The 72,089-nt window shown below is 37.5% G+C and overlaps 2 protein-coding genes across 3 annotated transcripts; one reads left to right on the forward strand and one right to left on the reverse strand.

Moving 5' to 3' along the window:
• The first annotated feature begins 29,497 nt into the window (after positions 1–29,497).
• On the forward strand, positions 29,498–32,577 carry LOC144998307 (WRKY transcription factor 72A-like). 2 transcript variants are annotated; one of them, XM_078958106.1, is made up of 4 exons: positions 29,498–29,636; positions 30,589–31,137; positions 31,235–31,348; positions 31,451–32,577. In XM_078958106.1, the coding sequence occupies exons 1-4, from the start codon at positions 29,547–29,549 to the stop codon at positions 32,351–32,353; spliced, it is 1,656 nt and encodes a 551-aa protein (XP_078814232.1). In that variant the 5' UTR covers positions 29,498–29,546; the 3' UTR covers positions 32,354–32,577. The 2 variants fall into 2 exon arrangements, with proteins under 2 accessions (XP_078814232.1, XP_078814233.1); XM_078958107.1 differs by having other exon boundaries at positions 29,498–29,621.
• Positions 32,578–50,007: 17,430 nt separating this feature from the next.
• Positions 50,008–52,379, reverse strand: LOC144998805 (uncharacterized). The gene is made up of 6 exons (XM_078958537.1): positions 52,199–52,379; positions 51,994–52,105; positions 51,038–51,377; positions 50,563–50,950; positions 50,415–50,473; positions 50,008–50,308 (listed from the first exon to the last, which is right to left on the reverse strand). Exons 1-6 carry the CDS (start codon positions 52,233–52,235, stop codon positions 50,270–50,272), a joined length of 975 nt encoding a protein of 324 aa, XP_078814663.1. The 5' UTR covers positions 52,236–52,379; the 3' UTR covers positions 50,008–50,269.
• Between the last annotated feature and the right edge of the window lie 19,710 nt (positions 52,380–72,089).

Genomic DNA, 72,089 nt, shown 5'->3' on the forward strand with positions numbered 1-72,089 from the left:
CAGATAGGGTCCGAGCTGACCTGGGAGCCGGAGTCAGAATTGCGGGAGCAGCATCCGGAGTTTTTTGCGGCATGAGACTTCGAGGGCGAAGTCTGGTTCTAGCGGGGGAGAATTGTAACATCCCGAAATTTAGGTGTGTCTCTTGAACCCTTCTTCTTTTCCAAGCTGTCAAGTTAAATCCTTAAAAGAAATATTAAGGCAAATGAGTACATTGGGCGTACTGAAGAGTACGATGCGCGTACTCATGCGCTTAAGTTGGACGCAGACTCGCCTAGGTACGTTAGGCGTACCTAGGGTTACGTTGGGTGCAGCGGGCCCAAATGCAAACCCTAAGTTGTGGTTTATACACTATAAAAGGAATGTTAAGGCCTTATCCTCAGCCACAATTTCATAGAGTGAAACGCTTATAGAGAGCTACCCTTCATTCCTAGCTTGTGTGTGTGTTCTAAGCTTCAAGGTCCTATTTTAAGGTGGTGAAAGAGAAGAGGAGGCCATTTTAGGAGCTAGAAGTTGGTGGATAAGAGTAGATCCGAGTTCTTCAGAGGTTGGAGCTTCTTTCTGAGGTAAAAAGCTCAAAGCTTTCCTTGTTTTTTGTGATTTGTGCTTCTTGGACATTTTTTAGGGTTTTTGGTCCCAAGGTGGAGACCTTACGAGCAAGTGGTCTCCATTGGCCTAGATCTACCATATTTTAGGGTAATATGAGTTGTATGTTCATAAAAATCCAATCTTGGACATGAATATTGAGCCATGCATGAGATCTAGACTTTATAAGGAAGAAGGAAAGGTATTAGAGTGATTAGGGGCCTTTACAACCATGAAAAGGCTTAAAGGTCTCGACTTTATGGATTAAGTGGTCTTAGAGAAGTCAGATCTGGAGTTTGAGTTTGTGTCTTAACCGTTTAAGACCAAAATCCAAGAAAGGCTAAAATTGAGACTTATGTTGGGCGTAACTCTCAGAGCGCGCAACGTAAGGGGTTAAGACCCCGATTATGGATCGACGGCATACACCCCGCGTATAGAGATGGTACGCGCCGTGTACTGCCCCCTGTTGACTTTCGTTGACCTTTAGGGTTTTGGTCAACATTTGGAATTTTGGGTCAGGGAGGGGTAAAATGGTCTTTTACTCTTCTGTGGGATTGTAGGAAGGGATTTAATCTAGCCTTTGAGAGCCATTATTTAATTGAGGATATTGTTCATTTGATTAGGCAGGAGCTAGATTAGTATATTCGTGTGCGAGATTATCCGAGTTATCCGATGTGAGTCTTTTCACTATATTGTACCTGGAAGGGTACCTATGTGTGACCAGAAGGTCTTATATGCTATAAGATGTATGTGCTATATTTTGTTATGTGATATGTATGTGTTATGTATCTTATGTATAATATAGACCGGAATGACGAGATGACATGGACCGGAAGGTCGACACGGGTAGGAACGGAAGGTCTACCGGGACTCGGTACGAAATTCCCCTAAGACACTTGGACCGGAAGGTCCCACAAGGTTATGGCCTGAAAAGGCGTATGTGCTGTATGTGGTATTTTGGGGAACTCATTAAGCATTTATGCTTACCATGTTATGCGTTATGTGTTTCAGGTTCTAGCGAGGATTGTGGGAAGGTGCCGGCGTGATCTATACACACTTATGGAGTTCATGTTTTGGGATTTTGGGATTTATATTTTAATGATAACATTGGATACATTATGTTTTGATATTATCTTGTGAATGAACGTATGTTTTAAACAATGAAAAGTTGTTTTGAAAATTCACGTCGTTATAGAAAGAGTCCTTGGATCCGATACTCATTCAGTGTCAACAACCATTTGTAGGTACAAAGCTACTACCTTGACCACTTGATTGTTAGATCTCTCTATTAGAGAGTTTATGGCCATTTTAGCATTTCCCTTCGGTCCTTATTGGCTTCGAGCTTATCCTGAAGCTAAGAATTCAGATCCAGACATTATTAGGCCCTCTAAGCCTAAAGATTCGAACTTTATTTAGTTTTGGCCAACCACTATGCCTAAAACCCTTGTGGAGCTTGTTTTTGGGCATATTTAGCCCTAAATGTCATGCATGGACGTAAAGCTTGCAACTTTACACAATACTTCAGCCTTAGAAGGCTAGATCTAGAGTTTGGGACCTTAGTCTTTCTTAAAACCATCAGAATAAGAGAATAGCTTAAGGGAACTCGACGAGTTGATAAGAAAACTCAACGAGTTGGTTAGGGTTTTCCCCATCATTCTGGACAATGTGAAAACTCGATGAGTTGATTTGGATTTTCCTAAGTTTTCTGAGAATAGAAGAAACTCGACGAGTCGCATGGATGCACTCGGCGAATTAGGTCAACATCGACTGTTGACTTAAGCGTTGACTTAAGTTGACTTTTAGGGTTTGGTCAAGATATGGACTTTGGAGACCATGGAAGGGTGACATAATCTTTCACCCTTTCTGAGCGTTAGTAAAGGGGTTAACTTAACATCTTGGAATTGTTGTTATAAATTGTTATTTAGAGATGATTATGATATCTAGGCGGAGTCTAGAAGATCGTTGAGTACAAGACCTACTTGCTTACTTATGAGGTGAGTCTTCTCACTATACTTACATGATTGGTAATACTGTGTGACCGGATGGTGTTATCTGAGTTATTAACAGGAGGGTCTCATCTGAGTTATTGACTGGAGGGTCTTATGTGCTTATATTTATTTATGTGATATTATACATTTTGTCTTTGTGATTTATTTTGTATATTTTTTTGTGCTTTATTGAGTTACGACCGGAGGGTCTAAACCGAGTTATGAGACCGGAGGGTCTTCACTGATATACTGGACTAGAGTGTCCAACCTGAGTTGTGAGACCGGAGGGTCTTCACTGAGACACCTGACCAGAGGTTCCCTATCGAGTATAGCCATGAGAGACTAATTATTTATGTATGGTATTTTGGGGAACTCACTAAGCTTCGTGTTGTCAGTGTTGTCTGAAATGCATTTTAGGTACCTCTCAGGACCACGGGAAGGCATCGACATGATTGTACACAACAGCTAGAGATTGTGTTTTGAGGATTTGGGGATACTGACAAACATTTTATTGTCTTGTGTTTTGAACAATTATAAACTTGGGTTTTAAGAACCGTGAAACTGTGTTTTGTGTGGTTTTAAAAATGAAAATTTTATTTGAGAATTTTAGAGTGTTACATTAGTCGTAGATTGGTTTTAAGAACCGGTAATTGTAGAAACCATAAAAATCAAGCGAATTTAAAGCTTTTTCAAACATCCAAAACCCATTAGTTATTACAAAATGTTTTCAAAATAGTTTAATATCAAAGTATCCCGGAAAGCATAAGTCCAAAACACAAGGATGTGTAAGATCACGCCTTCGCCTTGTCAAGACATCTGAAGCACCTGAAACAATAAACTGAAATCGTAAGCACAAAGCTTAATGAGTACCTCCAAAATACTCATACACACAAAAATACACATATAATCACAAACACCATAGTATGGGTCCAATCAACCATCGGGTTGGAATACCATAGGCCCAATCAACCTCCGGGTCCACTCATCCATCTGGATGGAATACCTTAGGTTGGAATGCTCAATCAACCTACGGGTCCAGCCATCGTAGGAATGGAATAGCCTCTGGCCACAACCGTCAAGTTGGAATGCCCACATACCACGAGTCCAATAATCCTTGGTATTGAATACCCACAGTCCACAACCATCGGGTTGCAATGCCCAGGTCTATTGGCTTTCACACAAAGCAAATAAACCTCAACCACCAATCAAACATGTGCACATATAACAAATAATCACATAACAATCTATAGACTGATAAACTGATCTAACGGATGATAGCAGCATAATAACATCCTATCTACCAAGATACAGATCTAACAGATCATCATAGTGTATACCATCCTATCCACCAAGATACTGATCTAACAGGTCATACTAGCATAACATATCAGGATAACAATCCAAAGGGTTGGCCTTAGTGCCTTCGACCCTCGAGTATAGTGAAGAAAACTCACCTCACACTGTTGAAGTCCCGCGAATAAAACTCCAGCTGCTGGTTGATAGATTCTCGAGCTGTCAAAATCAAACAACACCCATTTAATAAGTGGGTTCCAAGCCCAAGGTCCAACTCACACTCCAAAGGCCCAATAGTCAACAAATGGACCAAATCCCAACTTATGATCTAATTTTCCAAATTAGGCCTAAACCACTTCATGGTTTTCCCCTAAGGCCCAACCATTTAGTCCAATCCAAACATTGGGCATTCAAATGGCCCAATATCACATAATCATCAAGGCCCATATTATGGCCCATCTATGGCCTAATTTTCCAACGTGGTCCAGCCCCTCATATTGGCCTTACCTTAATGCCCATCTAATTATTCTAGTCCATATGATTGTTCTTGAATGGCTCATTATTGGCCAATCACCAAAGCCCAATAAAAAGGCCCAACTTAAGGCCCAAGTGAAATTAGGGTTTCCACATGAAATGACGATTAGGGTTAAGTGTTCCTACTTAATCCATTAAGTCCAATACTGCCTTATGTTAACTTGAAAATGATTATTAGTTAATATTTTAAGTTTATTAAATTATTCCAGTGCGGGTCCCGATCAATCCCTAAAATTAGGGTTTCATGACATTAGGGTTTCCAAACCCTAATTAGAGTTTTCAATCCAATACTAGCCCATTAGTCACATGTTCGGGCTTTTAGCTCAATTAGGACTTCATTGGGACCATTAGGGTTTCATTACGCCCACTAGGGTTTCATTAGGCTCATTCTGTCCGAGCATCCCAAACGAGTCAAAATGCAAACGAGGCACAACGCCACCCAACACTACGGCTGGTGGTGGCAGGGGGCAGCAGCCACCACCTCACGGTGGTAGTGATAAGTTTTCTATTATTATTTTCGCCAATTACAATACAATTTATAACAATATACAAATAAAACACATTAGTACAATAACACACACTCACTCACACAGCCACCCTATGGTGGGAGGCGGTGGTTGGAGGTGGTAGCCACCACCTCACAGTGGTGGTGGTGGATTCTCTGCGAATTCCTGTTACACAACACACACACACACACAAACACACACTTAACGCAATCCAACAACCTTACTCCCACACACCTAAGTACATAGCAAAACCACATACACAACCACCTTCCACGGTGGCTACTGGTAACAGAAGGAATGACAACAACCACCATTGTCGACCACCATAGTGGTTCTTCGTGACTCCCTTGCGATATAAAACTAACATGCAACCATATTACAACCACGAACGCTGCCACCCTCTTGATGAAATAGTCCAACAATGGCAGCAACTGCCGCAGTACAACTGTCGATAGCAACACAATGACATCAGCTACGGATGGTGACAGAAAGAAGGAGAAAAAGAAGACACGGAGGAGGGAAAAACGCAATAGCAGTAACGGTACCAGCCTTCGCGCCTGTCGTCAGAGTCGCGAGGAGTCGCCGGTGGTTAACTTGGGACCCCAACAATGATGGTGGCGGACTGAAGAAGACACGAAGAAGGTGGCGGCTTCCACCATAAATAGAATCAGCGACTCCCCGAGGTGAGTTCCTTCCAATATCCCATTGCCATGACATCCAAAGGTGGCTTTCGTCTTCAACGAGTTGGCATAGTGGTGGCTCGGTGGTCAGAAACATGAGAGGAATGGAGTGGTGGTGTGGCACCGAAATAAGGAAGTGAATGTGGCGGCTGGAAGAAAAGATTAGGGTTAGGATTACGTGGGGTGTCCATCTGACAGCTATGGGGGCATCGGATCTTAAATCCCATCTCCATGCAAACTTATAATGAAAATGGCAGAATTGGTCCCTTCGATTCCCAATCTCGTCAAACAAAGTCCAATATTTACCATTTATACCATGCCTTCTGAATTTCCTTTCATATCAAGTATGAAATTTACCTAACAGCCCTCCATTTTAAAAATCCTTTCATGATAACTCCAAATGATACCAAACAACCCCTCGAAGCGTCAATTCTTGTCTTTTAGTTTCCCGAAATCAACACCCCGCTAATTATTATTTGATTTTGGCTATAATAACAAAAAATAATAATAATAAATGCTTCTCGGGGATCCGGGTTTATTATTTAATTATTCTATTTTAAACGGGATGTTACAACTCTCCCAACTTAAATTTGATTTCATCCTCGAAATCGTTCCTCATCATTCCTTACATGCCAAACAACTTGAACTTCATTGCCACAATCCCGAGCATTACCCCAGCCTTCCTAAGGCAATCAAAAATAACCCTAACAGGGTTTTAAAACCCAAAATGGATGAATTCCCCACATTATGATCAAATTGCTCAATCTGAAATCTGAAGTCTCGAGATGGTCTGGTCCCTAACAAACCGCCTACACTCATTGTCGAATTCATTGCACTTATCTCCTGACTGGCTACTCAACTTCTGATAACCTAAGATTCCTACAAGAAGACAGAGTCTCGGACCAAATTTCCCTACAATATACTTATACTTCACAGAAAACTCATCCGGAATACCGGATTCCTGTCCCTTTGCAGAACCAATGAGCAATCTTATAGTCGCTCCGCAGGACCTTCGAAAGAAACTTCGACTAGCAGTAGATGCCTAAGCTATATCATCACTCATGGCTACTTCAATCCTCTGTTCATCCGATCATAACAACCTGACAACCTGTCGCCATCACATCAAATACTAAAAGTGAACGCTACCAGAACAATTGTAGTCTTACATCACGACTGGTCTCCAACGACCTACCGTTTTCCTTATTCCAATCATGTTATGGTCTACCCATAATCTTGCGAACTGGTCCACCCTGACCTAATCTTCTGAAAGAGTCCGTGAATGCTACGCTTACCCCCACAATCTTACAACTACACCCTGATACCTTACCCTCAATCTATCAATCCAAAAACCCTCAGAGTCGAGCACACACACTCGACCGGACTTCCAAACTGATCTCAATTCTTGACTTGAATCCCAGCCTGATTTCCCCAAGTTCTACTATCAAGCACTGAGAAGACATGATTCACATGCTGGGGAGTTTTACTGAACTCCCAACTCACACAACACTCAAACCAAACAGCCACTTGGGTTATCTTCCATCCTAAAAACGATGTAAAACTTATCCTAGTTTCAAAACCGATCTTGATTCTGCATTCTGGGACGATTCTCCTGCACTTAGATTCAACTAAGTCTTCATAATATATGAAAATTTGAGAATTCCCAATCCTTCTCACTTTCCAACGATTGATCTGATGACAACTAGACCTTTCCAACTAGTACTCCTTTACTAGCCAACCCAAAATGATTACACGCTTCTAATAACTAGATGAATACTTCCTGAATCCCAGGGAAACCAACAGTCCCTAATCTCGAATGTTCCCACACCCAAATCTTGAAGACCAAAGATATATGCTCCAACTAATATCTCAAAAATGAGCTACTTCCCTTGGCGCTTTCCTCCGCCAATCAATAATGGTTACTGAAACTACTGAATCCTGACAATGCTGAATAACCATCCTATGGGACCCTGTCCGTAGACCTCCCACATAATACCCCTCTTCCCAAGGTGCTCTATACAAATCTTCTGCTCTTGGGACCAAGAAATCATATCATTCAGGGTCTCACACCCTGACTCACTCACCAGCTCAGTCGTCCACAGTTGGAGTGTAGTAGCTAAAGCAACCTCTGCCTTATATTGGGCTACAAACTACTCCCAAGACATAGCCTCTAATCCTAATAGTGCAATAGATCGCACAAGTAATCCTTATCGCCTGATACAAAAAACCCAAGGCAAACTGGACCTCACAAAATACTTATGCCACATCAACCCACCCCGCGCTCACCAACCCTGAAATACTATCGCCAATTTTTGCGACCAACTGACCCCGAGCTGGAATATAACCCGATCCTAGGGTCACAGGCATTCTCACTCTTCGAATTCGAAAGACTGAAATGGTACCCCCTTGCCATAGAATGACATTTTAATCTATCAATCAACCATTCCACTTCCAACTGCAAAACTCAAGATAATTATAATCATTACCTCCTTCCAAATTCCTCGCGACTCGCATCCCAGCCTCAAGCAAAACCCTTAAAGCCTCTAAACCGAAAACTCCTATGCCAGCCTCTCCCGCTCAACTTCTGGAAAGTAACGAGTACAGAACATCTGCCTAATCCCAAGTAACTGTAGCCCTCTACTCAACAGAATATGTACCAATAACAAGTCCCAGTACGGGAAAGCTCAACTAGCTCTTTCCCCTGTCGTCATTACAGTTGTTGTAGTTGTTGCAGCAGTCGTCTCAGCTAGGGCTTCATAGTGCTCATCGAAATACTCAACCTTGACGGTCTTAATAGACCCAAACATCTCAAGCAACTGTCCCCATAAAATCTCGATCACCTCCTCCCGGATGATCTCACTGACACGATCCTCTAACAATACTAGCCTATCCTGTCTGCCAGCTCCTAATCTTGATCCGAATCCGATCTCAAACATCTCATAACCACCATTCTGATAATACACCAGAGAGATCTCGGATAATCTATATAATAACATGGAACCAACTCCCAACTGAACCCTAGGGGTTATGACTTCCTTGCTATGTATATGGGTCTTGTGCTTTCAGTAGTACGGGCCCATACTACCTTCCACACCCTAAAGACAAACATATGCATGGTGATCGCTCAATCCTCAGTCCTAGAGGATAGCTAACTATCTCATGACTGGTCTACTGACCTCGCACAAATCAACCATGCATTAAACTTTCACCAACCCTGCAGCACTAGTGTATGCTAGTCATACATAACGTTGGACCCTATAGACTTTCGAATACTTGATCCTACAGTAAGCCCTTCATCAAACAAGAACATGAAATAAGGCCAAACCAAACATTCTCAGGCTATAAGATCTTAATTATGTACGGTCGTGACGTATACACTAAGCAACTACCGTAATGATAACCCTAGGCTATCAGGAATCATACAATCAAGCAATTCTATCATGCAATTCCTGAAGTTCCCTAGCCTAGTACTAACATATTGTTCTAACCTATCACATTATCAAATAACTAAATGGTATTTTGGGGTCTACTTGTTGGCTCCAGCTGATCGTACACTTGCATCCTCCTTTATTATTTTGAAAACCATTTGAAAATCTATTCCTTGATTTGAGGCTGGATTCACAACGTTCCTCCAGTTCACTCAAACCAAGGCTCTGATACCAACTTGTAACACCCATAAAAATCAAGCCAATTCAAAACTTTTTCAAACATCCAAAAGCCATTAGTTATTACAAAATGTTTTAAAAATAGTTTAATATCAGAGTATCCCATAAACCATAAGTCCAAAACACGAGTATGTGTATGGTCACGTCTTCGCCTTACCAAGACATCTCAAGCACCTAAAATAATAAACTGAAACCGTAAGCTCAAAGCTTAGTGAGTTCCCCCAAAAGACTAATACACACAACAATACACATATAATCACAAACAATATACTATGGGTCCAATCAACCATGGGGTTGGAATTACCCAGTCCCAATAAACCTCCGGGTCCAATCATCCATCCGGATGGAATACCTCAGGTTGGAATGCCAATATATATATATATATATATATATATATATATATATATAATGGGTCCAATCATCCTCAGGATGGAATACCCTTGGCCCACAACCATCAAGTTGCAATCCCTAGGTCTATTGGCTTTTGCAGAAAGCAGATAAGCCTCAACCACTTATCAAACATGTGCACATATAACAAATAATCACATAACAGTCTATACACAGATAAAGCAATCTAACGGATGATAGCAGCATAATAACATCCTATTTACCAGGATACTAATCTAACATATCATAATATCGTATACCATCCTATCTACCATGATACCGATCTAACAGATCATACTAGCATAACGTATCAAGATAACAACCCAAAGGGCCGGCCGTGGTGCCTTCGAGTATAGTAAAGAAAACTCACCTCAAACTGCTGAAGTCCCGCGAATAAAACTCCAGTTGCTGGTTGACAGATTCCCGAACTTTGAACATCAAAGAACACCCAATTAATAAGTGGGTTCCAAGCCCAAGGTCCAAATCACACACCAAAGGCCCAATAGTCAACAATTAGACCAAATCCCAACTTATAGCCCAATTTTCCGAATTGGGCCCAAACCTATTTATGGTCTTCCCCAAAGGCCCAACCATTTAGTCCAATCCAAACATTTGACATTCAAATGGCCCAATATCACATAATCATCAAGGCCTAAACTATGGCCTTATTTTGCAAATTGGGCCCAACCCCTCATATGGGCTATACCTTAAAGCCCATCTAATTATTCTAATCCATACGATTGTTCTTGAATGGACCATTACTATCCCAATAACCAAAGCCCAATAGAAAGGCCCATCTTAAGGCCGAAGTGAAATTAGGGTTTCTACATGAAATGACGATTAGGGTTAAGTGTTCCTACTTAACCCATTAAGGACTTAATCCATTAAGTGAAATATTTCCTTAGGTTAACTTGCAAATGATTATTAGTTAATATTTTAAGTTTATTAAATAATTCTAGTGTGCGTCCCGATCAATCCCCAAAATTAGGGTTTCATGACATTAGGGTTTTGCAAACCCTAATTAGGGTTTTCAACCTAATACTAGCCCATTAGTCACATATTTGGGCTTTTAGGTCAATTAGGGCTTCACTGAGCCCATTTGGGTTTCATTGAGCCGACTAGGGTTTCATTAGGCCTATTCTATCCAAGCATCCCAAACGAGTCAAAACGCAAACGAGGCACATTGTCACCCAACACGGCGGTTGGTGGTGGTGATAGTTTTCTATTATTATTCTGGTCGATTACAATACAATTTACAACAATATACAAATAACACACACACGTAAAATAACACACGATTACTCATACAGCCATCCTGTGGCAGCAGGCGGTGGTCGTAGGTGGCAGCCACCACCTCACGGTGGTGGTGGTGGCCTTTCCGTGAATTCCAATTATACAACACACATACACACACGCGTAACACAATAAAGCAACAATACCCACAATCCTAAGTGCATAGCAAAAACACACACACAACCACCTTCCACAGTGGTTGGTGGCGATGGAAGGAATAACAACTAGCGGCGGCCAGTCGGAAACGTAAAGTTATCAGCGGCAACCACCATGGCCGACCGCCATGGTGATTCTTTATGGCTCCCTTTCAACATAAAACACATACGAAATCACATTATAATCATGAACGCTGCCACCCTCTTGACGGAATTGTCGAGCAACGACAACAATAGCGGTGGTACGACAGGCGACAGCGGCACGACGACATCAACTACGGATGGTGACAGAAAGAAGGAGAAGAAGAAGACACTGAGGAGGGGAAAACGCAATAGCAGTAGCGGTACCCGCCTTTAGGCCCGTCGTCGGAGTCACTAGGAGTTGTCGGTGGTTAGTTTGGGACCTCAACAATGGTGGGGGTAGATAGAAGAAGACGCGAAGACGGTGGCGGCTTCCATCGGAATAGCATCAACGACTCCCCAAGGTGTGTTCCTTTTGATCTCCCGTTTCCATGACGTCCAAAGGTGGATTTCGTCTTCAACGAGTTGGCACAATGGTGGCTCGGTGGTCAGAAACACGAGAGGAACAAAGTAATGGTGCGACGCTAGAATGAGGAAGTGAAGGTGGCGGCTGGGTGGAAAGATTAGGGTTAGGGTTACATGGGGTGTCCATCCAATGGGTATGGGGGCATCGAGTCTTAAATCCCGTCTCCATCCAAACTTATAAAGAAAATGACAGAACTAGTCCCTCCCATTCCTAATCTCTTCAAACAAAGTCCAATATTTACCATTTATACCCTGCCTTTTGAATTTCCTTTCTAATCAAGGTCAAAATTTACCTAACATCCCTTTGTTTTCAAAATCCTTTCATGATAATTCCAAATGCTACCAAACACCCCCCCCCCCCACCCCAGACTACTAAAAACCTTTACAAAATAAGTCCTAAAATTACACTTTAACCCCCGAAGGTTCAATTCTTGTCATTTGGCTTCCCAAAACCCACACACCGCTAATTATTATTTGATTTTGGCTATAATAACATAAAATAATAATAAAAAATTTACTTCTCGGGGCTCTGGCTTTATTAGTTAATTATTCTATTTTAAATGGGATATTACAACAATGGTCTTAATAAAACTTTATTTTATACTTAAGACTTGGAGTTTTGGATGAGTATAAAATCACTATTTTAAATCCTCTTTTAACAATCAAAAAACTTATGACTTCATGAATTTATAGAATAAACTCTTTTTTTATAAACTGAATTTTATGCATCTTATAATAAAAGTCATATTTTGATAAACCAAAACTTGGGTGATGATACTTATGTTTTAAATCTCATTTAGCATGCATAAAAGATAAGATCAACATGTTGTGTTATGTTTAAAACACCAATATCATATATTAATTTTCGACATAAAACCTAATCACTAATTTTATTATTTGCCGTTATAATACTATAAACCGATTTTAGTCTTTTTAATAAAAACTACTTATCTCCCTGTACTAATAAAATAGTAGTTCTTTTTTCATGTGTCACCATATTAGACCTCTCAATTAATGTGATACCACTTGTCAACCTATTTGTTCTCCATTTTAAATTTATTAGACCTCCTAATTAATGTGATGCTATTAATCAATCTATTTATTTCCATTTTAAATTTTAAATTTTATATCATTGTTTTCAATAATTCACAAATAAGAAATATCTAATATACATTAAAAACTAGTTTTATATATTTATTTCAATCTACGATTATAATTTTACATAACTAATAAAAATATCTCTTAATTAATAATTTTTTTAAAATAAATGATTAATAATTTATTTAAAATAATTGATTAATAATTTTTAGTTTTTACTATACATATTTAATTAATTTTATAACTATGGTTTCCATGGGTTATAAACTAATTTATTATAAATAAATGAAGTTTATATAAAGTTTAAGCATCTTTTAAACCATTTCAATTATTTTAAAGTTTGGTATTTATCATTTTTACAATAAAACTATTTTCAACAAAAAATTAAGTTTTAACCATTAAACCGGTAATCGTAACTGGTAAAACGTTTTATAAATATTCATTTATAAACATCTTATGTTATATTTTAAATATGTTTTACTCAAACTTCAGGTGGTATTATCTTATGAAAAAATATTATTTGACATGTAAAAACCATATTTATAATTATACATAAAACATAACATATATTTAACATTAAATAAACATCAAAAGCATGCATTATAATATGTATAAACATATCCATATCTAATAATAATTTTTGTAAGCTATCACAAGAATTATTAAGTCTTTCCTGTATGACTTAAAGGACACTTCAAAAGATGTTCAAACTCCCACTTGATAAGTCAACTCTTTCTTGCAAAATGACTTCAAATCTTCATGTTGTGAAAGTTGCAACACTTAAACCATTAAAACTATAATTAAGCCCAAAATCAAACATTGAAGCTTGTGGTTGGGATAATGTTCTTAAATGATTAAGTCATCTTTAAGGAGGTCATTTCTTTATCTTGTTACATTTAAAAACACATACAATTAGTCTAATGAATTTATTACAACAAACCAACAAATAACAAAAATACTTATTTATCTATTACATCTTATGAACAAATAAATATCAACCAAACACAACACAAATATCCAAATGGCTTTTTTATACACAACAAAATATCAAATATTATAACAAACAACTCTTTGTTTTTTCTAATGCAACTCTTATATAACCAAAATGCATGAAAAATAGGTATATATAATGTCACACCCCCAAACCAGACGGCGGAAACGTCCGATGGCTCTTGTGACTTAAATTGAATACCATTACAATGAATATACATGAATCATAACATAATACATCACCATGCATTGAAATATTACAACTGATATTGTTTACATTACGTACATTGTTTTAGACATTACAATTTCATAACATAACTGTCTGACGGATAACCTAAGCAAAACACCATGACATTACTTGTTACTTATCCTTCGGCTTACCTGTTACCAGAGAATACAAGTTATTTTGAAAAACGTCAACATATGAAATGTTGTTGAGTTCATAAGTAATGTTATGGTGAAATGATTTGGTGTAGTTCGTAAACCCAGAAAATCCGATATTTTCTGAAAAGAGTATTTGTTTATAAAAAGTGTGAAGATCCGTAAATATGCTTGGTGACTTTCAAAACATGTATAATTGTTGAACTTTGTATTCATCACATAAGTGAAAATGTTGAGCTTCCAAGGAAAAACCCGATGTTTTCCCAATACGTAAAATACATGACTTGTTTATTGTTATACCGATACGTCGAATGTTTTTGATTACCCGGGTGGTGTTGGATTAATTAGGGTTTGTGACTTGTTATAATCACGCATTTAGAAAATGACTAGTTTATAACAACAATTTACGAACGATCCTTAAAGGCGTCGTCCGTTACTACTCACTTAATCCACCCACCCTGATTACTATTGTTTATCGTCCTGAATCTGTTTATTTTGATTTCTCATGAGCCCAACAACCGAGGAGAAAGGAGGGTACGAAGCCCCCTTTATTTCCATGAGTTATTCAAGGCTATCGGGAATGCGAAAGACACTTGGACCAACTCGCATTTGACTTGTCGACCTTACTAGCAGTACTAATGGGCCACTAGGGCCCAATAGCACATTAGAGCTATTGAAAGTCCTTTTACATGGAATTGGGTCATAGGAGGTCTAATAACATGTAAGCGTATTCCGTTCGGGCCTAAAGATCATGTTATTGGGCTAGCAAGGCCCAATAAGCATAATTTGAAACTTCCAAGCCGAAAGTTTGTAAGTTGACTCATCATAATTATCGCGTGTTTATTGAAATGCTTTGGTTTCATGATTTTGTTTTGTTATTGATTCGAGACCGAATCAATTCGTTTTGTAATGATATTTGTTGTTGAGAATGTATTTATCTTTACGTTTCGTCGGTAGTCGTGGATCTTGTATTTTGTATTTATGACTTAATTTTTTTGAAAATGGAGTTTGATCCTTTTCAATACCCTCCTTTTATAAAAATAACACTATTGGTCCTTTTATATAAAAGAGTTTCATTTTTAGTCCTTAAAATACTTTTCTTGATACTTTTGTATAATTTATTTGATGAAAATATGATTTTTAACCCACAGTTTACTTAGTTGACAGTTTCAGCCCCTCTAGAATAGTGATTCTCGGTTAAGGACTCATTTTTCACAACTTTTACAGTTTTAGCCCAAAATCTAAAAAGTTTGCATTTTTGGTCCTTTTTGATAATGAAAAGCATTTTTGACCCTTATAAACATTTTTTATGCTAAATACCCCCTGTTTTACAGAAAGTTACGTTTCCAGCCGCTCAACTTGTAAAATTTCGCATTTAGAGGCTTATTGGGCCGAGAAGCCCATAGTTAGCCCATTAGGTTAAAAATTTACATTTTAAGTCCTTAGAAATTTCTAAAAATCAGAAAAAAAAATTATGAAAACTGTTTTGGCCCCTTTTAACCTTTAAGAAACCGTGACTTGTTGATTTTTACCCCAAGTTTGTATTTTTGACAATTTAAGCCCAAAGATGGGTTTTATGTTCAAGTGTGTTCATCCAAACCTTATAAACTAATTTTCTTGACTTGATTAGTGTACAATAGCTTAAGTTATTTTTATTTCCTTTCTCATGTCTTAGATCTCGGTTTTTACACATTTTTGATAACATATTCATCACAAAACACATGATATCATACACATACATGCATCAAATCACACATAGCATACATTTACACATAGATCTACACATTTTATTGTATTCTCCCCCATAAAAGTCATAAAAACCAAAAAGAAAGGGGTATGAAACTCACCTTTGCTTGTTGTTTTCAATTTGAAGAAGAAAAGAGAAGAGTTTGTTGTTATTTTCGGTCCTAGCAACCTTTCTTGGAAAATCTCGAACTTAAAGAGCTTCTAAGGTGCAAGATCACAAGATTGAATGGATTTAGAAGAGATTTTTAATGAAATGAAGTGAGTTAGATCATAGATTTAACATCAACTTACCTTGAATGATGATTTACTTGATGAAAATCCTTAGACTTCAAGCCAAATTTTCGAGATTTTGGATGAAGGAGAGTGGATGATTCTTGAGTGGTTTAGAGGGAATTTTGTTGTGAGTGTGTGTGTGTGTTTCTCTTGCTCTCGGCTGAAGAAAAGAGAGGGAGAGGAAGAGAGGGGATTGATGAGATGTTTACTTGGGTGTATGGGATTTGCATGGAGAACCATTAAACAAAAATGAGGTGGCAATGAAAAAAAGTCAACTCTTCTTCCTTGGTTGGGCTTGGGCCGAGAATGGAGAGGGAAAAGAGAATTTTTGGGCATTAAATGCTTAAGCCCAATTTCATGGTTATTTTGAGTATTTTTAGTCCAAATAAATATAAATGTGATTTTTATGACCTATTAGGGCTAAATTAGGTTACTTATGGCCCAATAAGGTCCATTTAAATATTTTGTTTCATTCTAGGCCCAATATGGTCCAAAATATTGAAATAAATGATAGTGAGTCCAATTAGAGCCCATTCAAGAGTTCTAAGTCCAAGATAGTCCAATTGGAAGCTTATTGGTCCATTGGGCCCAATAAGGAAATCCTAGTCCAAAGTGGATTTAAACAAGGATTTCTAGGGTTTCTAATTATTTGTTGACTATTTGTAGTGCTTGTATGAAGTGTTTGATTGAAATTATGTTATTATTGAATAAGCATCTTACATGTTTTCACATTGTTGGTTCACATTTGTTATCATTGTTCAATGTTTACAAGGCATCAATTTCCTAGTTGTGACATATAAAAATAAACATTTTTAACCAAGAAGTTGCCAAAGATGACAAATATGGATTTTTTCTTAACCAAAAAAATTCATGCATGTTTTCCAAAAACCAAAGATTATCAAACATAAAAAATCATTCTAACATAAAAGAAGACTCTGATACCACTGTTTCATTTTGATACGAAATATAAGTTTCTTTTTCACAAAAACAGAAAAAAGGAAGACTTTAAAAATAACAAGTTTATTTTTAATTCGTAACAAAAACAAACCATCATGGATCCATTTATAGATTTTAGAATGAAAAAAAAAACAATCATAAGATGTTTTAGAGATAACATTGGAAGCCTTTGAACCCACTTGATTTTGGGTTGTTGATGAAGATAGCAAAAATCAAAGGATCTGATTTCTCTACAAGTATCCATCATGAAGAGTAAGACACTTGCAATGCAAGTTCCTTCTTGTATTCTTGAGAGTCTTAACCCTTTAATTGCTTAACTTGTAACGCCCAGGTTTCGGGGCTAAACATTTTTAGACAATGTAATAATCTAGGTTAACTATTGTAAATCTTTTTGAAGTAATAAAGATGAAATATTTGAATTCTATGTAAATTATGTGTATTTGTGTGCTTATTACTTAATTATAAAAATATAATTAATAAAGGATAAAAAATAAGCGTCAAAATTAAAGTGTTAGATAAGCCCGATATCTTTACATAAAGTTGTAGTGGTCGAAACAAGGATTCTGGGGATATAAAGAACGCTGACATCTGAGTTATAACGAAGACGTTATGGTCCGTCGAAGTTTTACGGAAAAACCGGCACGGCACTGGGAAACGTAAATAGTGAATTTACGATGGAGGACTTTTTAGCGTTAGTTATCTGAACCAAAGTTTTAGTATATGTTAAACCGAGAACATCCATAAAAAGAACGCCCAAATCTGACTTCGTATGAGGAAGTTATGATTTTTCTAAGATTCGGCTTAGCAGTGTACAAACCGAAACTCAAATTTTAGTTCGAGCGGTTTTCGGCTTACGCAACCTAATTAGAGTTGAACATCTCATTAATAGGAACTTAACGGTAAAAACACAGACGAAAACAGAGTCCGTATGAAGGAGTTACGAATTCTTCGCGGTCATTTAGCAATCTAATCTCTTCGTACTATTAAATTTAAGATCCCTCGCGAACTAGCAGACCGAGTCTAAATGAATGTTGTAGATCTTGATTTTACCTACACGTTGAAAAAAAGAACATCGAAAACAGAGCTCGTATGCGAGAGTTAGGATTTTTCTAAGTTTGAAGGCTGATACGCGATAGGAGGTGACGTGGCACCACCAGAATTGAACACGTGGCACCACCACAAGGTTGTCACATGCCCCAACTCAAAGAGTAGTTCCTCCTACTCGGCGAGTTCATCAGTCAGCACCCCTATAAATATAGGTGTCGGGTTACCTCACTTCCTCACACCTTCAAATCCTTCTTTCTCTCTCTAGTTTCTCTCTCTAAAGCCCCAAACCCCCTAGGTAAACCCCCTAGCACCCGAAAGAAGCCCTAAGAAAAGAGCCTTTCAGCTCAGAAATACTACTCTAGCAAATCTCGGTCTCCAAGGAAACCTGTTGTAAGTGAGTTGTACCTAACCTATCTTTAGTATAGCTTATGTTTTAATATAGTAACATTATTGGGACCTTAAAATGATTATTTCGGCTATTATTATGAGTTATATAGAGTGTTGTTTAACGCTTATATAATAATAATAATAGCTAGACTATTAATTAGTCACGATTGACGTTAGACTAAACCCTAGTGGTATTGATACTAGGTTTTATCGAATGAAAATTGTTTTGAGAATATCGAAGCGCTGTCCGAGTGCAGAATCACCACCTTTTCAGGTGAGTGCATAGCTACTTTCAGCTTATACATAGATATGAAGTATTTTATACAACTTTTGTGATGTGTGTATATTATCTGAATACCTGCTATCTATGCTGGATGAACAATTTTATACATGATTTAAATGATTTAAACTGTATATGTATTTTATATCTACAAAATGTGTTGGGTAAAACATAGGTAAATGTAATAGTTGCTGTTTGACCAAATAAAATAATGAGAGGCCTCGTTATGGATGTTATTGATGATCCAGTCATCTAGCGGAGTATAGATGACGACCACGGACTATTCTAGACAGTCCAGTGGAACGCTAGCAGGCTCGCAACCTGTAGGTCTTTATTTGAACTGTATGTTTATTTGAACTGTGTGCTCACCAGGTGTACTCCATCCCCCACATGGTTTCCTTAAAGACATTTATTGATGAGGGATCCCCTTAGCAGTAGTGTCCATCCCAATGATAGTCCTTAGACTAGGTCCCTTGTGTTAGATGTTTTAGGGACATAAAGTGAGGATAACGGGAACGGGTAATCGGGTTTGTTTGGTTTGATAAAGTTAATAAACTTATTTATTGTGGGTTGAAAACCCTATGTGCTCACCAGGCTCCCCATCCTGACCCACTTAGTTTTATGTATTACAGGTAGTGGCGCTCGAGCATAGTTGTGATGTGTTGGGATGAGGGATTACGGATATAGGCCTGCAGATATGAAATAATGTAGTAAGACTTATATTGTATTGTTTATACTTATGTAATGTATCGAACATGACATAGAGAGTCCTTTAATGAAATACATTTTTAAGGAAATGCTTTTGATAAATCTTTGTCATATTATTGTTTTGGGACAAATTCCGCAACTCTTTTATTAAAAGGTTACTTTGATCCTGTCTTTTCTAGCCGTGATTTTGGGTATGTCATAGTTGGTATCAGAGCATTAGTTTAAGCGAACTAGGAATTTGTAGGATATCTAGACTTAAACTTAGAATGCTAAGCAATGATTGTGAGATGTGAGCACTAGCTTATTTTAGGAATTATGCCTAAAATGATTTTATGTGCTAAATGCTTTGTACCTGATATGTTGTTGTTTGTTCGGATCTATGGTCTATTGTCGACCGGATCTGGAAACCTTATGTGTTTAGGATTCTAGACATACGACTACGATATTAGAACTAGCATGTAAACGTTTCAGAGAGATAAGGATGATTTGAACATCAGTCTTAAATAAAGCTCTAAATTCACCTTATTCGGTGTATAGATCAAGATGGCAAGGACTCGTAGCAGAAACGTGAATGCAAAAGGGAACAGAAACCAACCCCCAGTGATTGAGCAAATACCAGTTGTGGTAGTTGCTGCTGAGCCAATTATGATGGTCGTAGTGCAAGCGATGATCCAGGCGATGTTGGATCTTCAAATGGAGGAAACCAGACGTTTGCTCTAACAAAATTTAGAGGAAGCGACCATACAGATCGAACAACCCGAGTTGAACGAAGGGCAGACTGAGGAGGGAAACTACAGTGGAATCGTTGGTCAGGGCAACCTACCAATAGTTCGACAAAACAACCAAGATGATGGAGTCGAGAGGAATGGATGCAAGTACAAGGATTTTTTGACTTGCAAGCCATCGACTTTCACTAGAAAGGAAGATCCGATCAGAGTCATGGATTGGATATCAGAAATGGAGTTAGCCTTTATGACGTGCGGTTGCAAAGGCAAGTTGCAAACCACCTTTGCAGTGCGTCAATTTCGAGGAGGCGCTGTATATTGGTGGAATACCTTAGGGAAGACTCTGAGCCCCAATGATCCCCTGCAACTGACATGGGCAAAGTTTCTGGTGCAATTCAAATGAAAGTATTGCTCAGCTCAAAACTTGCTCGAGCTAGAGAACCAGTTCCTAACCTTGAAGAAGGGAAGCATGTCAATCGATGAATACACAAACAACTTCACAGAAAAGATGGAGTTTGCCTTACGTCTTGTTCCGGATGAGCTGATGAAAATTCATAAGTACGCAAAGGGAATTCCATGGGAGTACGCGGTGCCAATGCGTTAGGCGCATACTCTGGAGGCACCTATCTGGGCTGCCAAGTCTGTGGAGGATATGATTAAGGGAAGAGTTTCCAGCAAGGTTTAGGTTGGCGAGAAGAGGAAATTTGAAGGGTCTACTAAACCCAACAAAAAGAAGAGCAAGTTCGATTCAAAGAAGTTCAGGGGAGGAGGAAATGAATTGAAATGGTGTGGGAAGTGCAAGAAGAAGCACTCAGGAAAATGTAGCGAGGAAGTAACCTACTACAAGTGTGGGAAAACGGGGCACCATGCCAATGAGTGCACCATCAACAAGAGGGTGTGCTACGAGTGCCGTGAAGAAGGGAATATTGCTAAGGATTGCCCAAATAAGAAAGATGTGGGAAGGCCCAACATTCCACCGAAGCCGGAGGTGAGAGCCTTCCCGATGACGCTCGAGGCTGGAAAGGAGGCACGAGACGTCGCTTCAGGTACCTTTCTTGTAAATGGTTTGCCTACCAATATACTATTTGATTCTGGAGCCAACTACTCCTTTGTGTCATGTAAATTTGGTGGAATATTAGCATTGCCTATAGAAAAACTTGATGATGCCCTAATTGTGGAAGTTGCCAGTGGCAAGTTCATATCTGTTAGTAACCATATTAGGAACATCGTCATCGACCTGAACGGAAATGAATTCCACAAGGAGCTATTACCCATAGAGTTAAACGGTTTCGACATCGTTTTGGGAATGGATTGGCTTAGCGCCAATGATGCTGAGATTCTTTGCAAGAAGAAGATAGTAAGGGTGAACCCACCCTGAAAAGAATCATTTATGGTGTATGGGGACAAACACAAAGTGAATTCTAGAATCATCTCCCTGATGAAAGCCAGAAAATGTTTGTCCAAGGGATGTGCATCATACTTGGCATTCGTAATCGATGCTAAGAAAGAAAAGAAAGAGGTGCAGAATATACTGGTTGTGTGTGATTATCCTGAAGTCTTTCCCAAAGATCTCCCCGGATTACCACCTGATAGACAAGTGGAGTTTTGGATAGATTTGTTACTAGGTACAACGCCGATAGCAAAGGCACATTACCGACTAGCACCGACGGAGATGAACGAGCTCATGACGCAACTTCAGGATTTTTTGGACAACGGTTTTATTCGACCTAGTTCATCGCCCTGGGGAGCTCTGGTGTTATTCGTGAAGAAGAAAGACGGAAGCATGAGGATGTGCATAGACTACCGAGAGTTGAATAAGGAAATAGTGAAGAACAAGTATCCATTGCCAAGGATTGATGACCTATTCAATCAGCTGCAAGGTTCGAGCTACTTCTCAAAGATCGATCTTAGGTCAGGATATCATCAGCTAAAGGTAAGAGAGCAGGATATTGAGAAAACTGCATTCAGAACAAGATATGGACACTACGAGTTCTTGGTTATGTCGTTTGGACTGACCAATGCTCCGGCAACATTCATGGATTTGATGAACAGGGTTTGTAAACCATTCCTCGATAAATCCGTGATAGTGTTCATCGACGACATTCTGATCTACTCGAAAAGCCAAGAGGAGCATGGCAAGCATCTATGGGAAGTGTTGGAAGTGTTAAAGAAGGAGAAGCTTTACGCTAAGTTTTCCAAGTGTGATTTTTGGATCTGAGAAGACCATTTCTTGGGTCATGTGGTTAACCAAGAAAGGATAATGGTTGACCCAGCAAAAATCGAAGCGGTAATGAAGTGGGAATGTCCAAAGAGTCCGACGGAGATTCGAAGCTTTCTAGGATTAGCCGAATATTACTGACGATTTATTTAAGGCTTTTCTTCGATAGCTGCTCCATTGAAAACTTTAACCCACAAAGGAGTTACATATACGTGGAGTGAGAAACACGATGAGGTATTCGAGAAGCTAAATAAGAAGTTATGTGAAGCACCAATACTTTCTCTACCTGATCGCGGTATACAGTGACTCATCTGGAGTCAGATTAGGTTGTGTTATGACCCAAAGAGAAAAGGTGATAGCATACGCATCTCGACAATTGAAAGAGCATGAAAAGAACTACCCCCCTCATGATCTAGAGTTGGTAGCGGTAGTTTTCGCTCTAAAGATATGGAGGCATTACCTCTACGGCACGAAGTGCAAGCTTTTCACTGATCATAAGAGTCTCCAGTATCTCTTTAATCAGAAAGAATTTAACATGAGGCAACGATGCTGGCTAGAGTTACTCAAGGACTACGACTGTGAGATACTTTACCACCCCGGTAAAGCAAATGTTGTTGCTGATGCTCTCACTCGGAAAGTCAACCCTAAAAGGAAAAGGCCAAGAGTGTTGAGAATCAATGTCGTCTCGACGATTGTGGAAAGTACCAGGAAAGCTCAAGAAGAAGCTTTAGAGAGGAATGACCAAAAAGAAGAAGGTTTGGGTAAAACGTTAGTGTTCGGTACAAACAGTCAAGGACTGAAGGTATTCCAAGATCGTATTTGGGTACCTAAGATGGGAGGAATAAGAGATCTTCTAATGGAAGAAGCACACAAGACCTTGTACTCGATTCATCCTGGTAGCACTAAAATGTATAGGGACCTAAGAACCTACTACTGGTGGCCAACGATGAAACTCGATGTTGCGAGGTATGTGGCCGAGTGTGTGACTTGTTCAAGAGTTAAGGCACAACATCAGAAACCGTATGGGAGTTTGGAATCTTTTCCTGTACCCATGGGTAAATGAGAGGACATCACCATGGATTTTGTGACCAAACTGCCCAGGACGAAGAGCGGTCATGACATGATTTGGGTGGTCGTGGATCGTTTCACTAAGAGTACACACTTTATAGCATCCAATGAGAAGTGGTCTATGGATAAGCTCATAAATGCTTACCTAAAGGAAATTGTAAGACTTCACAATGTTCCTCTTACGATTGTATCGGATCGTGATAGTCGTTTCACGTCGAGGTTTTGGAGGAGTCTCCAAAAAGAATTCGTACGAAATTATGTTTAAGTACGGCTTACCATCCACAAACTGATGGTCAGAGCGAAAGAACGATTCATATGCTTGAAGATATGTTGAGAGCATGTACCCTCGAGTTCCAAGGAAATTAGGATGAGCACTCACCTCTGGTAGAATTTTCCTACAACAACAGTTTCCACTCAAGCATCAAGATGGAACCTTATCAATCTTTATACGGAGAGAAGTGTCATACACCATCTTGTTGGCTTGAAGCCAGAGAGAAGCAGTTTATGGTCCCCGAGATAGTCCATGAGACTGCTGAGAAGTTGAAAGTGATTACAGAATGGATGTTAGCAGCTCAGGATCGTTAGAAGAGCTATGCTGACAAGAAAAGACGACTAATGACTTTTGAAGTTGGGGATTCTGTTTTACTTAAAGTCTCACCATGGAAGGGACTTGTAAGATTCGGAAAGCGAGGAAAGTTGAGTCCAAGGTTTATTGGACCCTTCAAAGTTCTTCAGAAGATTGGGAACCAAGCTTACAAGCTCGAATTACCCGAAGAACTAGATGGTATTCATAATACCTTCCATGTGTATTATTTGAGGAAGTTCACGGGAGAAGTTCCCGACATAATCCTGATCTTAGAGTTAAGAATGGATAAGAATAAAAGGTTGATTGAAGAGCCGGAGGTAATTGTTGACCGTAAGACTAAGAAGTTACGATGCAAGATGGTCGACTTAGTGCTAGTCCGATGGAAACATTCGAATGGGCCAAATCTCACCTGGGAAATAGAAAGTGACATGATAAGTCGCTACCCACATCTGTTTGTTGATGCATTATTCCGGGACGGAATCATCCTAAAGGGGAGAGAATTGTAACGCCTGGGTTTCGAGACTAAGCATTTTTAGACAATGTAATAGTCTAGGTCAACTATTGTAAATCTTTTTGAAGTAATAAAGATGAAATATTTGAATTCTATGTGAATTATGTGTATTTGTGTGCTTCTTACTTAATTATAAAAATATAATAAATAAATGATAAAAATAAGCATCAAAATTAAAGTGTGAGATAAACCCGATATCTTTACATAATGTTGTAGTGGTCGAAACAAGTATTCCGGGGATATAAAGAACGCCGAAATCTGAGTTATAACGAAGAAGTTAAGGCACGTCGAAGTTTTACGGCAAAATCGGCACGGCACTGGGAGACGTAAATAATGAATTTACGATGGAGGACTTTTTAGACTTAGTGGTATAAACCAAAGTTGTAGTATATTTTAAACCAAGAACATCCATAAAAAGAACGCCTAAATCTGACTTCGTATGAGGAAGTTATGATTTTTCTAAGATTCGGTTTAGTAGTGTATAGCCTGAAACTCAAATTTAAGTTCGAGCGGTTTTCGGCTTAAGCAACTTAATTAGAGTTGAACATCTCATTAATAGGAACTCAACGATAAAAATACAGACGAAAACGGAGTCTATATGAAGGAGTTATGAATTCTTCGTGGTCATTTAGCAGTCTAATCTCCTCCTACTGCTAAATTTAAAATCGGTTGAGAATTAGCCGACGGAGTCTAAATGAAAGTTGTAGATCTTGACTTTACCTACACTTTGAAAAAAAGAACGTCGAAAACAAAGCTCGTATGCGAGAGTTATGATTTTTCTATGTTTGAAGGCTGATACGCAATAGGAGGTGACGTGGGACCACCAAAATTGGACACGTGGCAACACCAGAAGGCTGCTACATGCCCCAACTCGGCGAGTAGGTCCTCCTACTCAGCGAGTCCATCAGTCAGCACCCCTATAAATAAAGGTCTCGGGTTCCCTCACTTCCTCACACCTTCAAGCCCTTCTTTCTCTCTGTAGTTTCTCTCTCTAAAGCCCTAACCCCCCCCCCCCCCTAAAGTCTAGATAAACCCCCTAGCACCCGAAGGAAGCCCCGAGGCTCTAGAAGCCCCGAGAAAAAAGACTTTCAGCTCAGAAACGCTGCTCCAGCAAAGCCTAAAAGGAAACTTGTTGTAAGTGAGTTGTACCTAACCTATCTTTAGTATAACTTATGTTTTAATATAGTAACTGTATCAGGACCTTAAAATAATTATTTGAGCTATTATTATGAGTTATATAGAGTGTTGTTTAACGCTTATATAATAATAATAGCTAGACTATTAATTAGTCACGATTGACGTTAGACTAAACCCTAGTGGTATTGATACTAGGTTTTATCGAAGGAAAATTGTTTTGAGAGTATCGAAGTGCTGTCCGAGTGCATTATCACCACCTTTTCAGGTGATTGCATAGTTACTTTCAGCTTACACATAGATATGAAGTATTTTATATAAATTTCGTAATGTGTGTATATTATCTGTATACCTGCTATCTATGCTGGATGAACAATTTTATACATGTTTTAAATGATTTAAACTATATATGTATTTTATATCTACAAAATGTGTTGGGTAAAACATAGGTAGATATAATAGTTGTTGTGTGACCAAATAAAATAATGAGAGGCCTCGTTATAGATGTTATTAATGATCCAGTCATCTAGCGGAGTTTAGATGACGATTACGAACTATTCTAAACAGTCCAGTGGAACGCTAGCAGGCTCGCAACCTGTAGGTGTTTATTCGAACTGTGTGTTTATTTGAACTGTGTGCTCACCAGGTGTACTCCATCCCCCACATGGTTGCCTTAAGGACCTTTATTGTTGAGGAATCCCCCTTAGTAGTAGTGTCCATCCCGATGATAGTCCTTAGACTAGGTCCCTTGTGTTAGATGTTTTAGGGATGTAAAGTGAGGATAACGGGAACGGGTAATCGGGTTTGTTTGGTTTGATAAAGTTAATAAACTTATTTATTGTGGGTTGAAAATCCTATATGCTCACCAGACTCCCAATCCCGACCCACTCAGTTTTATGTATTACAGGTAGTGGCGCTCGAGCATAGTTGTGATGTGTTGGGATGAAGGATTACAGATATAGGCATGTAGATATGAAATAATGTAGTAAGACTTATATTGTATTGTTTATACTTATGTACTGTATCGAACATGACATCCCAGACCTTTTAATGAAATACATTTCTAAGGAAATACTTTTGATAAATCTTTATCATATTATTGTTTTGGGACAAATTCCACAACTCTTTTATTAAAATGTTACTCTAATTTTGAAATAAAGTATAAACAAAACTGGTCTTCTCTGGCTGTGATTTTGGGGATGTCACATAACTAAAATAAGCACTAAAAGAGACAACTCCATAAGGCTTTTAAACCACCAAAGTAAAGTACCGAACTTCATAAGAAGATGGGACTTCATACTTACGGTTTTGGAGAAGAAAAAGGAGGAAAAAGATAGTGTTTTCTCATACAAAAATCCAAGCCTCGTACATCTCTTATGTAGTCCATGCAAAGTAAGGCTTAACTATTAAAATAATCTAAAGTAATCGTAACTTCTAGAAGCGTAGAGACAAAGCATGGATGTTGAAAAGCAACCCCCATATTTTAATACTTTAGGTCATACCTCTTGAAAAGATGAGGATTATTTATTTTTTAAAAACTACTAGTTTATAAAATATAAACTTTTTATTTAGGTAAAAGACAAAAGAATTCAACTAGTCTAAAATATTGTGCATGACTTATTAATTCATACCATATGAAATAATAACTAGTTATACACTCTTATAATTATTATTTTCATATAACAATAATTATTCTCTAATTAAAATACAAGAATCGATATTATTTGTTAATAATCATATTAATAATAAATATACAAAGTGTGACAACTTGATAAATGTATGATCCTATAAGATCATGTATTATTAATAATATCACTTTATAATGATTCTTAAGTATATAGATCCAAGACATCATTATGCTCGTTCAATCAAAATATATATTCAATCAGAATATTAATTTTGTTAGAAGTTGTATTATGCCAGAATATACATTTAACAGAATTAAAATTGAGTTAAGTAAAGAAAATCATAATTCAAAATTAAAATAATAAAAAAATCCCTTAAGATCCGAAAGTCCCTTTGTCAAACTTGGTTTCCTAATTTGAAAGTAATGGAAATGTATAATTTTACCCTTCTTTTAATTAAATGTTATTATCTGAACTTTTAATTTAATAATATGGATAAATAACTTTCTTAAAATAATTGAAATGATTAGTATACAATTAATCTTAAATCCACATAATAATTAGTTAGAATATAATATAATATAATATAATATAATATAATATATATATATATATATATATATATATATATATATATATATATATATATATATATATACACATACACACACACTAGCCGTTTACCCGCGCCAAGCGACGTGTGTGACAATGATGGTTGAATGCTGAAAGATGAATTAAACTCTAAAAATGGAAACGTCAACGATATATATCCAAGATTTGTAAACAGAAATTGCGAGATTTGGGGAAATACGGAGATAATGAATGAACCATGTCAAAATAGTCTAAGAATAGGGGATAAGAGATTTGACATTTTCAACTGTTGATCATATGTATACTACTTTTTTTATAATGCATAAATTAATTGTACAAATGCATTGTATGTTTTTACGACATAAAATTCAGTATTTGATCAAAAATGTTTTATAAGGTAATTAATTAATTAATTAATATATATATATATATATATATATATATATATATATATATATATATATATATATATATATATATATATATATATATATATATATATATATATTGTCTATTAACACAATTATTAAGATTGTGGAGTTGGAGCCTTTTCACCTTTACTTGGGTATGAAGCTGAAACCCTAGTAGCTGCAATCGAGTCATAAAGACGGTGATGCAACTCTTACCTCCTATCATATTGAATTCTTGATTATTATTTTTTTTCTTTATTTGTGTATGTTTGACTTTTGTATGTACGAAACGTCAACCATATGATGTTTAGCTGTTTATTGGCTATAAAAAATAAATAGATTGTCAGTCAGCAAATAGGCCCGTTTCTTGCGGGTCTAACCTCCATAATCTAAAAGACCTAAACGTTGAAGTTGAATTCTTCAAGTTCTTTGTTCAAATCTCATCTTTTTTTAACTTTTCTTTTCTTTACAAAGTTATTATCTAAAGGCTAAAGAAAGATGATTTAAAGACTTTTTTTTTCATTTTTATCAATTAAAAACATATTAGTAGTTATGAAACTTTCGTTATTATATCATAACAACTTAAATTTAAATAATAATTTCTTAAAATCTAGAGATATAATCTACATTTACCTAAAAAATTGATTGATTTTTTTCCTTTTTTTGTTAATGAAAATTAAAAAAATTTCTTCCAGTTGAAAGAATCAGGTTTTTTTCATACACACCATTTTATTCATTAAAACAAACATTTTCTTAAAATTAATGGCTAAAACACTTAAACTTAAAGTATATGTTCCTAATATAAAATTTGGCTAAAAACGTACTTTATATATATATATATATATATATATATATATATATATATATATTCCTTAATATGTACAGTATACCATGCACCCTCTTACGGGTATTCTAGTTTAATAATTAAAAGTCTTGTTGTGAATACAAAAGGATACTAGTAGTAGTAAAATAATTTTGTAGTTGATGACATGCAATTGGGGCATTGACATTTTTCATTCTTTAATAAGTAAATTAATACTGAACAAAATAGAGCGTATATACAAGTCAAACATTGCTGGCCCCCATCTTTATATAAGAACAGATCTAAGTTAGCTAAATCCTCATTTATAAATTCTATATATTCAAGTGGATCAGAATACTTTTGTTCACACAGAGAAGATAGCCATGGAAGTTGACCACAGAAAAACAACCCAGATGAAGCAGGAAGATAACGGAGACGATCGCCACTGCAAACAAGAGGTTGTGGATGATAAGGTGCATCGCTTAGTTTTTATTTACTTTAGAATTCCATGCTATTAATTAGTTTTCTCTGAGATATAGAAAAGGTGTTCTTCGTAAGCTACGTTCATATATAAAGCTTTCATATTTTATATATTTTTCATTTTTAGTTTCTATTGCTTTTTTCATTTCTACAATGAATTAAGAGGCTGTTCTTCATGATAAATCTTTATTTTCTTCCATCTTTCTTTTTTGTTCTTATATAGATTAATATGTTATTAATTAAGGTATATGTTTATATGAAAAAGCGTTCCATCTTTCTTTTTTGGTTTTTTGAAAATATCAGATCTACTGGATTATGTTATCTAAACATGTCTTAACATCAGTTTTGGATAACGACGGCGGTTTCTTCCGTGATCCACTTTGTAATCATATGTTTCTTGTGTCTTTTTTACTAGATTAGTTTAATAAAGTTGAACTTCTAATTAATACAAACTTTTGTAACAAAAAGAAAAACAAAATTTATCTCAAATTCTTATTATATTCAAGATTCAATATGTCATGTTGGTTGCCCAAAACTGAAACTGTTTTATTATTTTCATGATTCAATATTTCATGTAGCTTCAACGTTAAAAAGTTTCTCATTTTTTTGGGAAGACCAAAATACTAGCTAAGAGAAAGTAGAAATAGTTAATTCAATATATATGAATTTACATTATGAAGAACCCTAATCTCTACTAAATTTCGTCTAAATCAACAATTAATCATATCTTTTAATAATTCCATAAAGAATCCAAAAACACCATTCTTTCACTTAAGATGTTTAAGTTATACCCCAGAAATAATTCAATGGCTCTAGAAAAACCATACAACAAGAAAGTGACAACTTTAATATTATCAATTAATTATGCAATAATTCATTCTATCATCCATAGATTAACTCATTAGACTTAATCTCAAGTAATTAATGTGATTTTAATGAATGCAGGAAGATGACAAGCTGTTTGAGTTAACAAAAACCGAAATGGGTGAGGTGAGGGAAGAAAACCAGAGGCTAAGACTGCACCTTGAGCAGATCATGAAGGATTACCAAAACCTTCAAAAGAAATTCCAAGACATCCTCCATCAACAACAAGAAACGACGTCGTCAACTCCTCATATTGCCCCCACGAACGAACAACCACAAATCAACGATGAATCCGAACTTGTTTCTCTCAGTCTCGGAAGGACTTCGTCAACAGAACTGGTCAAGAAAGATAAGATCAGAAGTACGACTCCACCAACCAAAAATGCGGAAGGATTAGGTCTTGGACTCGAATACGGAAAGTTTGAATTGTCATCAACTACACAAGCCGAATCTTCAGTCAATCCGAGCCCTGAGAATAGCTTGGATCAGGAAGCTAAAGATGAAGCTGGCGAGACATGGACACCACAGAAACCTTCGACTCCGAAGAGAAGTGCAGATGATCAAGATGTTCAGCAAAACCCCGCAAAGAAAACTAGGGTTTCTGTTAGGGTTCGTTGTGATACCCCAACGGTAAATAATCAGTTTGTTTGTAGTTTTCTACATGTGTTTACTGTAAATGTGAATCTATATAATCAGGTTAATTAAACATAAGGTTTAAAATTTGCAGATGAATGATGGATGTCAATGGAGAAAATATGGACAAAAGATCGCAAAAGGAAATCCATGTCCACGAGCATATTATCGTTGCACTGTTTCTCCGACTTGCCCAGTTAGGAAACAGGTATAATAATTATATAAAGAATTCAATAAAAAGTATTGTGGGTTTAAAATGTTGGTTGTTTCTGTTATTTAATTTGTATCTTGATGAATGAAAATTGTGTAGGTACAAAGATGTCCTCAAGATATGTCGATTTTGATCACCACGTATGAAGGAACACACAACCACCCACTTGCGGCTTCCGCCACTGCTATGGCTTCCACCACCTCCGCAGCCGCGAGTATGTTAACCTCCGGCTCCTCAACCTCCGGAGCAAATTCAAACCCTAACACTGTCACCACCTCTCACGGCCTAAACTTTTATCTCAACGAGAACTCAAAATTACAGCCGATTTACTTGCCACATTCTTCTATATCGCCATCACCCTCTTGCCCAACTGTTACACTTGATCTTACTTCGAACACGCTTTCCACGTCATCACCATACAGCTACCGGTCGCCACCAATGGCTACCACTTTCCCACCAAGATATTCTACCACAAATCTGAATTTTAGTTCTTTGGAGTCTAACGCATTGCCAATTTCTTGGAGCAATGGCTCCCTCAATTATGGGAAAAATCAAATGGGGTCCCTCAACTTTGGATCAACACAAGCTCAAGAAAACATCTACCATTCTTATATGCAAAATAAGAACATGATGGCAACTGCAACCGCTAATCAACATTCTCTACAGCCAGACACCATTGAAGCTGCAACAAGAGCTATCACAGCAGACCCTAATTTCCAATCGGTTTTACAGGCGGCATTGACATCGATAATTGGTGGTAGCGGGGTGGGGCTTCAAGGCGGAGGTGAGAAGTCCGACCAAAATATAAAACTTGGAGATATATTTCCAGTGTTTTCGAGCTTTCCTTCAACTTCAAACACAAACAAATGTTCATCAAGCTTCTTCAACAAGTCAACGGCAGCAACATTGAGTTCGCAACCTGCTGGTTCTAATTCGTTGCCGATTTCTAACTCAAGGAGTAAATCTACTTCTCCGGAAAATAGCAGAGATCATGTGGTTTGATGAATGTAATTATGGGTGCATTATTGGATTATATTTTTTGTAATTTTGGATTATAAGTAGTCAATGATAGATGATTACACAATTGTAATTAATACGTTGTAAACTCTAGGCAATGGGTGATGTATGGTGAAGAAAATTGTGCATGGCAAGATGCTAGCTGTGCATGGCAAGATGCTGATTGAAGCCAAAATAATTAAATGAATATATGTAGCTCCTTTGTCAAATTAGGGTTATCATTTTTTAGACAAAATAAACGAATGAATGGTCTCCTATAATTAAATGAATATATGTAGGTCCTTTGTCCTTGAGGTTTGGTTTTGTCTTGGTTTTGTCCATAGTTGATATGAAATAACTATATTACATTTATATATTTATTTTACGGATGAGAGTCGCTTCTCATCCAGTGCATTGGGTCGTGCCGTTCACGTTAGTAGCGAACGGGGTACTTGTCTTGGGGGTCTGCGGTGAATAAATAGATCCTAACTAGGAAGTATTAGTTTGATAATTATAATGATGATGAACGGTGACTAATTATTAAAATTAAGCGGAGAAATCAAATATTATATAATAATATTATAGTGGTGAAAAGATTAAAAAAAATCGGGATTTAGGAAAGTAACTAATAAAGGAAACTCTAAAAGAAAAATAAAAATAAATTGAGCTAAACAATGTTTGATATGCGGTGTGATTTTATTATGTCTTGCCTGTGCGTCTTTAATTGTGTGGGGATGTTTTGTGTGATCCATCTATGATATGTGTGTTTTTCTAACACCGTACTATAATTGACTCACTTAGTTTATGTTAACACTTGTTCTTTGCTTGTTGGTTGTTGTGCATTGGAACAAGTAGCTTGATATGATGCCTTGGTGAGAACGGGAACTCTTTGGGTAGACGTATTTAGTCCCTTTAGATATGATATCATTTGGATGGTGGGTTTTCATCATCTTGTTTTTGTGAAATTTAAATTTTGATTGGTTGTTTTGACATTTAAGTAACATTGGTGATGTTTTTTTTTTAAATATTCATAATAAGTCTTCCGCAAACGTAATTTGTTAAAAAGTGTTTATTTTTTTTCAATTTGGGTGAAAAATCACAGCGTTGCATTCCCCAAACCAGTGATGGAAGCATCACAATAAACAACAAAATCATCAACACCCTCAGGAAGGGTCGACATTAGGGCCTCACTTAACTTCTACCTTAGTGTCTTGAATGCATCCTACTGCACAGGCCCCTAAAGGAAATCCACACCCTTCCTCTTCAGACGAGTGAGGAGTATAACAGCCTTGGAGAAAGCCTGAATGAATCTACGATAATACCAGATTAAACCCAGAGAACTTTTGTTCAACTCCTTGTAATCAATGCACAACCAGTGTGAAGCATCATTCTTATTAACTAACAAGGTCGGTGCTCCCCACGACAAACTGATTGGTGTAATAAACTGCTTGCCCAATAGCTCCTAAAGCTAAGAGGACAACTTTTGCATCTCCGGTGGTGCCAATCGGTATGACACCTTAGTAATCAGAGTTTCATCGGCTACCAAATCAATCATGAACTCAACCTGTCTCTCAGAAGGCACATCAGGTAACTCCTCCAGGAACACATCGTCAAATTCTCTAACTATAGGCACATCCACAACCGAAACCTCCTTCTCAACTCGAGTGTCAACCACATATAGGAGGCAACCCAAAGATCTATGCTGAAGATATTGTCAAGCCCTAGTTGCAGAACAAAAAGGTTGCTCCAACCCTGGTACCCTCTCCATAAATAACCAGTCCTTCCCCACTTGGGATCAACCTACCACCCGCTGACCCTCACAATCAATCATCACACCAAACCTACTCAACTAGTTCATCCCTACTATTACGCATACATCCCCCATAGGGATAGGGATCAGATCAATCGGGTAAGACACCCTAAAAATCTCCATAATACAACCCCAATAAACATTCGATGCAGAAACCCCATGTTCATTGGCGATAGAAACCCGCAATGGACACTCCAACTCTCCCAGAGTCGTCTCAAAAGTCCTACTGAAAGACTGAGACACGAAAGATCGACTCGTACCCGATTCAAAAAGCACAAGAGCAGGCAAGGAGTTCACTAAGAAGGTACCTAATGTAACGACCCAAATTTTCAAAGAATTTTTTCACTTTTAATTGATAAAACATAATTGCATAAACCATGAATTCCTGACATAACTATTTTCAAATCAACAATTCATTACAACTTATTCAAAACATCAGAGTATCCCCAAGCCCTAACGGTGAAAGAGAGAGATAGAGTGCACGCTATGTCATCACGCCTTGCCCTTTCCCTTGGGCTCAGATGTACCTGAAACAAATCAACAACCTATAAGTGAAATGCTTAGTGAGTTCCCCAGAGCGTACCACACACAAAACACATACTCATATCTTGTTAGCTAATTAAAGCTACACACATATCATGTAAGCCATGCATACAACAGATAAGGATGTTGTGGGCTCGTCCCTAGGGTCTTACTCCAAGATGGAATGGGCTCCCCCACATGGTCATGGTCTTTGATAGGAAAGCCATGGGCTCTGCTCATGGTCTTACATCCAAGTGTCATGGGCTCTCCCATGGTCTTTCATACAAAACACACAATCATATAACATATCAAACACAAAATAACTAACACATATATCAAGGTCACATAATGGGTCGGCCTTGGTGCCTTAGATCCATCGGTATGATGAGAAGACTCACCTTTTTCCGCCAAACACGAAAACTGCTCTGCTAACAATTTGAAACCTCCCGAACTGAATAATCATATTAATTAATATTAGGACCTTAGATTGGTCAAAGGAAAACCTAAACTCCAAACCCATCCATGTGGCCTAATCATCCTTCACTTGCTATTGGGCCCAAAATCCAAGCCCAAATCACTAATGGGCCTCTTGGTCCAATAAAGGCCAATCAATAAATTTATGACCCATAACAGATAAAATAGTCCATAATTCATAGAATACACTAGGCCCAATAATCCCATGAGGCCCAAATATCTCAGAGGCCCAAAACAGATTTGGCCCATCTACACTGCGTACGCTCGAAGTACCATCCACGTACGCACGATGTACTGAGATTTAGGACTACGCACTGCGTACACTAGGTTACGCCCTACGTATAACCAGATTAAGCACTTTTTCCGTTAAGTGCTTAATGCCCAATTCCTTTACGTCCAAAAGCAAGATCTGAGCTATTTAATACGTCCTAAGGCATAAAGTTGGTAACTTTATGCCTTTGCATGCTTCATAAACACCCAACACCCCCCATTAAAACCTTCCCAAGGTTCTTAACCCATGCATGAGGCCAACACTTCCACCAAGACTCCATTTTTGTGTTGAAACAGGACTAAGGGGCCTTAGATCTTCCATTTTTGTTCTCTGTAGTTGCTTAACTCCCAAGAAAAAGGTCCAAACCAAAAAAAGGGACCAAACTAGAAACCCTAACTAGATCTAAATATTTGAGTGTAAGGATTCAAGATTTGTACCTCCAGAAACTTCTCAAAGTACTATAAGTTGTTTCTTGAAGCCAAAGAGTGTCCAAGCTTCCTTAACCACTTCCTTCTTCTTGGATGAACACTAAAAGGACCACAATTTCACTTTCAAGGCTTAAAATGTGCTCACAATGGATATTAGGGTTTTCAGAGGCATTTGAAGGTGAATGAGCTTGTTAAGGGTGAGGCTCAAAGGAGTTAAGGGTGTTTATATAGGTCTCAAGTCCGAACATTTGGGTTTGAACATCCTGGCACGTACGCCCAACGTACTCCACATACACCCAGCGTACGTGCTATCCCCCTGCGATCCTCCTTGCTAAGTACGCTAAGCGAACTTATAAGTGCAACCATCATACTTAATAGTATCTTGTGACTTACTAATAATACTTCAAGGGTTAGAAGTTCATACCTGATTTGGAGTGTTACAACTCCCCCCCCCCCCACTTGAACTAGACTTCGTCCTCAATGTTCGTAGCTGCGAATATCTCGAGATAATGCTCCCGAATCTCCTCCTTCGGCTCCCAAGTCCATTTGGAGCATTTTCGGTGCTGCCATTGCACCTTTACCAACTTCACTTCCTTGTTCCGAAGACCCTTCATCTTCCTATCTAAAATGTAGACCAACTTCTCGACATAATCCAGGCTCCCATCCACCTGAATGTCATCTAAGGAAACAACTATGGGCTCTTTAGCAACGCACTTCCGAAGATGGTGTTAGATTAGTGTCTAAGCCCATAACCATATTTGGTAAGTACTTGACCCGATTGTACATGGTCCTTTTGGGTTGCCTTCACCAAAGCAACTTGATTGGAGAAATGATAGAGAAAGAGGTTATTATGATTTATTAATATATTATAAGAATAATATAAAGGAGAAATCATATTTGTTTAATTAATATTGGTCAATAATTAATTAAGAATTAATTTTGTGATCAAATTTTAATTAATTAAACTAGAGGGGTTGAATTGTAGTTATGTGATAGTTGCAGATTAGGGCAATGGATGCCCCATGGATAGGGTGGATGAATTTAAGGGGATAAGGCCCTAGAATTCATCCAAGGATAAGGCTTCTAGGCTTATCTTATGGGTTGCTTGGTAGGCAAGCAACTAGATAAGGATAAGGACTGAAACCCTAATCTCTACCCTATATAAAGACCCCTTGGCTAAGGGAAATCGTCCATTTGATCCCTAGAAGGCTTAGATCCAATTTCTTGCCTATCCTCTCTCTCTCTCTCTCTATCTCTCTCTCTCTCTCTCTCTCTCTCTCTCTCTCTCTCTCTCTCTCTCTCTCTCTCTCGCCTCTCTATTTGCTTGTGGTGTTTGTGAGTCATTAGAGGTACTACACTTGTGGTACTTGCTTTCAAGACAAAGAGATTGAAGATTTGTGTTGTTATTACAATATAACAACAAGAGGTATGTAATCCCTTCTATTACGTAGATTTCGAAATACCTAGATGCATGCTAGGGTTCTTCTTGTGTTCATAAAGTTGTGTATCTAATAGAGAAAACATAGATCCAAATCTAGGGTTGCATGCACACATAGGATTGTTTGTATAAAACCCATCAGTGGTATCAGAGCTTATGGTTAAATTGTTTTCAATTAGAATTATACAATTGTATGAATTTGACACTTTAGGGTTTATGGCCAATAAACCCTAGGAGGCAAGTATTTCGAAATTAGGGTTCTTGAACCCTAGTTTTCGAATTTTTTGATAAGGCTTTTCAAACCCTTTCCTTTTTGGACCAAAGATAGTAAAGATTGCAATGGAACATTCAGATTGGGTTGTTGCAACGCAATCTGAATTGTCTGAATTTGAAATAAATAAGGTTTGGAGATTAATTCCTAATCCAAATGATGTTTCGGTTGTTGGGTTAAAATGGATTTTTAAAAATAAAACTGACAAATATGGCAATATCATTCGAAACAAAGCCAGCCTTGTTGTTAAGGAGTACTCTCAACAAGAAGGAATTGATTACGAAGTAACTTTTTCCCCTGTCTCAAGACTCGAGGCGGTTCGCATATTTTTGGCTTATAAAGCTCAAAAAGACTTTGATGTTTATCAAATGGATGTGAAGTGTGCTTTTTTTAATGGAGAACTCGAAGAAACTGTCTATGTGGAACAACCTCCAGGTTTTGTTAACGAATAACATCTTGATTATGTTTATATCTTAGATAAGGCAGTTTATGGTTTGAAACAAGCACCACGAGCCTGGTATGCAACTCTTACTTCATTTTTAAAGCAATCTAAATTTAAACAAGGATCAGTTTACCCCACATTATTTCGTAAGAAAGTTGGGAATCATCATATGCTTGTTCAAATTTAGGTTGATGATATTATCTTTGGTTCAACTGACCCTGCTTTGTCCAAAGAGTTCGAAGATTTGATGAAAAGTAAGTTAGAAATGAGCATGATGGGAAAAATTAATAATTTTCTTGGTTTAAACATTCGTCAAAGCAGTGAAGGAATCTTCATTAATCAAGAAAAATATACGAATAATTTGCTAGAGAAGTTTGGATTAACGAATAGCACAAAATTATGAGTTCCAATGGCAACTAGCATCAAACTAACTCCTTCGTTAGATAAACTTCCAGTTGATCTTACTTTATATAGAAGCATGATTGGATCTTTACTATATTTAACTGCTAGTAAACCTGATATCATGTTTTATGTATGTAATTGTGCTAGGTATCAATCAAATCCACGAGAACCACATCTCACTGTTGTAAAGAATATCTTTCGTTATCTCAAAGGAACTCTTTCGCTAGGATTGTCGTATCCTTTGAATACAGGGTTCTTTATTCGAGCATATTCGGATGCAGATTTGGGAGGTTGTAACCTTGATAGGAAAAGCACAAGTGGAGGATGTCAATTTCTCGATGGTAAGTTGGTAAGCTGGTAATCGAAAAAGCAGACGTGTGTTTCAATCTTAACGGCTGAAGCTGAATATGTTGTTGTTGTTGCATGCACTTCACATATAATATGGATCCAAAGTCAATTACGTGATTATGCAATTAACATGAAAAAGATTCCTTTATATTGTGATTTACAAATTGCAATAAGAATTTTTCATAATCATGTGCAGCATTCAAAGACTAAACATATAGCTCTTTGTTATCACTTCATCAAAGATCATGTGGAGGAAGGAAATATTGAAGTTCATTTCGTGAAAACAACTGATCAGTTGGCTGATATTTTCACAAACGCTTTGGATGAAAAATAATTTTGTACAAATTTTGGAAGGACTGAGAATGATTGATGGAAATTCAATTCCATGCGAAAAAGACAAACAGTGATTACAAGAAAAAAATAAAGAAAAATCATTCAATATTCAGAGGTTACTGTTCACAGTCAACTCTTCGAATGCTTCGAATTCGTAAGATTGGTATTTTTATCAGCTTAGTAAAACTTCGAATATTTGCAATGAGTACTTTTAATTGTTTTGTTCTTTATTTTTTTTTTAAATTAAAAAAAAAACATCAAAAAGATTTTCTTATTATTTTGTTCTTAATTTTTGAAAAATCAAAAACAACAAAAAGATTTTGTTTCTTCTTTTTTTTCTAAGTAATGTGTTGCAGATATTCATGAAGATACAAAGAGGATAAGGCTTACAGTTCTAGGGTGAGGTACATTTATCATTCTATTCTTTGAATTTCAAATTTTTTACTAGTTAAGATGTCCCTAGAAGCATGTTGTTGCATGTTGTCCGAAGCCTCGAAATGACTCAATGTTTGAAAGCCTTAATGAAATTTTCATACGAAGATTTCTTCCCAATTAGGCTTACATTCACATTAGTCCAATGAGCTACCTTACTCTTCTCACATGAGTTAAGAGTTTACTGTTTGGTCCAATATAACAGAGGTACATGTTCCTTCATATACCAATCTTTTTCATCTCAAAATTCTTACACTATCACACACGAAGACATATGTCCAAGAGGTTTCTGATCAAACCAATCAAAACTTAGATATATCACAAATCTATGTTTATGATCAGACATCATGAGACCGTGATGGAAGTGAAACCCAATTCAATTAAACTTTAAGGAATTGACGGGGAACTTAGTTCCAGATTTTAACGAAACATTTGTTTCTGTACCTTCGTTCGAAACTCCAAATCATATTCATTTCTTATGTGTGGTCTTGATCAAACATTTGAAACACATGATGTTTGTTACCCAACAGGATCCATAATACAATTTTTTCTTGAATAAGATTTCAGTGCGAGTTTTATCTAAAATTCCATGTTACTTAAAAGTTTTTCAAAGCAAACTTGTCACTGACTACACTGGTCAAACAAGTAATTTCTGTTGCAATTACTCACCTTATGTTTAGGTTGATATGTAACAAAATTCATTAAACCACCTCAAAAGCCTTTTAAAAGAATCCCTTCGATACTTATTTACACGTATTCGATTGTAATTCACAGGAAAATTCACAAGCTGTTGATTATCTCTCTTGATAATTAACGAAGCAATCTTTGCCCGGGGTTTTAACTGCCTTCGTGTCAAATTAAACTTTTGACATCACTAAATATCCAAAAAAAAAAAATTAATTGCTTCCCATCTTTATTCTTTCACACTTGACACACACGAAATCCTTGAGGTTCTAAGTAATACCAACTCAGACTGATGATTTCAAGAATCTAGCAAATGACTTTACTTTGAAACCATAAAGTGAAAAAGCCTTACCCCCATCTGAAGGGTTCCGATGGTTACTATTATATTGGGGCAAACAATCTAGGCTGTTTGAAGGGTCATTTTGAATTCTGTGCGGGTTTTGAGGAGATGTGACAATTACTTTATCACGCATGGTTACTTTTTCATCATCATGATGCGGTTTTCTCGGTGACACGTCACATATCACTAAATGCTTATCCTGCTTTAATTTCAAAATTCAGAGTTACATATAAAAGGGGATTCACGGGTTCATTATCAGTTTACGTGAAACGACCCAAAAATTTCTTTAAAAACATTACTAAAATCATATTTATAAAAACTGTATCATAAGTCATAACATAAATTCTCGAGTATTAATTCAAAACATAATATCATTATCAGAGTCAAACATTCCCAAGCTAACTGACTATGGTGTGTGCACTGAAATCTTCCCGAGCTCCTTTTTTGAAAACTGAGTACCTGAAACCAAAACTGAAAACCGTAAGCACGAAGCTTAGTGAGCTCCCCCAATCTAACACATACCATGCAATAACATATAAAGCACATACTGGGCCTTGCCCACTGCATCGGACCAATGTCCGGACTAACTGGGGCCTTACCCCCTACATCAGACCGAAGTCCGAAAACTGACTGGGACCTTGTCCCCTGCATCGGACCGAAGTCCGGACTAACTGGGGCCTTGCCCCCTACATCAGACCGAAGTTCGGAAACTGACTGGGACCTTGTCCCCTGCATCGGACCGAAGTCCGGACTAACTGGGGCCTTGCCCCCTACATCGGACCGAAGTCCGGAAACTGACTGAACATAGCATAGCATAACATATCAACTAGCATGAACACATATATTGCATACTACATCGGGCCGTAGCCCGGAACACATAACACATAGCACATAACACATAAATCCTGTCTGAGCCACGAAGGCATCAAACATACTAACTACTGCATCGGATCGAATTCCGGAAACTACTGCTAACTGAACGGGCCGGCATTGTGGCCTTAGACCTGTCCCTACTGGAAGGAAACTCACCTGATGCTGCTGAACTACTGCTGCTAATCCTTTTGACTGCTACCTGACCTCTGACTTCGACTGCTGCTCCACTAGCTCCTCGAGCTACCAATATCAATATAACACTTAGTCCAACTGACCTCCAAAGGTCACTAGGTCAATTCTGGTCAAGGTCAAAATCCTAGTCAAAGTCAACCTTCCGGGTCAACCCTACTCGCCGAGTCTACCTACTGACTCGCCGAGTTCATATGTTATGGGTCTTTCTTATCCGCGACTCGACTCGCCGAGTCAGTCCATGACTCGCCGAGTCCAACTAGTTCCAAGTCCTATCCTGTCCAACTCGCTGAGTCACCACCCGACTCACTGATTCGAGCCCCAACTCGAAGGGTTTAGGGTTTCGCGATCTGACTCGCCGAGTCCTAGACAATCTTCAACTAACTCGTCAAATTGCTCATCCAACTCGCCGAGTCCATGCCTAACTTCATCCGACTCGACGAGTTGTTCATCCTACTCGTCGAGTTCCTCCTCATCTTCAAGCTACTCGCCGAGTCTACTCGAAGGACTCGCCGAGTCTATCCAGTCCTCAATCCATGCAGTGGCTTTTCGAGCCAAATAGAGTTTCCAACTCATAGATCCATACTTCTAGGGACTATCCCCCACGTAAAGTGGCAAACTTTACGTGTAGATTAAGAGATCTAGGCTCAAAACACCCTAAACTAGGGTTTATGGCAAACATACTTCTTCAACAAACCAAGGGCTGATACTTTAGGGGATTCAAGACCAAAACAAACATGGATCTGAGGTAGCAACCTCAGATCTGAACCTCCAACTCGGATTGGTTACATATCATACTAACAATGACCAAAACTCACATATAAGAATAGATCTAGGTGCGAAGGGAGTCCAAGCAACAACTTATTACCTCCAACTGGTCTGAAATGTCTTCTCAATCTTGGATCTACAGTCCCTTCTTGCACCTCCAAGGCTTTTCTTCCTTCTCCAAGCTTTAGTGCACTCTACAAGGCAAGATCTAGCTCAAAAACGGATATGGCGGCTAGGGTTTGGTGTTCTAGGGTAGAGAGGCAGTAAAGGAACCCTAGGGAAGAGAATGAGACACTTAAATAGGCTCCAAATCCCGGATTTAGGGTTTTTCCTCGCTCAGACCCAACTCGTCGAGTCTCCTTGGCCGACTCGCCGAGTTGGTCGCTTACACCACAACCCGGATCCCACTCGGACTCGCCGAGTCTCCCCTTAAACTTGAGGTTTTTCTTTCTTTTCTTGGCTTTCCAAACTTTGGGGTGTTACATTACGCTTTTATATTCCCAAATTTACTCTGATAAACATTCAACTCTCAAACCCTAACAATGGCGACTGCTAATCCTGATGCAACTTTGTCTCACACCACCGATGATGTAACCTCATTGCCAATAATGAAGATTCAAGGCACAAATTACCAAGTTGAAGCAAACGTCTCTCGATATCCTGAAGAACTGAAAATGTTCATGGTTGCTCTGAAAAGCTCCGTATTATAAAAAGCCATGTTCAACTCATTCTTTGTTCCTCTTTCATGGTTGTCTCAAGCTGGATCAACAGCTACTTACTCTAAAGCTTTGGATACAATTTTGTTTAATCTTGTGACTGATAAGAAGGTTAGACTCTCAAAGAAGCTTTTCTACCAAATTCTCGATATACCTAATTCTCCGCCATATGTCACTTTTACATTCCCACAAATTGTTCACATGTTCAATGAAATGGGTCACCAACCCCAATTGGAAAAGATCAATGATTTCAAGAAGTCAGGACTTCCGAGTGTTTGGAATTTTTTGTTCGACATTTTTCTCAGATGTTTAACTGGAATAACTGTTGGGTTGGACAAGGGGAGGATGGAAGTTTATGCGATGATTGCAGGCTTATACTATGATCTTCAAGTTGATTACTCTACTCAATTATGGAAAGAGTCCTTGAAGAGTACTGAGAACACGAATGCTCTTCATGGCATTTCGTGTGCTCAATATTGAAGTTTGATTTTGAAATATTTTTATGAGAAGTAAGGAATTTTGGTTCCGGAAGACGAAGAAAAGGTTGTGTTTCATGTTTATAGTTTTCCGAAGGATGCAGCTGATGATACTGACGAATTTCCAATTGTTGCTCGCATTCCTGATGCCATGCTGAAAAGAGTTGATCCCACCAACACAGTTCTAATCACTTACTTACAAAACATCGATACTTCTGTTGAAACCGGGGTTCTTTTGGCTAGAGACGAAGACTAAATGTTCGAAGAAGGTTGTTGCTGAATCTTCTGCGAAATCTATCAAATAATCTAAATCAACAAAGAGTCCGAAGAAGTTACCAATTACAGAAGCCGAGCCAATCCAACCAGAAGTTGTTGTTGCTGATACCCCATCGACTCAAAAGGAAATCATTCCTTCAAAGACTGGTATTTTTCGAAGAATCAAGATGAAGTCAAAACATAAGAGTCGATCACCTTTAACGAATGTTGTTCGCAAACCACAGGTTTCGCATCAAGGAGTTATCTTTCGTGATATTCCTGCCCCTACTTCACCATCTTCTAAGAAGAGAAGGGAGACTGATATGGCCAAACACATATCGAAGAAGAAGAAGAAGAGTAGGGTGATTATTTCATCAGAGTCTACTACTGATGAAAATGAAACAATTCCAGAAACACCATAAGCTGATCTTCAGAAAGATTCTTCTCATATTGCATCAACTGATGTAATACCACCCGAAGTTTCGGTTGCCAAGACAGATTCTGTGGAGGCACGAACTTTTGACATTTTTGTAAACATATCCGATATGGATGCAAATGTCAAAATGGGTGAGGGTGCTTCACACACTGGAGACAAAGGTAAACCTTCGGATGTTACCCCAGATAATATTGTTTCTTTACCTCCACAGCTCACACCTGTTATTCCTACTACATCCACAGCTGATTCTCCTACCTTTGAAAACATCATCAAAAAACCAATCACATCACTTTTTCTTCACAATCCACTGATCCACCTACCACCACTTCACCAATTCAAGATTCTTCTTTCATGGAAACTGAACATGAGTTTGAAGGTTTTGGAGGGACATTTGAAAATCTAGAATTTGATGAAGAAGAAACTGCCTTCCCAGATCACATGCTCATGACAATGAAATAGTTCAAGATATTGAATACAAAACTCAATTCAATTTTGCAGTCTCAGGCTGATCTTGGGGGAGGAAATTCAGTGACCAATCTCAAAGTGGATGGTATGCTAAAGATGGTTGAAGGGAGGATTTCTTTGAAAGTTTCCGGAATGATAAAGGATTCTAAGTCTCGTCTCCTGGAGAAAATTTATCTTTGCGATCATAGTAATGATATGAGTGTCAATGCTCAGAAATCTACTTTTGAAGGTGATATGAAGGAATTAAAGGTTGCAAAGGAGAGACATGTTTTGTTTATTCAAGATGTGAAGAAAGTTATAGAAGGCGTGAATTATAAACTCCAAGAACTTAGACAAGATATGGAGAAAGAGATTGAAAATGTTCGTACTGATTTTGCATCTCTCAATCAGAAGGTGGATATCATTTGTGATGCAGTTACTAAGTTTGCTAAGTTGTACGAAAGTCTGAGTCCTCAAATTGCTCAACTTTCTACAACAGAGAACAAAAATTTCATGGAGGTTTTCACGTTGTTAAAGGAGCTTAAAACCTTATCTTCAACATCTGCTTCATTTTCTATGCTATCCTCTGAAGATCTTCTCAACAAATTTTCTCAATTTGAAGCTTTACTTCTTCAACAGTTGGCTCCTCTTTCAAGAATATTTAGCCTTCTTCCCATAATGGATGCCCCGCCTGCTAATACAGGGGTGCAAGGGGGAGAAAAGAAAATTGAAGGTTCGAAGGCTGGAGGCGAAGATGCGAAGGTAGTGGGAAAGGTGTTTCCTTTTAAAATCCCAACATCCAAACCAGTGATAGCAACTGCTGGTCCTATTTCTTTAACAATAGTTACAATTGTGCCAATCATAAGACCAATTTCGAAAGGAATTGTGATTGGTAAATTTGTTGACACTGGTAGAAGTGATACTAAAGCAAAAGAAGTGATAGAGGAATTTGTTTCGAAGGAAAGGGGAAAGTCAATATTAATTGAAAAATATAAAGAAGAGACGAAGGCAGAGGCTGAGGCATGAGTGGAAAAGATGAGGATGATTCAAAGCATCATGACTCAAAGGGCTAGTGATCCTCCTGGCATGAACAAGGGTGATCCATCAAAGAACAACAATTATGAAACAATTGAAGCCAAAGTTTCATTTAATCACATGTATTCGTTTGAGAAGAAGCCTAAACAGAGTTATATTGTCATGAATACAGATGCAAGTCAATTGGACTTTCCAATTAACGAAATGATGTTCATCATGCCTCAATTTAAAGTAGAAAGTAAATTCAAGGAGAATGATGAAGGTACTCAAATGAAGATAAGATTTCATGCGGTTCTTGCCAAGCCTGCAGAAGTAGTATGGTCCTTGATCAAGATTAAAAAGGTCATAAGTATAAAGAAGGATGTGGTTTTCGAAAACACAGTCCAAAACATGAAGTATATTGTGACCAGGGCAAATGGTAATGTGTGCGAGTTTACAATTGTTGACTTTCCTTTGATGAACTTGTATGATTTTATACAAGTTGCATTACTATTGAAGGAAAGGTCTTTTTCATACCTTCAAAACACAAATCATGATGAGTACAAGCTGGGAGTTACTCACATCAAGATTTTTGAATGTTTAGCAATGACTGATGTGGAGTTGGCTACAGCTAAAGGTCTGGAAATTACAGCAACTATGGCTCCTTCGAAGACTCAAGCAGACTTAAAGAAATATGCAGATGGTGAAATATGCTTGAAGCCTTTTAGCTTAGTCTTCTCTGAGAAGGACAAGTCAGGAAAGTCAAAAAGATTTTTGTTCCAGGCGAGTGAAGTTGAAAAATATTCTACTTCGCAATATACGAACTTGATTGTTCGTATGAATCATTGCAAGAAGAATAACAAAGGAGACAAGAAGGAACTGAAGAAGATTATCTCTTGGCATACTGAGATACGAAGAGTAATGTTGTACTCCATTCAACTGCTTACAAATTGAAGTCTTCAACTCTGTTTACACAGGGGGAGAATGTAAGGGTAGTTTGGTTGTAATGAGTCGAAGTCTTATATGTACTCTTCGTATGATCTGTTATCTATTTTACTAAGGCACATTATTCGAAGCTTAGGTGTCTAGTCCTTAGTATATTTTTGTACGCTTTTATTCTCCTATAAATAGGAGTCTTTACTAGTCTTTACTAGAGTTAGATAAGGTTTTTTTACAATCTTGTCTATTTTGCACTCTGTAAACCTAAAAGCGTTATATTGAGCTGAATCAAGATCTTATTTGCATCGGTGTTCAATCTTACATACTTTTCTGATTTAAAACTTTGATTAATATTCAAACTCGATTCTTAGATTCTACAAGAATACCGAAAAACGGGTGTTACATCTAATTTGCTCATTCTTGTCGTTATTTTTACTGACTCGACATTCCCGATGAATATTATTAAAGTTGGGTTTCATTTTCCAAATAAAGGTTAAGAAATCTACTGTTCATCGTCTTTTCCACATTTTTTACCCATCTTGATCAACAACCATCACATTTAACCACTATTATCGATGTTTATCATCTTTAGAACTGAAAATCCATTATTATCCATCATTTTCTAGTTATGCATCATTCTTACCTGCAAATAAATGGTAAAGAAAGGGAAGAAGTGGAGTTTTCTTCAGCGATTTAGGGCAAAAAAATCATATACCAATATATACCAACTCATCCTACAAACTAGTTGAGAGAAGAAGGAGATGATGGGTAAAAATTGGATGAACAAGACTAGATCGTGAACTGGAGGAAGAAACAATGGTGATGGTGGTGGTGGTGGTGGTAGTGGTAGTGGTGTTACAGCCGGTAAAGTTGAAGTTGAGCTTAGAGTGTTAACAGGAGATGGTTTGAACATCAGCTAGGAACCTTTGTTCTTCACCTCATGCAACTCCGGGCGCCTGATTTCCTCCGTCGTTATCCTTTAGTTGACGACCATCACATGTTCTCATCTCTACATTGAAGGATTAAATCGATGATCATTCTCTGATTTCACTTTATTTTCTGAATTTAATTTGGGGATTCATGCTTGACGGGAAGCACGTGAAATAACTTAATCAACAACAACTTCATTGATATATAGAAGAGAAGGGTGGTGTTCGGTGAAGGCAGGGGAAAAGAAGAAGAGATCAATAGAGGTGAAGATTTGGGGCGGGGTGGTGGTAATGGTGGTGGTGTTTGGAAAATGAAAATAGGAAGAAAAGATCTTTAAAAAAATGTGGAAGATGGTTTTTGGGAGGGATAATACACACACATAGATTCAATGTGTGAGTGAGTGAAAGAATGATGATATTCGTGAGGTAGAAGATAGGTGTAAGTTGGGTGGGATGGGTCCATCTTATTTTCTTATTCATTTAAATTAAATTTTGATTAAAGAAAATATATAATAACTTAAAAAGGTATAACGGTTTTCTTTTACACGATGGGTAACCAAATACGATAGAAATTGAAACCATATGGATCTTTTATGAGACCGAAAAAAATCAAGGATAAAAACCACTTAGACCATTTTTGAAAAATTTTCTTTCAATAATAATCATTAAAACGTCCTTTAGTATATAGGTTTTGGGTTTTTTCAAAAATCATTCTTACCAACTAAACATAAATACAAATCAAAATTTTAATTTAACCGGTAAATCGAAATCCAAACATATCTTCTTTTCCAAATCTAAACCCATATGATGAAGACTAGTTTGTAGTTGAAAGAGAAATAGGCTTCCGACTAGTATATGCGATAAACTTAGTGTTGTTTGTTTTTTCTAAAAAACAATTTCTGACAATTTATTGTTGCGCCGCGCAACATTTGGCCCTTAACAACTGTTCGTTTTTTAGGAGACTTCTGACTTAAAATTTGTTGCGCGTATGATGTGTGGTGCAGCACTGGACTCTCTGCTTTAAACATTTTCACACCTTACTTTAACTCTTGTAGCAGTCTGCAAATATTAAAAACAAACAGACTTTTTATTACATGTTGCAGCCGTTTGCTCCCTCTCTTCTGCTATAGAGGGTTGCAGAAGTGGTCCGCAGACTCAGAAATTTTCGCTTCGGAAAAACAAACAACACCTTAGATCATAGAAAAGAAGCAAAGTCGAGATTCAAAAAGTATCGTGTGAATTTGGTTTCACTATTGTAAAATTACTAGCAATGGAACAATCTTTTAGGTTTGAAAATTTTAAAAATTAAAAAAGTTATGTAGCCTATATATATATATATATATATATATATATATATATATATATATATATATATATATATATATATATATATATATATATATATATATATATATATATATATATATATATATATATATATATATATATATAGTCATTTTAAAAACTTCTGGCCACATTTCATTAGCATGTTTGAAAAAAGATTATAGTCATTTTAGAGAAAATAACTTAAAAAGGTAACGAAGTTTCTAAAATATATAAAAAAAATATTATTATTGTTTTTTAGTACAAATAATATCATTAAAATATACAATTTGTAAATAGAAAAATGTCTTTAAAGGGTAACGAAGTTTCCAAAATATTTAAAAAAAAATAGCATTTTTGTTTTTATAGTACAAATATTGTTGAAATATAGCATGTGTACACAGAATACCAACAAAGTATACATTTAGTACAAAAAAATACCATTGAAATTCAGAAAAATATCATTGTTGTATTTTCAGAGCACTTTTTGTTATTTTCGTTGTTGCATATTATGTAGAACAGTCACTGGAGATCATACACAACCATATCAACTCACACTATGTGTACACTCTTTTTCATCCCCTCACTTGATCGTATTGTATCCAAATAGAATCACATAATACCACCAAAGTACATATTTTAACCTTGTGGTAATATAAGAAGTGAGTTATAACATCATTTAAACATTCTTGCTTCTCGATCATATTATATGCATCAAACCTAAAACATATATACGTTCATGCTTCTCCAACGTAAACATTGATTTAAGAGAGAAATCGGTGTGATGTTATGTCATAAAAATTCTTAAGTATGGACGCAGAGAATAAAAGTTGCGCTTAATTTTTCGAAATTGTAAGGTTTTATTCTAACAATTGTGTACTACATTGGTATTTTATGTACAAATTGTATCCTTCAATGGTATTTTTGTACTAAAAAACAATAATTGTATTTTTGAAACATTTTAGAAACTTTATTATCTTTAACACACAAAGTCATAAGAATATTATTACATCTTATATTATCACAAATAATCAGGCATTTCTTGTAGAAGCCATTGGATCAAAAATAACAAAACCCACTATAAGCTCAGATATCAAATAGCATATTAAAACGCTACAAATGATAACTAAAAATATGTTTACAACATATTTTTTTCCAGCAAATTTCACACATTAATTTCAACACTTGCAAAATACGAACGAGTTTTTTTCGTACAAGAAGTTAATCTTTTAGACACCAATAGAAACAAGAGGAGAAAACAAACATCCCAAGTAACAAAATATGAAACATTAAACACAATCAAACAACCAAAAAAATTATAAACTATATATAACTCCCAGCTTTAATTGAAGCAGAATATACTTATTATGATTCCATGCTGATCTCCTCTACTGGGGGAGCATCCTATCATAAAACACAAAATCAATTAACAATTAATGATAATCAAGAAACATTAACTTAATCTTAATTTTGACTTTTCTAATGAATTTTTACTAGTCAAATATCTCACCATGTTTTCTTTGTTTTCTTGGGTAATTACCTCCTCAGGAGAAGAACTCATCACCACCCCTGAAAAATAATGTCCATGTTACAAAAAAAAAAAAAAAAAAAAAGGGTTTGAATAATTTCATATATCAAAGACAAAATTATTCAATCACCTTCAGTAACAGATTTCTTTCCCTTGCTTTTGACAATCTCTTTTGGCTTGTTTGTGACTTGCTTCTGCATGTTCTTTTGCTGATTTGTCATTTTCTTATTTGTTGAAGCTTTTGTATGTTGTACAGGTTTCTTCTGATTGTTTTCTTTGACAGCAATTCCACCATTGTTGCTTGAAGACTTTGGTTTCGGTTTGTGAACTCCATTAATAGAAGACAAACTGATTGCATCTTCAGATATCTGGGAACAACAGGTTTCAGAAACTTGAACACCTTCAATACTTTCTGATATGTCATAAAGCTGAAGAACTTCTTTTGCAGATTCCCCAAGTTCAAGAATGCTGTGGCGCAGAGTGTAGGACTTGAGTTCATCTCTCAGTAGTTGAAGATTCTATCAATTTTAACAGAAAGTGAGAAAAAAAGGATTGAATACAATAAACAATTACCATCTTTTTTAGGTGAAGAAGATTTGTGATACCTCACAAGCAGCGACTTGAGCAAGTTTAAAGAAACCAAGTGAAACTTGGTGCTTTCCAGCAGCTTCAGAGAGTTTGATCTGAGAGAGCCAATATGAAGCTGAAGATAGAACACTGAATTTCCTTCGGGTTAATGATCTAGAAGCATCTGAAACTGGTGTGTTGTTTCTGGACCTGTTTGTTCTTGCATCTGATGTTGGAGTTGTGTTGGTGGCTGGTTTGGTAGCAGGGGTGGTGGTTGACTTGGTGGGAATGGAGTACCTTCTTGGAGGCTTTGCAGATTTGTCTTTGGCTGATAGATCAAGAATGCTAACACTTTGACTCACACTTGAAGCTTTTCCCCTGTGGATAGAATTAACATGAATCATAATTAGTTATGGCGTCATCCATTTCCTTCATGGTTGATCGCATGGAAGAGACCTTGGTGTAAAACTGTAGATTTAAGTCTAAGATCGACCATAGAGATCCCATCACAAATGCTGAAAAACAATGTGACTTAACAAATTGAGTGCAGAGACACTAATCGGGTGAATCTTAAGCTACAAAGAGTAGTTCCTAGATTACAAAACCAATAGCAGAGCGTAGTAGAGATAAAGAAAACTGGATACCTAATTACTTGATTACGTTACTTTAGAATGAAGGTAAATTGAACATCAGCAAATGGAATAGCTTAACCACAATTGAACAAACACCTTATAGTCCTTCAAGCATAATGTCCTAAAACGTTGAATAATAGTGATAAAGACTTAATAACTAATCCAACCGACTACGACCACCAGCATCGATGAAAATTTTACAACGATTACGTATGGTGTTATCGCAGACCAAAGCTTGAGCAGGAAATTCAACATAGAACATCGTTTTTTCAAACGTCCACCAAAAATGACAAACAGCGATTACAAAGATGTAAATTAAGGCGTGTGGAACATAGATATAATTATCATAGCCAAAATTAAACCTTCTAGATGAGGAAGGAGTTGATGTAGCTGACAGAGGCGGCTTATCATCCTTCGACTTGGTGCCGGATCGAAGAGGATAACGAAGAAGTTTAGCAGATCCACCGTTATTTCCTGCGAAAATATATCCAAAATTTAGTAAAATAAACGCCGTGAGTACGTTTACGCCCAATCAGGCTGCAGAAATTATGGACTGGAATTGATTACCGGGTACAGAAGATCGACCCTTGACAGCATCCTCCATCTGATATGTGTTGATGAAACGATTTGAAATTGAGATTAGAAGTGCTAATAGAGAATTGGTAGGCGCGATCGAGTGCAATTGGGGTGAAATTAGGGTTTATAACATATAAAAGCGAAAAGGGGGTGGGGTGGAGGTGATGGGCGGGAATAAGAGTGGTTAATCTTTCAAAACTCAAATTTGTAACGTAACGTTATACCCGCTCCTTCTTCGTCAAATGTTTGGAATTGGACCCTCGAGCTTTCATTTTGTGCCCGTTACTCCCTTCTCCAATCCCCACAACCTTTGTTTGTCGTGATAGTTACACATACCTCCTTTCGGTTTTGTGATATGTTTGATATTAAAAGTGTGTTTGGGATTGTTCAACCAACCCACAAACTCTATTTTTTCACTTATTTTTTTTCTTATTCTTCTTCAATTCTATCTCATTTTCATCTCTATTTTTTGAGATATAAATAGTATTCCTCTATATTTCGAGAAATACTATTAATATCTACAAAATTACAAAATTAAATGACCGTGTGGTATGATGAACTATGCACATATAGTTCAATTCAAGGAAAACAGACAAACTCAGTCCTTGTGTTTTGTCAATATTGCGGAGATAGTCCTTTTAATTAAAGACGTCAAAAAATGTCATTAAATTTATAAAAATGATATTTTTATCCTTTCTTTTTCTTTTTAAATTTTTTTTTTTATGTTTCCTGATTATCTCCATAAATTATAAGGACCATTTATCTAATTTAATCTGAAATTTATTTCTTTAGATCTGTAAATTCACACGTCCTAATACAAATCATCACTTTCATTATCCTCCTAAACTATGGGTGTTTCGAATGAACCAAGCAAATCCCGACATTTGTGAGAATTATCGTCCAAATGAGCGGGTGGTCAATGATGTCCAAGCTGCGTTTTTTTGGTGACTGTCACAGCTACTAGCATTTGTTATTTTTCGATATTTTTTCGTTAGTCAACGCAGATCTGGAAACTCTCATTGATTCCAATTTCGGGAATTACTACATTAGGGGTGTTATTGAGGTCGTCTCTAACCATGGCAGTCAAGGATTTAGTTCCTGTCCTAAAGTGGTAATCACCACACTTAGTCGAACTGATTTGCGACACTAGGAGTAGTTTTCATGGTCAACATACCAATCTGGAGTTAGGGTTCCTATTTCTGACGTTTATGAGGACGAATTTTGTAGGAAACGACTTTATAATATTCAGTTTGATTAAAAACTACAAATTTAAGATTCTTAATTGTGTGGGTTTCCTTGAATTTGGGGTTGACTAGTTTTTAACATAATTTATGGTGTCGATAACTTCACGAATCTAGTAAAGCGGCAACATTCGTGTTTTCACTATATGGTTTGGCAGGCAAGATCAAAACGAAAGTGTCGAAATGACTGACATCACTAAGAATGATGTTCATGCTTCAATTTATTTTTACCATTCTCTCTAATTGAATCCATGGAGTTTTTAGGCACATCAACAATGGAAGAAAGCAACATTTGGCGATGTTGAAGAAGTTGGTGACGGTGGTGAAATGTTTCGGTGGTTTATGAGATCTAGACATTAGTATCGAGCTTGTTATGTGGGAAATATTTTAGAGGAAGATTTATGATAAATTACGTAAATGGTCCTTGGAAAGTATTTATAAATAAATGTATAAAAAAGTTAAAAGGGTAACAAATGTCATTTGTATACATTTAATGGGAATGTGGTTATTTATAATGGCTTTAGGGATGATCAATGTAATTCAAGTGTAACACTCTGTTTCAAGTCGTTTCTTAATTTGGGGTCGTGACCCGAAGATCAATTGTCATAAGGCATCGAGCTTTGGGAAAGATAGGTTTGGACCTATTTGGATGTGGGTAATGTAGATTATGTAATCCAAGAGTTTGATTTGTGATTTGGAGCTCAAAGGTATAATGGTAAAAGTGATGGTTCGGGCCTTTCTTGAATTAATGATTAAGTACAGAAGGTTTTAAGGGAAAGGAGAATGGATAGGAGTGTAGTGTTTCTCATTACCTTTCCGAGCATATAAAGAACGACAAAAATGAATTTGGATGAGGAAGTTATGGCCAATAGAAGTTACAAAGATTTTGTGCTAAGCCGAGTACGCTATGCATACATGGCGTACGTTGGGCGTATTAGGCAGGTTATCGCGGATAACCAGCCTGGTATGTGGGGCATACACGATCCAAACTCAAACCCTAATTTTAGGTCTTGGACCCTATTTAAAGTCCTTAACTCATTTCCAACCCTTATTAATTCTTATCTTCAGCCTCCATCCTCTCTAACCCTAAATTCGAAACCCTAGCCTACTTTGAAAGATTATTGAGCTTTTGATTTTTGGTGCATTTGGAAGAAGAATAACTCTTTAGAGAAGTGTTGGTTGTCTTGGAGCTTATAGATCCAGGCCTTGTTCACCTTTATCTAACATCTGGAGGTATAAAGTTTTAATCTTGATGGTTCATTTGTTAGACCTTGTCTTTGTGGGTTTTTGTGCTTTTTGGTCCAATGAGTTGTTTCTTGAGAGTAAATGCTACTCTAAAAGTTTAGGGTTGTTTATTTTGATGTTTTGAGGTCCTTTTTTCATAAAGTTTGCATCTTGCTGGTTGTGGTCTGACCATGCATGAGTTGTTGACCTCTTAATGAAGCTAGTTGACTAGGTTTGGGTTTTGGGTTTCTTGGAGCCATGCAAATGCATCAAGTTGATGACTTTATTGATTAAGACACCCATTTGAATTAGATATGAGCCTTGGATGTAAAGTCTTAAATGATTAAGCACTTTTAAGTTAGTCATTGGTCATTTTGTTATGTTATGAAGCTTAAAGTTGGTGTTTGGCTCAATTAAGTCATGTTAGGTCATAAAGTCACGAACTTCATGAATCTAGACGTCCATTAGGCTTGAACTTGAGGATTTGGTATTTTGGTCTTAAAGGAATAAGACCTACGGATGGAGTTAGGGTTTAAGCACCATATGTCGAGCGTACTGAGGTGGTATGTTGGGCGTACGCACCAAGGTGCCTTAATGGTCCTTTTTGGGCCTTGGGCCTTTTGGGGATTTGGGTCATGAGTTGTTGGGTCAGATATGGGAAGGGTAAAATGGTATTTTACCTATTTTAATGATAGAATATGAATTGGACCTTGGATTAAGAGAATTACCTTAATTATTGATTTGATTAGAGATAATTTGGATGTTTTTAGTGTAAGGAGCCCAGTAGCAACAGCGTGTTCGATTTGGTTATCTCTAGATTGAGGTAAGCCTTTTCACTATACTCATGGGTCAAAGGCACCAATGTCGCCCCACTAGATTATGTTTTTAGGATGATAGTTGTATTCGTGACAATTACTGTTATGTTTGTATGTGCTTGTTGTCTCTGTGACTCTTGCTGATATGATTGTATGCTAGTCGTAAGGGATGAAATAGACCTAATACCAATTCAAAAAGACCGAAGGGGGTAAATGTGACATTCCCATTTTCACGGCCAGAAAAGACCGATTTTTGTTTATGCTTTATAAAAATCAAAGTTCTTCTTTTAATAAAAATGTTGCGGAATTTGTTCCCAGAAAAACACGATAAATACGTTATTAAATTTTTTGAAGAAACGTATTTTATTCATTTTAAAACGTTTGGGATGTCATCGTTAATACAGAAACATAAGCATAAACAGAACTTACATTTATTTACACTAGTGATCTACATCTTTTTAAATCTCTCAGTGTAATGTGACTTCATATCAACACTTGTGATATAAATAAATTGAGTGGGTCAGGTTGGGAAACCTGATGAGTACATAGGGTTTTCAACCCACAATAATATAATTATTATGTTTAAACAATCAAACAATCAACCCAATTACCCATCCCCGTTATCTTCTTTACTCTTAAGGATCTACCCTAAGAACAGCTATTCCTCGTTCATTCATTCCTAAGGATTATCCTAAGGAATCGACAAGAAATCCATCATTGCCACGGTTTACACAATGGGCACTAAGTCTGCATAGTCGCCAGGGTTTAGGCATCAAGTCGGCATGATCACCAAGGTTTAGGCACCAAGTCTTCATGGTCACCAAGGTTTAGGTACCAAGTCTGCATGGTCACCAAGGTTTAGAGTACACCAAGTGAACATGTCGTTCACAACACCTACAGGTTGCGAGCCTGCTAGTATTCCACTGGACTGTCTAGAATAGTCCGTGGTTGTCATCCATACTCTACTGAATGACGGGGCCATCATTTGGGAAAAAGGCTTCTCACATCGTCCACCTCTCACCCTAACCTCGTGGTCTATAACACCTCTCAACTCATATTCCATCTATTATATCTACCTGTGTTTACCCCAACATTATCGTAGATATAAAATACATATACATTTTAAATCATTGAAAACACGTATAAAAGTGTTCATCTAGCATAGATAGCAAGTATTTAGATAATATGCACACATAGCACGTAATTTATATAAAATACTTCATATCTATGTGTAAGATGAAAGTAACTATGCACTCACATGATAGGTGGTGACTTAACACTCGGATAGCGTTTCGATACTCTCAAAACAACTTTCCTTCGATAAAACATAGTATCAACACCACTAGGGTTTAGTCTACCGATATCCGCGACAAATTAATAGTCTGACTATTATTATTATTATATAAGCGTTAAATAACACTTAATATAACTCATAATAACCACCCAAATAATTATTTTAAGGACCTAATAACATTACTATATCGTATAGGTAAAATAAATATCTGTTTTTGACGTTCTTTTTTTCAACGTGTAGGTAAAATTAATATCTACAACTTTCATTTAGACTCCGTCAGCTAATTCTCGACCGATCTCAAATTTAACAGTAGGAGGCGTTTAGACTGTTAAATGACCGTGAAGAATTCGTAACTCCTTCATACGGCCTCCGTTTTCGTCTATATTCTTACTGTTGAGTTCCTATTAATGAGATCTTCAACTCTCATTTAGGTCACGTAAGCCAAAAACCGCTCGAACTAAAATTCGAGTTTCGGGCCGTGCACTGCTAAGCCGAATCTTAGAAAAATTATAACTTCCTCATACGAAGTCAGATTTGGGCGGTCTTTTTTTGTATGTTCTTGTTTTAACATATACTACAAATTTAGTTTAGATTTCTAAGGCTAAAAGTCGCTCCATCGTAAATTTACTATTTACGCTTCCCGGTGCCGTGCCGGTTTTGCCGTAAAACTTCGACGAGTCATAACTTCTTCGTTATAACTCGAATTTCGGCGTTCTTTATATGTATGGAAACCTTGAGACATTATAAATAATCTTTTGTAGAAAAGTGATTTTCGACACTTATTGCCTCAAAATTGACTAGCCCGGATCTGCGGGTGTTACAGTAAAATAGACCTAGTACCAATTGAAAAAGACCGAATGCGGTGAATTAGACCTTGTACCGATTGAAAGAGACTGAAGGGGGTGAAATAGACCCAGTACCGATTAAAAGAGACTAAAGGGGGTGAAATAGACCCGATTATGTTTTTTACTATTATGTATGTATGGTATGGAGTATTTTGGGGAACTCACTAAGCTTTATGCTTACAGTTTATGGTTATGGTTTCAGGTACTTCCAGTTCGAAAGGGAAGGGCCTGACTTGATCGCAACGCATCCACCTATGTTTCCGTACTTTTATGATTTTGGGATTGTACTTCGATAATTATTTTTACTATGATATACTTTTGAATGGTTGATAAGAATAAATGGTGTTTATGGATTGAATTAAAAAAATGAAAATTTTACCTTAGAACTTTTGGTTCGTTACAAGTTGGTATTAGAGTCTTAATTTGATGGATTCGGACACACTCTGGGGTGTGACTAAACTCAAACTGAGGGATTGATAATCTTTTGAAAGTAAACAAATTTCTAAAATATTTTTTTCTTAAAGAAAAAGGGTGTGTGATGTGTGCAATCGGCCGAGCTCAAGTAAGTGATTTCAAGAATACCCATACATGTGGATATGTTATATGTTATGAGAATTGCATGCTAGATTATGGCTAAGGATTTGATCAAGATTTCATGTTACTTGAGCTTTTAGAAATGCATGCAAGTAAGGAATTTAGAATATTAGGATAGAATGGCTTGATTAGGTGATGCGTTGGTTAGTTTTTTCGATGCCAAAATGTTGCAGTATTTTTTCTTTGTAGGACTCATACTAATTTGAGATAATTATTTCATGAATATGTTAAGTTGCATGTTGCAAAGGTTAAATAATCGCATGGTGATGGATTTGACCCTATCATGCAGCTCTTGTTTAAGTCCAGCCATTGTAGGGTTGAGTCCTTTACTTGAAGGATTATCTACACTTTGTTGCTTATGATTGTATTCATGAAGTAGTTATCTAACATTAGTGGGAGTTCTTCAGCAACTGATGGCACGGTGAGGATGAGGAACCGAGGAGATCCTAGGAGGTGTTTAGTGGGTATGGATGCATTGTTCATCAGGTATTTAGAGTACCAATTTGAGAAGGTAACTTAGAGGATTCAAGATAATTCTTTAGGAAAGTATAGATAGGTGTGGAAGGTAGTATTGGGCTCGTACTACTAAAAGCACAGGATCCATACTTGGATTGAGAGGAGTCACGAAATATCTAGGAAACTTGTGGGATGTTGATTCATTGAGTATGCTCTGATATTTTTATGGTTGCTTTTCAGTATGGTGATGAGCACTCTTGACGGAGGATCTGGTGTTGGCACCGAGTCGTTGGATGAACGAATTTGGGAGTTCATCTCGTCGGAGATCACCTGCGTTACTTTGGAGCAAACTTATGAGATTTTTGGTACGATCAAGGAAGGGATCATGGAGATTATACATGAGTGTCAGAACATGTACCATATTGGGATTATGGAGTTTCTTGATGAGCGACTCGGGGCCTTTCGGGACGAGATCACGACAAGAGAGTTGGGAGCATGGACTCCCTCATTTCGGGAGAGGGTTTTCTTAGTTCTATAGTATGTGACTGACAAGGAGATGAAGAAGGCGAGGTATCATGATATGTTGAGGGATGACATCAGTGAGTTTGTGAGTTTGTCAATGTGTAAGAACCTGGATGATATGATTGCTATAGCCTAAGAGTGGGAGATTGATTTGGAGCACCTCAGGAAGAGGAAGACGGACCGGATTCAGATTGTAGTGGGTCAATCAAAGAGGCTCATGACTTAGGATTTGCGTTTGGGAGGCTAGGAGGGCTGAGGCCGCTGTGCCAGGTGTAGGAGGACCTAGGAAACGCTATCGAAAGACAGGGAGGAGATGTTTCAGTTGCGGTTAGTGTTGGATAAGGTGTCTAAGTCCATAACTTATTGGTATATACTTGACCCGACCGGCATGGTCCATTTGGGTTGCATCTCATCCAAACTATTATGGATAATTTTATGAGAGTTATACACATATGTTTATTAATATATTATGAGTTATAATATATTAATATGAAGTTACGTTATTTAATTAGTTTTAGTCTAAAATTAATTATGAATTAATTTAGAGATTAAAAGGAAGACTAATTAGATTATGGGCTATTTGTTTTATATAGTGTGGGCTAATACTCATTTGTTAATGGGCTAGGCTTATGTGGAAGTCCATGGATGATCCATGGAGCTTTTAACCCATGGATCCTTGGAAAGGAAAAGACATGGGTTATTAGGGTTTCACCCTAACCATGCACACTATATAAGCATGCTTATGGAGCATGAAATGGAGCCTAAGAGAAAACTAGTGAACTAGTGTGTGTGTGTGTGTGCATGTGTGTGGCCGATTTTATACAAGGGTGTATACTCTCTTAAAGTTTTCCAAGAGTTTGTGGTGTTTGTGATTCCATTTGAGGCATTCACACTATTCGTGCTTGGCCCTCAAACTCCTTAGAACCAAACTCACCAAAAGGTATGTAATCTCTTCTAACTCTTTTATGTTGAAATGTTCCCCATGCCATGTTAGATGGGTTATAAACCTTGGAAAATTATTATTTTGCATGTATTTAGACAAACATAGATCCAAGGTTTATTAGGGTTGCATGCACACTTAGGAAGTGTTAGATTGCTCAAAACCCAACAGTGGTATCAGAGCCTAGGCTTGCTTGTTTGATACTTGATGCAAAATAGTGAAAAAAGTCGAAATCGTTGCTGTCTGCATGGTGGACTCGCCAAGTCCATTGGGGGGACTCGACGAGTCCAAGGCAAACTTCAACCTACTCGACGAGTCAGTTCATGCACTCGACGAGTAGGATCGAAAGAGTGCAGTTTTTCGACTTTTGCTGCTGGAAATGGACTGGAAACATTACCCTAAACTGTTTTGGTGTTATAAAACTTATTTTAGTTGGTGTAATGGTCGTTCTAATCCATTTACAATAGCATATATCAAAATTCCATGGTTTTATGTGTTCATATAATTCTTGAATTTTTGATGATCATGTTCATGTTCTTATGAATTTAGAAAATGATAGGAATTATTTGCTGAATTGTTTAGAATTAATTGTTGATCATTTATGTGTTTTAATGGAGTTCATAATTTGTCCTCAAGTTATGGATTTCCAAAGGTCACTCTTATTTAACACACACTTAAAACACATAAGTTACATGAAAATGAAGAGTCTTCATTTTTATGAACCTTTAATTCATAAGTTATGAAATGAAGAGTTTTGCAAAGTTACAAAACTTGACCTCAAGTTTTGGAATTTGTAAAGTTTCACACACTTTAATAAACTTTAATTTCAACCCTTAGAGTTTTAATAGTTAAAATTCAACCCTTATACTATTTATAACATTAATGGTTAATTATTATATATATGTATAAGAATAAGTCGTTTTACCGTTAGTAGGCCTCATTCACGAAGCCAGTCTATAAGGTGGGTATAAGGTTGTTGCCTATAAAATGACAACTTAATGGGTGTATACTCTCACCCACCGCTTGCTTGATCGGTGGAGGGTCGTTAGCCGAACGGGTAGAACAATGACTTTAAATCCTCATTAAAAGTATAATGAATATTATAAAATAACTAAACTCTTTTAATTCCCAATCTTAGTTATTTTAGGAAAAATTTGAACATGGTGCTAGTCTATGGAATTCACACTTTGTACCTTACCAAGTCGTTGGTGGAGCGTGTGTGGTTAACCGGCACACTAATTAGGACTAGTAAGGATCACGAAGGGTGACTTAATGTTTGTCATAGATCAATGGAGCGTGTGTGGTTAACCGACACATTGATTAGGTGATAATATTAAGGGTACCAAGTGAATTAGCATGGTTATTTACACCTTGTTTTGTGATCCTCAGCATCCCAGTCACAAAACTTGAAGGGCACAATCGCGATTGAAACATGCCATTGAAAAGTTCAATGAATCTCAAAAGAATCTAGGAATTTCAAATCCAATTAAACCTAATAAATTATTTCGTTTTCATGGTGGAAATTGGTGAATCATCATTCACCTACCTTTCAAATATATTATTACTTAGATTACGGCATCCCTCTTCTAAGTGTAATATATTGTGATTGGATCCTAGCCTTAATATTACATTTGGGTGTCTTATTAAGGATCCTAAATATCTAATCTAAACTTACTTTCTTCTTTCAGATGTCTTCCAACACTAATGCTTTAGGCTCTAATCCAACTGGTTCTTTCTCTCTCATGAATCTTTGTGGGAGGGTCATCTTTGATGGTTCCAACTTCATGGATTGGATTAGGAACATCAGGATGGTTACTCATTCTGAGGACAAAGAATATGTCCTCGATAAGGAGTTAAAAGAACTTGATGAGTCTACTGCTACTCCTGAGGAGATCGCTAAATTCAGGACTCATGAGAGAGATGCTACTAAGGTGGCATGTATCATGATGGCCATGATGACAACCGAGCTCCAAAAGTCATATGAAGATTTCTACCCTTTTGAGATGCACCAAGACTTGATGGAAAGGTACCATCAGAGTGCTCGTCAGGAGCGGTATGAAATAATCTCCTCCATAATAACTACCCGCATGAAGGACGGTGAATCCGTCACGGGCCACATGCAAAAGATGCAAAGGTATGTGGACCGTTTGCTGAAGCTGAATGTTAATATCCCCGAGGAGTTGGCAATTGACATCATTTTGCACTCCTTGCCTTCTTGTTATGATCATTTTCGAATGAAATATCATATGAACAAGGAGGAAGTTACCCTCAGCAAGCTTCAAGGACTCTTGAAGACCGCGGAATCCGGTCTTAAGGGTAAAGCGGTTGTTACCTCTACTACTCCTACTCCAACATCTACCCCTGTTTTAGCTATTGGGCAAGGCAAAGGGAAGAAGAAGAAGCACCCTTCGAAGGGTACCAAGGGAAAGTCTCTTGAAGGCTCCTCATCAAAGACCAAGAACGGTTCTGCCACTCCTTCTGCCATTCCCAAGGATGCTGAATGCTTTTATTGCCATGAAAAGGCACACTGGAAGCGAAACTGCCCTAAGTACTTGCAGGATCTAAAGGATGGGAAAGTGAAACCCACCCATGCAGGTATTTACACTTTATTGTCTAATTACTCAACATATTCTAACTCTTGGGGTGCTTGATAAAGATGTGGTATTCACATATGTTCTGATTTGCAGGGCCTAAGAAGAAGTGAGGATGTGGAGCACGTGAAGATAAACTTAATCATGGGGAATAGGAAGGCTTCACCTGTTTCCAAGATTGGAGTTTATACTCTGTTGCTTAATAATGGGTTAAAATTAGATTTGAATAAATGTGTGTACTCGTCTGAAATGGCGAGGAATATTATTTCTTTTCATGCTTTGTACAAACAAGGTTTTACCTTTTCGTTTGATAATGAATGTGGTGGTATTAATGCTTTCTTTAATAACGTGTTTTATTTTAAAGCATTACCTTGTGATGGTGTGTATGAAACTGTGTCGATTGTAGACAACTTAGAAAATAATGTGTTGTATATTGATTCTTCTACTAGCCTAGATAAAGCATCATTGTGGCATTGTCGTCTTGGACATGTAAACAAGAAACGCATAGGCCAACTCCAAAAGAGTGGAGTCTTGGAATCATTTGACCTTAAATCGGATGATAATTGTGAATCTTGTCTACTTGGAAAGATGACAAAATCACCCTTCACTGGAACTTGTGAGAGGGGTAAGGGTTTGTTGGACCTAATACATACTGATGTATGTAGGCCATTCAAAACCGCCACAAGGGATGCTAATCGGTATTATGTGACTTTTATTGATGCTTTTAGTAGATATGGGTATGTCTACTTAATCAAACATAAGTCCGAAACCTTTGAAAGGTTTAAGGAATTCAAACAGGAAGTAGAAAATCAATTGGGCAGGAACATTAAGATGCTTCGATCCGATCGAGGTGGTGAGTATCTTAGTACCGAGTTCCTTGACTATCTTAAGGAGTGTAGGATTGTCTCACAATTGACTCCTCCCAGGACACCACAGCTGAATGGTGTAGCTGAGAGGCGTAATCGAACTTTGTTGGACATGGTTCGCTCTATGATGAGTCGAGTTTCGTTACCAATCTCTTTTTGGGGGTATGTGTTGGATAAGGTGTCTAAGTCCATAACTATTTATGGTATGTACTTGACCCGACCCGGCATGGTCCATTTGGGTTGCATGGCACCATGCAATTGGATAGACTAAATGAGAGAAATAACACTTGGAGATTATTAATATATTATAAGTTCTAATATATTAATAATATTATTTTATTAGTTTGATCAAGAATTAATTTAGAATTAATTATGTGATCAAAAGATAACTAATTAAATATATGGGTTGATTATGTAAATCATCCATATCTTGTATAGTGGGCTAAGAGGCTCCATGGATTATCAAGTTGGGTTCCACCCATAGGATGCTCCATGGATACTCCATGGGAGTTACAAACCCATGGGTCATGGAAATGAAGAGTCATGACACATTAGGGTTTAACCCTAGATGTGTCAACACTATATAAGAAACATATTCTCCACCAAAATCGGCTACACTAAGAAACAAGAGGGCTTGGCCGATTTTGAGAAGTGTGTGTTCTCTCATAAGTTCTTCCAAGAGCATTTGGTGTTGTGTGAAGCATTTGAGGCATCACACTTGGGGTGCTAGGCTCACAAGGTTTCAAGGAACACAAACAACAACAAGGTAAGTTATTCTATCTACTATTCTAGTTAAAATTGTTCCCCATATATGCTAGATAGGAATATAACCTTGGAATTCAACTTTGCATGATAATTAGACAAACATAGATCCAAGGTTATTAGGGTTGCATGTACACTTAGGAAGTGTTAGAATGCTCAAAACCCATCAGTGGTATCAGAGCCTAGGTTTGTTTGCTTTTTATTTGTGCTTAAAAGTTGAAAAAAAAGTCGAAAATCCTTCTGTCTACGAATGGACTTGTCGAGTCCATAAGAGGGACTCGTCGAGTTCACGTGTATCTTTAACCAACTCGGCGAGTAAGTTCATGCACTCGGCGAGTAGGGTCGACTGGTTGCAGAATTTCGACTTTAGTTGCTGGAAATGAATTAGAAACATTACCCTAAACTTTTTGGTACTTGAAAAACTTGTTTTGGGTGGTGTAATGTCTTTGCTAATTCATTTACAACAACTAGTTATCAAAATTACAAAGTTTTAAGTGTAATTTAGATTTATGAATGTGTTCATATTCATGTTCTTGTTCTTATGATGTTTTAGATGATCATAGGAATTATTTGTAACCTATGTGGTAGATTAATTCTTGATCATAATGTGTTTTAATGGAGTCCATAACTTGTCCTCAAGTTATGGAAAACCAAGAGTCACACTTGAATTAAAACCATTAAAAGAACACAAGAGTTAGAAAAATTAAGAGTCTTCATTTTATTACTCTATTAAACTCATAAGTTACAAGAAATGAAAAGTTTTGAAAGTTACAAAACTTGCCCTCAAGTTTTGGAACAAATAAAGTTAAGTTAAAACTTTAGTTCCAACCCCTAGAATTTTAAAAGTTAAAATTCAACCCTTATACTTATATTATGATGATTTAATAATTATATATATATGTATAAGAACAAAGTCGTCTTACCGCTAGTACGCCTCATTCACGAAGCCGGTCTATAAGGTGGGTATAAGGTTGTTGCCTATAAAATGGTGACTTAATGGGTGTCTACTCTCACCCACCGCTTGCTTGACTGGTGGAGGGTCGTTAGCCGAACGGGTAAGACAAGGACTTATAAATTCTCATTCAAAGTATGATGAATATAATAAAGTAACTAAATGTTTTATTAAATTCCCAATCTTAGTTACTTTAGGAAAATGTGAATAAGGTGCTAATCCATGAAATTACACTTTACACTTTGTCTAAGTCGTTGGTGGAGCGTGTGTGGTTAACCGGCACACTAACTTGGACTTAACAAGGTAGGTAAAGGGTGACTTAAGGTTTATTATAGTATCGGTGGAGCGTGTGTGGTTTACCGGCACATCGATTGAGTGATAAACTTTAAGGGTACCAAGTGATTTGCATGGTTACTTCACACCTCGTCTTGTGATCCTCGGTATCCCAGTCACAAAACTTGGAGGGCACTCTCGAGATTGAAACATGCCTTTGAAAAGTTCATTGAATCTCAAAGAATATAGGAATTTCTAAAAACCAATAAAACCTAATGTCTAATATTTCGGTTTTCGTGGTGGAAATTGGTGAATCGTCATTCACCTACCTTTCAAATATGGTATAGCTTAGATTACGACATACCTCTTCTAAGTTATATTATATTGTGATTGGATCCTAGCCTTAATATTACATTTGGGTGTTTTATTAAGGACTCTCTTAAATCTATACTAAACTTGTTCTCCTCTTTCAGATGTCTTCAAATAATGCTTCTGGCTCGAATCCTAATGGCTCCTTTACTCTTATGAGTTTGTGTGGGAAAGTCACCTTCGATGGATCCAACTTCAATGAATGGATCAGAAACATCAGGATGATTACCCGCTACGAGGACAAAGAATATGTCCTTGACAAGGAGCTTAAGGAAATTGATGAGTCCACTGCAACTCCCCAGGAGATCGCTGACTTTCATACTCATCAAAGAGATGCAACCAAGGTGGCTTGCATCATGTTGGCCACAATCACAGTAGAACTCCAAAAGTCCTATGAGGATTTCTACCCTTATGAAATGCACCAAGATTTAATGGAAAGATACCATTAAAGTGCACGACAAGAGAGGTACGAAATCATCTGCTCCATGATAACAACCATGATGAAGGACGGGGATTCCGTCACGAGCCACATGCAGAAAATGCAAAGATATGTGGATCGATTGCTCAAGCTTAATGTGAACTTCCCTGAGGAGCTTGCAATAGATATAATTTTGCGCTCCTTACCATCGTGCTATGATCAATTCCGCATGACATATCACATGAATAAGGAAGAGGTCACACTCAGCAAACTTCAGGGACTTCTCAAGACTGCAGAATCAGGTCTTAAGGGGAAGTCGGTTGCTATCACTCCTACTCCAAACTCAACTCCGGTTTTGGCAATTGGGAAAAGTCGAGGGAGGAAGAGAAAGAGATCTTCGAAGGGTACCAAGGCTCGGACCCTTGATGGCTCTTCTTCAAGGGGAACCAAGAAAGGTTTCATTACTCCTTCTTCTGACCCAAAAGAGGCTGAATGCTTCTATTGCCATGAAAAAGCTCATTGGAAGCGGAATTGCCCAAAGTACCAGCAGGATGTGAAGGATGGGAAAGTCAAACCCAACCATGCAGGTATTTACACTATCATTTCTAATAACTCACCCCATTCGAAATCTTGGGTCCTTGATACCGGTTGTGGTATTCATATTTGTTGTGACTTGCAGGGACTAAGAAGAAGTGAGGATGTGGAGCAAGGAAGAATAAACTTGATCATGGGGAACAGGAAAGCTTCACCTGTCACCAAGATTGGAGTTTGTACTTTATCGCTAAGTAGTGGGTTTAGTTTAGATTTGAATAAGTGTTGTTACTCGCCAGGAATGGAAAGAAATATTATTTCCTTTCATGCTTTGTACAAACAAGGGTTTACCTTTTCGTTTAATAATGAAGTTGGTTCTATTGATGCTTTCTTTAATAATGTTCTTTATTTTAAAGCATTACCTTGTGATGGTGTGTATGAAGTTGTATCTGTTGTAGATAACTCAGGAAATAATGTTTTGTGTATTGATTCTACTAATAATAATAACTTGGATAAAGCATCACTATGGCATTGTCGTCTTGGACATATAAGCAAGAAACGCATAGGCCAACTCCAAAAGGATGGAGTCTTGGAACCGTTTGACCTAAAGTCAGATGATAGTTGCGAATCATGCTTACTTGGAAAAATGACAAAGTCACCCTTCACAGGCTCATGTGAAAGAGGTGAAGGTTTGTTGGACCTTATACACACGGATGTGTGTGGACCATTCAAACATGCCACAAGGGATGCTAATCATTACTATTTGACTTTTACTGATGATTACAGTAGATATGGATATGTCTACTTAATCAAGCATAAGTCAGAGACTTTCGAGAAGTTTAAGGAATTTAAACAGGAAGTCGAGAATCAATTGGGCAGGAACATTAAGATGCTTCGATTCGATCGGGGTGGTGAGTATCTTAGTTCAGAGTTCCTCGACTATCTAAGGGAATGTGGGATTGTCTCACAATTGACACCTCCCAGGACACCACAGTTGAATGGTGTGGCTGAGAGGCGTAATCGAACCTTGTTGGACATGGTTCGTTCCATGATGAGTCGAGCTTCACTACCAATATCATTATGGGGGTATGCCTTAGAGACTGCCACCCATATCCTTAATCTAGTCCCTACAAAGAAAGTTGCCAAAACTCCTCACGAGATGTGGACTGGTAAAGTACCTAAACTAGACCACATCAAGATTTGGGTTTGCGAGGCTTTCGTGAGACGCGAGACTCATAATAAGCTCGAACCCCGAAGTGAGAGGTGTATTTTCATCGGCTACCCACATCAATCCTTTGGTTACCTCTTCTACAGACCTAGTGACAATGTGGTCTTTGTAGCAAGAAGAGGAGTCTTTCGAGAAAGAGAGTTTATAAGCCAAGGAGACAGTGGGAGGCAAATTGATCTTGAAGAAATTCAAGAGTCAAGTGGTGAAGGAACTTCAAACTCTAGCCCTCAATTTAAGGAGGAAACTCTTGTTGAGCCAATTGATGAATCTGTACCTCTGAGGCGTTCCACGAGAGTTAGGAGTGCACCTGAGCATTACTATGGATTCCATATTACTGCAGAAGGTGAGACACTTATTAGTGATGGAACACTAGTAAGTCAAGATGACCCTAACAGCTACGAGGAAGCCATGGCAGGCCCCGAGTCCGCTAAATGGAAAGAGGCTATGGATAGCGAGATACAATCCATGTATGACAATCAAGTTTGGAACTTGGTTGAGAATGTACCAGGTCGAAAGACTGTAGGGTGCAAATGGGTCTTCAAGAAGAAGACCGACATGGATGGTAAAGTACACACTTATAAGGCTAGACTGGTTGCAAAGGGCTTCTCTCAAATTCCTGGAGTGGATTATGATGAGACCTTTTCTCCGGTAGCCAAGATTAAGTCTATTCGGGTTCTGTTAGCCATAGCCGCATTTCATGACTATGAAATTTGGCAAATGGATGTCAAAACCGCTTTCCTTAATGGAAAGTTGGCTGAAGATGTTTACATGAGTCAGCCAGAGGGTTTTGTCAGCAACGAGTACCCCAATAGAGTGTGTAAGCTTGAGAAATCTATTTATGGGTTAAAGCAAGCACCTCGCAGATGGAATCTTTGCTTTGATGAAAAGGTCAAGGAATTTGGCTTTTCTAGGAGTGAAGATGAATCTTGTGTGTATGTCAAGGCTAGTGGGTGTATAGTTAGCTTTTTGGTATTGTATGTGGATGACATACTACTCATAGGAAACGACATTCCAACCCTGCAGGAAGTAAAGTCCTGGCTTGGGAAGTGTTTCGCTATGAAGGACCTTGGTGAAGCTGCCTATATTTTAGGGATAAGGATCTTGAGAGATCGGAGTAAAAGACTAATTGGACTTAGTCAAAGTACTTACTTGGATAAGGTGCTGAAGAGATTCAGCATGCAGGACTCCAAGAAAGGAGAATTGCCCATCCAGAGTAACGCCAAACTGAGTAAGACACAAAGCCCTAGTACTGAGGCTGAGATAGCACAAATGAGTCGAATACCTTATGCTTCGGCTATAGGATCGATCATGTATGCTATGATGTGTACTCGACCTGATGTAGCTTTTGCCCTGAGCATGGTTAGCAGGTTTCAGGGGAACCTTGGCAAGGCACACTGGACTGCGGTAAAGAATATTCTCAAGTACCTACGAAGGACTAAGGACTGGGTCCTTACCCTCGGTGGGAGTGATGACTTGAGAGTTGTAGGGTATAGTGATGCTAGCTTCCAGACTGATAGGGATAATTTTCGCTCTCAGTCGGGCTGGGTCTTTACCCTAAATGGAGGAGCAATTTCTTGGAAGAGTTCCAAGCAAGAGACAGTGGCAGATTCTACTTGTGAATCAAAGTATATTGCAGCTAGCGAGGCGGCAAAGGAGGCGTTGTGGCTTAGGAACTTCATTGGAGACCTTGGAGTTGTACCAGCTATTAAAGAGCCAATGGAAATTTTATGTGATAGTGAAAGTGCTGTTACCTTAGCAAAGGAACCAAGGGATCACGGGAGATCCAGACACATCGACAGAAAATACCATTTCATCAGACATCGGATCGAAGAAGGACTCCTCGTGGCAAAGAGGGTATCATCAGATGAGAATCTGGCAGATCCCCTCACGAAGGGACTGACTCGGGTTAAGCATCTCCAACATGCTCGAAGCATTGGGTTAAAGGATGATATTAGATTTAGTACTTAGATAACCTCGAAATTTGTAAAGTGTAATTGACAGCTGATGATGAATAAAAATGTTTTTATTTATGAGTAAAATGTTGCTATCTCATGTCGATCGTTTACTATATTTCTTTTGCATGTTTTGACTTCCAGGATAATTTTGTTTGGTATAACATATTATTCAAACCTCCACAGTCGGTCATATGTCGGAAGTAGATATGAATCAAGACTGTCATGTTTGGTTGTAGAGGTCTTGGACAAGGCTACAGCAATCATGAGTGCTCAAAAGTTCTGAGCATTGGACTCAACCCACGCTCACTGGAATCACTTCATGGAATTCTATCTCGAGTGATCGTGAGACGGTAATATCGTATAAGTCTTCAAACCTAGAGATATGATTTGTTACTTACAAGCTGGTTATGCATTGATTGTACGAAAAACGCATTGGTAACTCGATGTTATAAATCGTGCTCTTGTGTGTAATTCAATGAGTGGTAGAACAAACATATGAGTCGAAGTTTATCTGTTCCTTCTTGGATTAGAAGCTGATATCTGGGCCCCTCGATGATTTTGTTTTGACCCATGTACCGGGCCCGGTCAGAACTAAGTTGATGTGTTTAATTAAGTTCTTTGTCAAACAAATCGGAAATCGGGAAACAAACTGTTGGACAATAAGTAAGACGTTGTTCCGTGTATTTTTCCGACTGATATCTAGAACAGAGGATTATATGATCACTTATCTTAAATGGCGTACCATCATCTTCTCAGTTCCGAGAAACCTTGTAAAGAGCTACGATTGCCGATCGGTTCCTGAAGTCATACTTGCAGTAATAGTTATTAGACTTATCCAAGTGGGAGACTGTTGGATAAGGTGTCTAAGTCCATAACTATTTCTGGTATGTACTTGACCCGACCCGGCATGGTCCATTTGGGTTGCATGGCACCATGCAATTGGATAGACTAAATGAGAGAAATAACACTTGGAGATTATTAATATATTATAAGTTCTAATATATTAATAATATTATTTGATTAGTTTGATCAAGAATTAATTTAGAATTAATTATGTGATCAAAAGATAACTACTTAAATATATGGGTTGATTATGTAAATCATCCATATCTTGTATAGTGGGCTAAGAGGCTCTATGGATTATCAAGTTGGGTTCCACCCATAGGATGCTCCATGGGAGTTACAAACCCATGGGTCATGGAAATGAAGAGTCATGACACATTAGGGTTTAACCCTAGATGTGTCAACACTATATAAGAAACATATTCTCCACCAAAATCGGCTACACTAAGAAACAAGAGGGCTTGGCCGATTTTGAGAAGTGTGTGTTCTCTCATAAGTTCTTCCAAGAGCATTTGGTGTTGTGTGAAGCATTTGAGGCATCACACTTGGGGTGCTAGGCTCACAAGGTTTCATGGAACACAAACAACAACAAGGTAATTTATTCTATCTACTATTCTAGTTAAAATTGTTCCCCATATATGCTAGATAGGAATATAACCTTGGAATTCAACTTTGCATGATAATTAGACAAACATAGATCCAAGGTTCTTAGGGTTGCATGTACACTTAGGAAGTGTTAGAATGCTCAAAACCCATCAGTATGCCTTAGAGACTGCCGCCCATATCCTTAATCTAGTCCCTACAAAGAAGGTTACCAAAACACCTCATGAGATGTGGACTGGGAAGGTTCCCAATTTGGACCACATCAAAATTTGGGGTTGCGAAGCTTTCGTGAGGTGTGAAACACATGATAAGCTTGAACCCTGAAGTGAAAGGTGTATTTTCATCGGCTACCCACAGAAATCCTTCGGCTACCTCTTCTACAGACCTAGTGAGAATGTGGTCTTTGTAGCACGAAGAGGGATCTTTCGCGAGAAAGAATTTATAAGCCAAGGAGACAGTGGGAGGCAGATTGATCTTGAAGAAATTCAAGAATCAATTGGTGAAGGAACCTCAGACACTAGCAATCAACCTGAGGAGGAAACTCCTGTTGATCCAACTGA

The sequence above is a fragment of the Lactuca saligna genome, chromosome 5 (genome assembly GCF_052625555.1).
Source record: "Lactuca saligna cultivar CGN05327 chromosome 5, ASM5262555v1, whole genome shotgun sequence".
NCBI classification, from domain to species: Eukaryota; Viridiplantae; Streptophyta; class Magnoliopsida; order Asterales; family Asteraceae; genus Lactuca; species Lactuca saligna.

Bases quoted from the DNA above. Each gene is read 5' to 3' on its own strand.
- LOC144998307 (XM_078958106.1), top strand. From the start codon at position 29,547: ATGGAAGTTGACCACAGAAAAACAACCCAGATGAAGCAGGAAGATAAC. The intron at 29,637-30,588 runs GTGCATCGCTTA...TAATGAATGCAG, and splicing joins AAGAGGTTGTGGATGATAAG to GAAGATGACAAGCTGTTTGA. The intron at 31,138-31,234 runs GTAAATAATCAG...TAAAATTTGCAG, and splicing joins TTCGTTGTGATACCCCAACG to ATGAATGATGGATGTCAATG.
- LOC144998805 (XM_078958537.1), bottom strand. From the start codon at position 52,235: ATGGAGGATGCTGTCAAGGGTCGATCTTCTGTACCCG. The intron at 52,106-52,198 runs GTAATCAATTCC...ATATTTTCGCAG, and splicing joins GGGTCGATCTTCTGTACCCG to GAAATAACGGTGGATCTGCT. The intron at 50,309-50,414 runs GTGAGATATTTG...GTTTTATGATAG, and splicing joins AAGAAAACAAAGAAAACATG to GATGCTCCCCCAGTAGAGGA.